Below are 64,379 nucleotides of genomic sequence, written 5' to 3'. Positions count from 1 at the left end.
CTTCTTCAGTAGATGACTAGACATGCTCCAGTGGAGATGTGCGAAGCTATGCTAGGATTGTTGTGAGGCCATGTACTCATGATGGCTTGACTCCATCAGAGGCTGGGTGGCGTTCCGGCTGCAACGTAGATGCCAGAACCAACAGCAGTCACTGTCTACACCAGAGGGGTGCCAGAAATGACTCTTCTCCTCTGCACCAGTTAAAATACGTGACTAGTCTGTATAGTGGGAGAAGCTGCTGATACCTGATGGTATATCACATTACTAAATCAACATTTAATCATAACTGTGGTACCAGGCCAGAAATCAAGGGAAAAGGACCAACTCAACATCTGAGCACAAACGTCTCGCCCCTGAAATGCTCCCAGGGGTGTATAAAACTGTGCCAAAGACACAATGTCATTGAACTGTGCCCACAGAGTTTGAGTTTATTGGGGATGTCTCTTAAAAAACTAGTGCTTGGGGAAAAATGAAATAAAAGACTGCTATGTTTTGAGCATCCCACGCTACATCCTGCTCCTCTTCTGAACTGGTCTACATATAGCATGATCAGGTCTGGAAGAAAAGGGTTGCTCTTTAGGAAAATGTGTTTTTATTTTTTTAATATGCCTATTTGTATTAATTTGCCTATTTGTATCATTAACATAAATCATCACATTGAAAAGTGATTAAAATCATGGTTGTTTGAAATGTATCAATGACCTCAGTCAGATTGTACGACTTTCATGGGAAGTTAGGCTAAATTGCCCAAACCAAAATGAGCTCTCTTTCATCTTGTTGCACAGGATAATAACTTGTGTGTGCAAGTTATTACCTTGTATGTGTTAGATATAAAATTTTCAGGACCTTGAAGGCTCCATAATTTCACTCAGCCATAATAAAGTGAACAGATGATGCAGTGTCTTATTAACTGAAATTTATGATGTCATTATAAACCCCCTGAAATGTCTCATCTTGTATTCAAGGGAGTACCCAAGCAAACAAACAGAAAACACAATACAAAACCCAGAAGACATGACACAGCAACCAGCTGAGAAAAACAAAACGAAAAACACTGAGAACCCCGTCACAGACACCGTCATCGAGAAAAGATTCAACTACACTTACAGTCAGTTACAATCGCATTTCGAGGACATACAATTTGCAGTGAGATAAAGGAATTCTAAATATGCAAAATTAAGATAGGGAATTAATATATACAGGTAAAAAAAAACAGTAGGTGTCTTCAGGAGCACATTTAACCATGATGACACAAAGAGCTTTCTCCTTGTCTTCATCCAGCAGATTCAGCAAAGGTTTATCAGAGTTGTGACAGTACAATTTTGAAGAAAAACGGATGATTGACAGTCTGTAAACTAAAAGTCTTATCAAGCCGTACAGTACAATAGTGCAGAGTTCTTTCTCAACAATGGACACATGGATCAATGAAGCCCTGCGCAGTTCTAAAACGAGGCGTTCTCTCTGAGGATTAAGTCCTCACAACTAACAGGTAATCCAGATAGTTGTGTCCATGGCATCGTTATCATCCTTACTCATCTGGAAACATATATTGTTTCCTCGCACTCTATCCTCCCCACATTCAAGGGACTCATTTACATTTATATTGCTACTTAATGCTCAGAGTGGTTCATTGTGTGGTTAACTGGAGGAGCACCCTGACACAGCAGACAGGCCCCCTCGCAGGGACGACACAGCTGAGACGAGTCCTCATGGGTCGACTGAATGTCAGAGAGAAGACGGGGTCAAGTCCAGAGTGTGTGTGTGTGTGTGTGTGTGTGTGTGTGTGTGTGTGTGTGCACATGCGCACGTGTGAGTGTGTGTGTGTGTGTGTGCACGCGCGTGCGTGCGTGCGTCCTCAAAGATAGCCAGAGAGAGAGAATGGTTGTTTTTGTTTTGGATTGTAGTATTTGATATGTGCATCTTTACTGTACTGGCAGAAGAGAATGTATGACAACTCTTGAGACAACAGACTGAAAAGCAGTTGGTCAATTAGCACAGCTTTGATTTTTTTTTTTTTATTGTGATGTGTGACTTTTTGCGCTGAGGAGGGAATTATTCATCCATTATTCATCCATCCATCCATCCATCACTTGTTGTTCTCCCTCTCAGTTGGAAGAAGCAAACAAACAAACAAGAATCACACACCAACCGAACAGTCTGATCTTATCATGTTACGGCTTGTAATCATTTTAAAGGGGCACCATGTAGTTTTGGAGGATAAGTTCAAACCCATAATTCTATTATAAAAAATATTAATTAGGTTTAATTTTGCATATGTCGCCTCTGATTAAAATGTCTTCCCGAAACTACACAGTGCTCTTTTGAAAGAGAAAAAATAATCGTCTAAATATAAGGAAAAAAATGCTGGTCCATCAACCAAAACTAAAAGCTCAACATACTCTTATTGTAACTTCAAATATTTTCCACATTAAAGTGTGATAACAGGTCTTGGGGAGCACTACTACATATGTGAAAATAGTAATATATAGACTTTTGTGGATGTGATCTGACAAAGTGCCTCCAGTGATGTCACTCATTGGCTAAGGTGCATCGTGGGTAATGTTTTAGAGCACAGTCCACTCGTCTGGCATCACAATGTTTGGACTCATTACTGACACAGTGATATCAGCTTTTTTACAACACACATTCTTTTTTATTCTAAAAATGTGGTGCCTCCATTTCCCACAATGCAACTTCGTAGCTGAGTGACATCATTGGAGGCAATTTATCAGATTCATGCATCTCCCTCTGGAGCCACAACATGCGTTATTCTACTTTGTTATACAGAGTATGCAGTAATAGATTACTCCCCAAGAGCTTTAAACACAAGTTAATGAGTAAAATTGATGGTAACCCTTTAATGAGACTCTTAAGTTTGTTTTCAGTTTTTTGAGTTCAGGAGAACAGATGATCAGAGCTTTTGTGTTAACAACAGTGTGTCAGCGCTGACACTGATAATGAGAGCTGACTTTTGGCACTGAGTTCAGTGAGTAATGTTTGCCAAATTCCTTTTTGATTTGAACAAATGTTGCTGTTTCATGTGCAAAACAAAAGTAACTCTCAAATGACAGATATATATTTACTGAATAAGGGCCATCCTGCTCAGTGCTGTTGACGACCTTCACTTGTACTAATCCAGCATGTACTTTTGCAAATATGCTATAAATATACATAGATATTATAGTCCTCCAAGTCTGTGTACATAGATCTGTTATAATTATGAGGGTGAAAGTGTTTGCCAAAACCAATATTGTTGACAGATGGCAAGACTTTCACTCTGTTTATCATCACAGTATTAAACCAACACCAAACAAATACAGCACCACAACTTCAAATGTTAAAAATGAAACACTATCAACACTCATTTAAATTTGCAAACAGAAGAAAGAAGAAGAAGAAGAAGAGGAAGAAGAAATGATTGAATTCCATCATCTTTTATGTGCGAAACTTTGTATTTCATCAGTGCTGTTTGTAAAATATGACGCTGTAATCAAGTCCTAACTAAATTTACCGGCCGAATTGGAACTCTTCGTCAGTCTGATGTTTTAAGATGATGTCTGAAATGAAACCTGAAACGGAGCTCAGATAATCTGGCAATACGGCTCAATTTTTCAGGGCCTTGACAGAGAATTTTGTGCGCAGACACAAATCATGTGCTTGCTATTATTGTCCAAAGTGTAAATCTGTCTGATGACGGCTGCCTGCCGGACTCTAAATCACCTGCTGTTCAATCTCACCCTGCGCCGTCACTTCACAATGACTGAGAGGCGCTGTGAAGTACACACCAGAAACTGGATGGCTTCATCATCACAAGTACATCTTACGTAACCCTTGCATTAGATTGTTTTGTACCTGTATGTCACTTCATATTCTGTGTAAAAAATAAAAGAATATCAACTTAGCCAATTTAGTCATCATTTTCTAATGTCTGAGAGCAATGTAAACCCACAGTCTACCACTGTGTCCTGATCCAGCAGGGAGTTTACATCCTCTGTGTGCTCGGGCAGTGTGGAGCTGCAGGGTGGAGGAACAACCAGCTCCTGGGAGACAAGAGTGGAGGGTGATTGCAATTGATTTCTGGCTCAGGTGACACTTAGCCACATCTAGGCAGGTGCATTCACACACAGTGTGAGTGTTGGGATCCAGGGATGCTGTGTCATCTGGACCCTAACTGCATAGCCTTAAACAACCTCTCTATTGTGCCTCTTGCTATTGTTTGTCCAAGATACCTGCTGTGGGTGATTTATTGGTGCCCCAAAGGTGGATTCATTCAATAAAACAACAATAGAGGAAAATACACTTTTCATTTTCAAGTTGCTTTCTTCATGATGTGAGTGAAGATGCAGAGAAGGTCCATTGTTGCCATGTGTCCCATAGCAGTGCAGCCTCATGTCAATACGATTGAAAATGTTGATTGCAGGCGACTCTAAAGATGACATATTACTGCCCCCAAAACAACATGACCGGTACAACATACCAGTGAAAGGCCCCTCATATGGTCACAGTTTGGTTAGGTTTACGAAAACATTGTGGTTTGGGTTTAAATTACTACTTAACTTCTGAAACTTCAGTTAGAAACATATCTAGTAACCTGCGTTAAATTGTGTACATGACAGAACTTCATTAGTATCTAAAAAGAACTCACATAGAGAGTGAGTGTAAGTTTTATCTCTTTACTGACATCAAGTGATTAATCAGAATACCGGATAATGAAAATAATTGTTTGTTGGAACCTTGTGTGTCAAAGCTCACCACACGTGTGCCCCTGCTGCTGAAGTTAAATACTCATTTGTAGCTTGCCTGGTAAAAAAACAAGAAAGGTTGAGATGGCTGGAGACGGATAGCTGCTTACTTATTTTACCAGCTTTTGCTACAGCTGTTGGTAAATTTTATTAACACAAATGAGCTCTGCGCTGATGGATTATTGACCTGCTGAACATCAGTCTTGAAAGTGATACAGTGTGATTACTTTTTCATCCCCCTCAGCAAAGACTTTCCTTTTTTTCGTAGGCAGAGGAAGGTTCCATCTTTAGATTAGCTACACTGAGTGGTTCAGCACTGAGCACTGAGCCTGTGTGTGTGTGTGTGTGTGTGTGTGTGTGTGTGTGTGTGTGTGTGTGTGTGTGTGTGTGTGTGTGTGTGTGTGTGTGTGTGTGTGTGTATGACGGTGTGGCCATTGATTCATTGTGTTTTAGAGTTAGCTGAATTTGTTTTGCTGCCTTAGTTAAGTGAGGCAACCTTCTTCTTGCTCCTACAAACACACAAGAATCAGTTCATTCTTTGCTTTTTTTAAAGAAAGTTACAGATTTGAGAAATCCCACTGAAAAAAATTCCCCCAGCACTCTGTCATGAGAGGCTGCTAAATAAATTTGTGGTGCAGTGTGATATAATCAGCTGCCTTGGCGGTCGCATCCAAGGCAGTTAATTTGATGAGACTTTGTTGTTGGATTGTTTGGAAGATTTCATTGGCTGTCTCAAAATGTTTGAGTCTAATTTGACAGAATGGTGATACTCGAATCTAAAAATATCCAGCTTTCAGAACGCAAAACAAGGGCATTCAAGTAAGGACAAAACAGACCAAACCTTTTACATCGACAGAGCCAAAATGGTTTGATAAATGCATAGATAAATATGATTACTACCACTACTCCACAAATGCTGCATTCCTGCAACTGTTTCTGTTAAATGTCAGTCCGTTATTCTCTCTGGTTTTTGGCTCTGGTTTGCTCTACACATACTCCTGAGGGAGACTATGCCTCCGTAGCATACACCAAGTTTGTCAGGGCTGATTTTCTGGAAACAGACGCCTATATGAGAAAGCAGCACAGATTCAATCATTTAGCAAATGTTTTGGCAGCAAAGCCCAAACAAATGAGCCAGCAAAAAAGGCAAGAAATCACTACATTTTTTCATTAACAACTCGTTTCCCTTTTCAGGGCCATTTCATTTGTTGTTAAAATCAGAAATGTACTGATTCAGGTTTAATGCAAGCAGTTTTTGAGGCTGTCTGTTTTGCAGTTTGCAATCCTCTCCCTCCTCTTTACGTCACCACTCTTGCACGAGTCCTCTCTTGTGTTGCTTGCTCTCCTTTCAAGTGTTTACATCACTTGGATTCTTTGGTAGTGTAAGTCATCACTGGGGGCACTAGAATTGGTAACTTTCCCTGTTTTGCCGTTGCCGGTGTAGGTACCAGAACAGGAGGATGCTGCTCTCTATGTGTCTCTCAGGACTTCTCTGTCCTGAGTGGATAAAGATGGCAGGGATACCAGAGCCTTTCTTTTCTCTTTTACTATATGAGCAGTCTTGTTTAATTTAAGATATATCGCTGCAGCTTTAAGATATGTTAGATTAATTTATTGAAGTTGTTTTTAAAAAAAAGAAATATTCCCTCTGGAGTTAAGTGCTGTTACTAATCTGCAGTTTCTCAATATGTTGGTCAGTGGTCATCCTGGAGCACAACAGTAGTGATCACTTATGTTTCTGTTGGCATCGCTTGAGTTGTCCCGGGATTTTATCCCTGGAGACAGGAAAAAGTCATTTTCTCCCACCTGCATACAGTGCAGGGTGAAAAAAAACACATACACACACAAAAGAATACAAATCTGCTGTCAACATTTCTCTGCGACATATTTTAATACTATGTTAAGTATTTGCCTTTCAATCCCATTCACGTAAAAAGCCCCATATTCTTCTCTTGATCTTTAAATTAAGTTGAAGTTAAGTTTATTTTGTACAACTCAGTGACTTTTAGTGTGAGTGCAGCACAGTGTGGCGTGATCCAGTCAGTCAGTCATAATACGATATAGAATGACTGGATGGCTGTGTATCTATAGGTCATGCTGAAAACTGCAGTAAACTTAATTTTCTTCTAATTAAACCCCAAACCTTTGCTCGGTTTTTGACCAACGGAGCAGTCCTGTGGGGCAGGAGAAGAGAGGAGAAAGAATGGCTCTAATTGCAAATGGCCAATTAAGAGCCAAACGCTTCGCCCCTGAAATTTGGAAGTTGAATGGCAAAGTGTTCTCTTGTGTCCTGTACGCTGGGCTGGATGCTTCATCATCTGCTTGGGGTATAGCGAAGGTGAAACATCTCATTAAGTCAATGACACCATTATCACTGGTGTGTTTGAGAATGACATCACAGTCCAAAAGATCCCGAAATATCTCAAACTCCTCTCTAATGCAGGGACTCAAATTGACCTCGAAACGAACAAAATGTTGTGACTTTGAGAGCAAAGCTGTTCTGTGTGTGTGTGTGTGTGTGTGTGTGTGTGTGCGTGTGTGCGCGTGCGTGTAAATCCAGGTGTTTAAACGTGGATGTCAGAGATTATCACTCTCAAAGTCCCTCTAATATTCACAGTACCCTTGTTGCAGATGGATGAGACCTCCGCCTGGGCAGCCAGCAAGAGTAATTCTTAACTAAAATTAGACAAAGGAGAAGAGGACGGGGTAAAAATAGGCATGTCTTTTTTTTTTCCCAAGCCGTGCTATTTCTGTCTCATTTCCTCATACAAATCCTGACAAGTCATTATTTGAGGCCATTATTTCTTCTTGTTTTGGCAGCTGGGTCGTTGGCACCGTTATTCAAAGTATCATCCAAGATTCATCTTCTCATCAGCTCAGGCGTTTGGACATTTTTCACCAATTTTTTTCTTTATTCTCTCCAGGGACTGTTAACATGTACTGTAGTTACTAATGTTGAGATCACACTGACGGGTGAAACTGTGAATTAGATTTTATAACTTTTCAATTAGATTGTATAACTTTTAAATGGTTTAAAAAATGTGGCAGTGCAGCACACTTTGTGGTCTTATTATAGCATTTTCTCTAGAGGAGGCTTCACCTTTCTCACCTCTATGGCAGCTGCTGCTCACCGCATTAAGCCAGTCAAAAAGCTCTGATGGTACTTTGATTAATAGAGTCAATAGTGGGATTGTAATGCTGTCATCATTCACATTCATAAGGATTATTCCCTGTCTAGGACTGAAAAGTGTGATCTTAGTTCACATTTCAAAGCTCACATGTTTACTGTATATGTGTATTTTCTGATGTATGGTATTATATTTGAGATATATATTAATATATATTTGAGTCTGTTCATATCAGTGTTCATGCCTGATTGATAAAATATTTAAATCTAGCTATAGATCTTTTTTCCTTCATATCTTAATTCTTGTGTTTCTAAGTAAAGGACTTTGGTGACGTCTGTCTTGCACAGTCCTTTTGTGAAATGGTCAAATAGACTGCGTTTTTATAGCACTGTCTACCCTACCGACTTATCTAGTGTACCAACTTCACACACACACACACACATTCATAGAGGCTGCCATTTATGTCTGTGAATTTAATTGCCATTGAATTATGTGCATATGATTTCATGGCATTTAATGAAACATGACTCTCAGATGATGAGGCTGAGCTTTCAGTCCATGCAGACTCGAGTCAATTAATAGGGCCACTATCTGCACTGCTAACTGAGCTAACTAGCTAATGGCAGCTATATCTATCATCAGTTAGCAGCTACTATGGCGTTATGCTGCCCCCTATTTGTTTGTAATATGAATTTAACAGGTAGTCACCTCATTAATACTGAAGATATTTATGAACTAATCATGACTTAATTAGACATGAATTAAAAATCTCTTGTCTGTTCTCTAGTAATTCATCATTATATACTAAAGTCCTTGATTTGCAGTTATTCAGAAACTATTTGTTAACGATTCATTAATATTCAAATCATTCTTAATTCCTTTCTTACTCACTCCTTAGTAACTACTCACATTTTGTGTACCTGGTTGTGAATTGATACTGTTTCCTCTGACGCCGCCATTATGGTAAAATCTCAACAACTAAACAGACATTCATGTCCACCTCAAGACGAACTGTCACTTTTGTGACTTTTCTTAGCGCAGCTATCTGGTCAAAATTGCCATTTGTCCAATTTACATTTTACCTCAGCCATACTTTAAGTTTAATACTGAGAGGCAAATGTTAGCATTCTACTTCTAATATCATATCATTAACTAGAAGGTCCTTATAAAAGACTTGTGATCTCTAATCTGTGAACGGATAAACCTTTATGCACTGGCTAGAGGTTAAAGAGTCTACTTTATCTACATCTCTGGATGCAATTTCCTTGATCTATTAGTCCCCTGAGGTACTAAACCATCTGTGTGTGTATTGTCTTGTGTAAATTATAGGAAGTGTTAAAATATTTAACATCCTCCGTGTCCAGTCTGATGTGCCACGATGTTGGCATGACAAGTTTCAGTACCTGACAGTTTCCATTTTTAGCAGTAAGGGAGAAGGTGTTATGGTGACCCCGGCTCCATGTAGCTGCAGCCTGCCTGGCGGGGGTGCAGCTGGCAGGGAGAGATTGGACTCAGCTGGCACTGCTGGGGACTCTCTGGGTAGGAGGTTGGGTTTGTGGAACGGATGCGTGAGACACCAGAGCCAAGCCTGCTGTGTTTTCCAGAGCCAGAGGCCAGAAGTGCCCCTCAGCGCTGTCTGCCTGTGTGAGACTGCTTGTGCATATTTGCCCCCGTCTCGCTATACTCGTGAGGACCTTTGCCACAGAACAAAAACAATACAAGGACGAGGAAGCTGCTCTGCAAGAGGAAACAATGTGCTCTTCCTTACTTATTTAAGGGGGTCAGTGTAAGGTTTGGGAGTAGATTTAGGGCCATGGTGGTGAATGTAACAGTCAGAGCTAGGGGTTAAAGATCAAAAACACTATACGTGTGTGAGCAGATAGATGGTAAAATATCACTAAAATAGACTCATTTCAGAACTGTTCATTGCACAAGTGTTAAATGTGACATTGTATCTAGGCACTTTTACTTTAAGTGAATGGCAAAAACTACCAACAAACAGGTTTGTATACATGAAAAAACAATGAAAGCAAAATTGTTTTCATATTGATTATCATGCAGCACCCTGATGGTGGACAAAAATAAAAATATATAAAATAAAAAAATAAATAAAAAAGAGAGGTTTAAAAGTCAAAAGAAAGACACCAGGAGGTTATTTAGAAGCTGGAAAGAGTTTATTTGTCTTGTTTTTGAATATGGCACACAGTAATCTTTGTGTTTGTAGAAAAATAAAGGATTTACAGACAAAACTTTAATGCTGCTAATATCTGGGCAGTAGCTACCTTAAAAAATCTGACTGACTGAGTTACAGTTTGTTCCAGGCTCTCTTTGTTCCCACTGTGCACAGGGACACAACAAATCCCAGGGAGCTTTTACCTGTTACTATTTGGGGAACATTTAGTGTACCACAGAATTATCCAGAATTGTGTTGCTATTTAATTTCATCTATGCATTCACATAGCAAAGGACTCTGAGTGTTTAAAAAAAAAAAAAGAAAAAAAAAACAGAATTCTGTGTCTGTTGACATTTGTACATGTGTGTTCACAACAGCCGGTTGCAGATGCACCATAAGGAGGTTTCTGAAGGCTGGAGGGCAGCTGTGGGACTGAATCCAATGAGCCAAGAGAAGACGTCTGTCAGTCTGTGTCAGATAACACAAGCTGAGGAGTCATTATAACATGAAGGTCAGAATAATAGCATGAATCTTCTTAAAAAACAATGACAGACCACAGGGGTTGTGGATAAAGTTAGAATATTTCACTAAAGTCTCTAAAGCAAACTCAGCAGTCACAACACAGCATGGGAACCTTAGAGTCCTCTTTTTTCCTTTTTTTTTTTTTTTTTACAATCTTTCAAATGCAAATCCAGTAATCTCTCACTTTTAATGTCTGATCCTACAGATTGTATAAAAACATGTCTGTCTCTTCTGTCTTCAGTAGCATATCATTCACATCGTATCCACAATGTGTCTTCAGTGTGTCTGAGCTGGGTGAAAGTGACAGTCTACACATTCACATGGAGAAGGTAATGAGACTCATTGTTAGTCAACCATACAGACGGGTCGACTACAGCTATACACCCACAGCAGTATGTACTGTATGTGTTGATTCACAGTGGGATCAGCAGCATCTGCAGTCCATAATATTCTTCAAGGTAATGGCATGTTTGTCTTAGACATCCGTCTCTATAACTCTTCTTCACCAGAGAGTGTGCAGAAGTTGGCTTCTAAAGGTGACGTAGATGAAACTTGAAGACATTACTTTGCTGAGGCTACTTCATGACATCATCAAACTACTTTTTTATAATAATTGTCCTGAGTGAGAGGCCCCTAGTGGCTGAAAAAAACCCTCAAATTTGCTAAAGCTTAAAATTTTGCAAAAAAAAAAAAAAAAAAAAACATTTTTCGTTTTTATTGTGAATGAACACTCCAAAACTTCATCATGACTGTATGTGTGTGTGGTTTTATCTAAAGTAATTCACGGTTCATCAGATCTTGATTCAAATATTGCTAAACTGTGGTTATTCAATAGAAATTTGTGACATCACGGACCTCACTCATGTGAGAGTAGCAAGGACAAAAACAAAAAAGGAAACCTCTGTGGCTGTTAGATAGCCAATAACATGTTGCATCTGTGTAGGATCCCAGCACTCATGCTAAGAAAATAAATGAGAAAACGGTTGTTGTGATTGGAGCACCTTGTTATGAAGTACTTTCATTTCCTTTTGCTGCTGGCAGTTTTCCTCAACCTGCCTCGTCTACTTCTGCTTGGCAATTTCCCAGAATGACTTTTGACACTGGTTACAAAAGGGGGTGTGAACTTCTTGCTTTCTATCAAAAATGCATTATTTCTTGGTGAGTTTTGAGTGCTGCAGCTGTGGGTCGAGACTCGAAGCAAAATGAACATCGGCCGTGAAACTGTCAGTGTTTCTTTAAATGTACTTTTGCTTTAAAACGTATATTCTGTAGCCACGGTTGACCAAGAACTGAACATCCCCCAAGAGCTTTTCTTACGACTTCATTATGCGAGAAAAAACTGTGAAGAATGGAAGGTGGAGTGCTCAAGAACCAGCCAGCCAAATCTCTATCGTATGTTCCACATATTATCTATAATGGGCCTCTGTTGGTCATTAACCCCAGGTAATCAGCTGTATTACGAAAACCCGCCTGCTTACTGCAAACTATTTTCCAGTTGAAGTGTCTTAGTTTGGCTGTAATGGGCTCCTCCTCATTTTATGGCCTCTTATGTTCTTCAGCACATTGCCCTTTTCACACACAATTACCTCCTCAGCTCCATTTCGGGCCCATTAGCAGGACTTGCAGGCTTATCCTTCCCTAAGAGCAGAGGCTTCAAGGGATATGACAAGTTCTTCTGCCTCTGGAAGAGGATCGTTTAGCTCAACTAAAACTGTGGAACTGTAAAGCCATTGAAATTCAAAATGGGAGAGTAAAATGAGCTGAATTGAGCATGGTAGACCTGTGTGGCAATAGAGCTGATCACTGAGGGAAGATAAATGAGTTTGAAGTTCTCATATCAACTTATACTTTCCTACTTTGGCTTCTGACACTGTGTGGTAGCAGCAGTGAGGATTTCCTGCAGATTTCTTCATATTTATGAAGCGAGTGGAGGCTTTTAGAGGATTGAATTGTACAGCAACATTTCAAGGCGATTATGAGCAGGTATCTGACCCTTTGCCCTCCACCTCATTGTGTGTTTCTGTGGATAAAAGACGGTCAGCTGCTTATTGCCAAATGTCAGCACATGTAGCAGTTTGCTCACTTGCATCACTGTAAAACATTTAAAACGCAGATAACCTTTGGGGCAGAGCATTAAACTCCACAGTCAGCAGATAGCTGTAGCCAGTCATTATAGTCACATTGCCTGATGGCAAGGCCACTGACCACGTTGTCAGATACAACTAACCTTTGGTGTTGGTTCTTTTTGGCCTATACACAAGTAGATTGTGCCAAATGTTAAAACGCTTCAGGATTTTTTCAAATTTAAAGTTAATTAAATTGTACATTTACTATAGAAACACTTAATTGGCAGGACTGTTTTCAAAGTACAGGGTGTTTTAAGTGGTCAGGCAGTTCACATGAGGGAAGCCGGACATTGTGATGGATGCACATAGTTTTGAATGCACATTTGGAGCTGCCAGTCCTATGTGAAATGGGCATTTTCGCAACTGGTTGGCTTTTTTCACATACTGTTTAAAGGAAAACTTCCACATAAGAAACACATTTGCACATGTGGACCACACACTTTCATGAGCAATTTGCCTTTTTTGCATGTGGAAGCATCCAGTTGTACACTTTAATATTTAATGAGAAACAATGGGCAGCATTATGTACAGCTGTCTCTGGCTATGATAGCTCTAAGATAAATTTCCATAGTTCACATTAACATGAAAACAGAAAATGAAGATAAAGGGAAGAGAACAGATCCTTGTGGGATACCATGTTGTGACAGAACATGTTCGGAACCTGAAATGTAAAAGACACAAAACTGAAACCAGTTCACGGTTGAACAGAGTTGACACTGGTGATACTGCAAGTCTTTCTACTCCATAAGTGATGCAAAGGTATAACAGTAAAAGTGTTTGCAAACTTCACAGTGAAAGAATCAAATGGCTTGCATGGTGTTGTAGATAGGATGCATGGATTTAAAGATGACAGATTGATTTTTATTCTTTCCTATTTGGTTTACAATTAATAGCTTGGACATGGATATTTTGTGAGCAGATTTACATATTAGCATTTAACTTCTTTTCAATCAACAAATGGATAAAGAAGTAAACCTTGAGCATCCTCTCTCAGAGCTTTATTCCCGGGCGTGTAATGGACTGGCTGATTTCACCTGTGTCTGCCCTGTCAATAAGTCACAAATACCCCAGAACTGCAACTGCATTATTTGTAATCAGAGACACGGGGACGTATAGAGTGGACTAAAATAGATCAGTCACTCAAATCTGGATAAACGGTGAAGACATCAGACTGGGACAGGAATAGCTCTGTGATGCAACATTACAAGAGGGAACCTTACTAAAGCTTACCAACAAGATGAAATATTAAACAACACAACTCCTCAGCTCTTGCCGTCTTTTAGTTGAGCTATGTATGAGGTTTGATATTGTACCTAGAGTGATTGCTCAGGACTTGTTATATGATTAAGACACTGACATTAATAAATGCTTTAAACTTTGGTTTATATTCTGTCCTTTCTAATAGAGCTGCTTATGTATCATTTCCCTCTTGCAGCATCAGAAGAGCCATTGCTGATGTAATCAAGTCATCTATCCCTCTAGCTGTGTGTGTGAGTGTTTCTCCATACAGCCTCAAGGTAAATCTGATAAAGCAAAGTTATGTTACCCTCATTCAGTCTCTTCATTCACTATTCTTGCCGCCTGGCACAACCCGTGCAGAAGCCTCCTCCGAAGGGATTTATGTAAGTTGCCATGTCTGCAGAAGTCTCCGTTTGGATGCCATCTGATTAAATATGAACACATATTTTATTTTACTCGAAACGAGATTCTCTTGTCTGTGTCACTTGTTTTCAGCAGGAAACCACTCTGTAATTCAACACAGCAGTTTGCTCGAGGGGAGAGGCCCCACTGGGGAACATTTGAAGACATGAGACATTTAAACGTTTTCTGAAGTCTTTGTACTCTTTTTGTCCGATACAGAAGTGCCCTCTGGTGGAAGACATTCACGTCTCTACATTTCCACGTTGCTGAGATTCCTCTTTGTTTTCAGCTCAAGAATATTAACTTATAATAAACAAAGTTTACAAATATTAGGATAACACTACATTATTGATATATATTAACCATTAATTAGTTGCTAGTATTTTGGCTCTTATATCAACCCACACAGGTTTTACTAGTGAATTTGTTGCAGTTTAGAATAGGGAACACATTATTATTTGCATTGACAGAGCTGGCAATGTTTAGGATGAGATTGTTATTGTAAATGTCTTCTTTACTAACTATCCATAAGCAGTAATTAGAAGGTTATGGAGAAGGAATTCTTGTTTGTAGTTGTAGAATATGTGTCTGTGCGGGGAAGGGCATTGAAACAATGAAATAATACATTGAGTATGGACAGACGAATTTTGTCTGCCCAGCAGATAATTGAGGCCAATATTCAGCATTTTTATGATTGATAAATTATCAGAAGTCTCCAAGCTCCAAAAAAGTGTGGTGAACTTCATGTCATTGTAACGTTACAGCAGCAGGGAGGGATTACAACACTGAGACCATAACTATCCTCCTATCTCAGGACCAGCAGCAGCCTGTGTGAACGCTCCACTGCACTCCTCAGGTCTCCGTCTCCCCCTGCAGGCGCCTGACAGTCTGTCTATCTGAGCCACAAGAGTTAAGACTCATTTACCTGAACATGTGCACAACAGCTCCACCTGGAGCATGCCAAAAGGTGGACATGTAGTCATGTGACATGGTCTGTAATGACAGCACAAGGTCTGCACTGTATGTATGTATGTATGAGATTTAATGACATAAAAACAATTAGAAATAATTTATTGAAGGTTGCCACTTTAATTTAATGTTTAAGAATTTTAGGTGAAAACATCATTCATCAGATTATGAATAAAACTAAGCGGAGCTACAGTTACTGTATCCGCATAGCAATGTTTTTCTTGCATTTTTTTCTGAAAGTTTCAAGTTGAAAATCTCTCAATTTTTCAGAACGCCACTGATATGATGTCACTGTGACTCTTTTTTCTGGCCTAGGTGATAATGTTCACTGTATTTTTGTCTCCAACAGATCATGTCACACACCCACATCCTCTTTGCTTTGATGTCCTGATGCCAAATAAAATAAAAGGATAGTGAACCACAAAGAGGTGGCTGTGATTGTACACTGGCAGCTGTCAAGGGATTGTTGTCATAGAGACAAGACGTGCGTACAGCGTTTTTTCTGTTGTTTTTTCTATGTGGACACAGGCCCTTTGCAGTTACTCTGGTTATATGTCACCCCCTATTTGTTTGGAGTGTGAACTTGACAGGTGGAGTATTACCGTAACTGCCACCAGCATAGCGTTGTGGTTAAATAATAGAATGAAACATACATCAAGAACCTGCAGCTCGTTGAGAAGAGCAAGAACAATACCCATGTTCATGTCAGAGTCTCCAAAAGTCTCCGATAAAACCACAAAAAAGTCTCTAAATTGGTTGTTAGTTGCTCTTTTGAAAAAGAGTCGCTAGACGGGTCTGAAAACTAAAATATAGTAAAACTAAATATAACAATAAAGTCGCTAATTTGGCAACACCGGGTGAGAGCAGGCGCTGCGCGGGGGAGGGGCACTGTGGAGTACACACTGAGGGAGGGCGGCTGCCGGCAGCGTAAGCATGAGCATGATTGACACTTCTCAGACACTCCCCTTGGATCTGTTTGGCTGTTTTGATTAGGGAGCGGTAGATTCTTGCAAATCAAATAACAGCCACTGGATGGACCAACAGACTGGATTTTTACATAGTTGATCTGTATCATATTCTTCTGTCAGATCATAATGACAATTTTAGCAAATATAACAAAAAAAAATTGTTACAGACGGAGGAATTCCCCCAGACACCCTTATAAAATCTCTCAATTTTGTGTGTTTATGAGATGGAAGAAACTTTGTATAAGGCTTTCTACTATATATTGTCCTTCATGTAAAGTCTGCAAATGTTATACATGAATATAGACATCTCATGGTGGAGAGGAGCTGATGTGCCTGTTTGTCACAGCTAACGGAGACTCCAGCCTGCAGTGTAGCTCATACGCTGTAACTTATTGTTACTGTACAAAGTCAGTCATTATTTTACTCCACTGTATATAAGAGCAGACAGCAGGAAAATATTCTCAGTTCTTTAGTTTTAATTTGGTTGTTATCTCTCACATACACATGCACAAAACTCACACACATGTTCACACAGACAGGTGTTAATGGATCTGACCTACTGTTCAGTTCCTGTGCTACTGTCTAATGGGAGGCCTAATTAATGCTTTTCACCTTTTGCAATCAGGGAGACAACCCAACCAATCGTAAATTCCAGTCCCAGAGTCCTGCTCAGTGGTTTCCCCCGCTGCCACTTCATGAATTTATAACTTCAGAGATTAATTTGTTTTGCTCCAATGGTCCACATGTTGTTTCTTAAGTTTCTTAAGATTTGTTTTTTGATGAATGAAAATTAATGAAAGAGGCAAAGAATTAGGTCTCTCTGATCTCTGGCTATCCCTGCTGTTAGAGTGTGTGTATTGTAGCCAAGTGCTGGATTTTTAACCATTGTACATTGAGAACACATTACTATGTTTCATAAATCATTCACAACAAAGCAAAACCAAAGAAAAAAGAAACGTCCCGGGTGAGACTTTGATACAGAGTGTGTAAGGACAACCTGCTAAAACATGTCATCACCAAGATTGAAAATACTGAACATTTTTATTAAAGGTGGCCAAAAAGCAGGACTGCAAAGTTGCTCTATATGTGTTGGATGTTTAAATGTGACAATACTCTCTAACAAGTTTGTATCAACTTCATAAGGTGATAATCCAGACAGCATTTTGTTCACAGGCAAAATAAACTATTTGCCGGTTAGAGTCCCTGCCATTGATGGCATAATGTATGGACAGTCTTTCATGTTTGAAAAGTGAATCTGAAGTGCCTTAAACCTGCATTCTTTCTAAGCCAGCAGGGGACCACACCACTGGTTTCAAAAAGAGGTCTGATTGTCTGTAAGCTTATGAGAAAATTACCCAATTTCTCACTTGATTCATTACCTCAGTAAACAGTTTTGTAATGATTTAACACAACACAGCATGATCTTCATAGCAAAAATTATGGTCCCATTTTGAGTAAACTGACAACAGACTTATACATAAGGCTCAGCTCAACCCCATCATCCAAATCTGGTCACTCTTAAAAAAAAACAAGATGGTGACACTCGTAATGCCAAAATCAGTGCTTCAAAACAGAGCAAAACAAACCTGGGGTGACATCACGACGGGCGTCACACTTATTACACAGCGCAGCTCTGTTAAAGTTTATCATTTTAGATCATCCACATGTGAATTGATTCATGCTGTACAGCTACACAATGAGCTGATACTCACTACGAGTTCCATATAACTCAAGGATGCTGTAGATTCAGTTAATCATTTTCTGTAGGTTCCCCACAATGCCACATCGTTTTCACACTCTTATCTAATACATTGTTTTAATAAAATATTGAAAAAAATCATAAGGAGTTTTATGTCTTACACAAGGATGCTGTTAATTAAAGCCTGTGGGTCTCTGCCTCGCGTAGTGGTCTGAGGAGAACCTCTTTCCTGTAGGAGAAGTGGGTGAGCTTGACCCCGTGGTACATCCTTTGCCCACGTTGCAGCAGGTGGTAAAGAGAGAGGGTGAACTTAGCCAGTGCCAGTGTGCAGGTGATCTGTACCACCAGTAGTGTGGTGTAGAAAATCATCTCAGATTTGCACTGTAGAAGTTCATGTGTCTGCTGAAACATGAACGAAGGTGATGGCTGCTCGGTGGGACAGTAGGACAGAGGAGATGTTGTTGCTTGGATTGTGGTTGGTTGGGTAGTGCCGAGAGTGGTGATTGTGGCTGTTGTTGTTATGAGAGTAGTTGTGGGTATACTTGTTGTTGTGCTGGTGGTGGTGGTCGTTGTGGGGGTAGTTGTTTTGGTGGTTGTGGTTGGAGTTGTTGTTGTTAAAGTGGTGGATGGTGAAGTTGTTGCGATAGTGGTGGTTGGTGCTGTCGTTGTTGGTGCAAGTGTGGTGATTGTGGTGGTTGGTGCTGTCGTTGTTGGTGCAAGTGTGGTGATTGTGGTGGTTGGTGCTGTCGTTGTTGGTGCAAGTGTGGTGATTGTGGTGGTTGGTGCTGTCGTTGGTGCAAGTGTGGTGATTGTGGTGGTTGGTGCTGTCGTTGGTGCAAGTGTTGTGATAGTGGTGGTTGGTGCTGTCGTTGTTGGTGCAAGTGTTGTGACAGTGGTGGTTGGTGCTGTCGTTGTTGGTGCAAGTGTTGTGATAGTGGTGGTTGGTGCTGTGGTTGTTGGTGCAAGTGTTGTGATAGTGGTGGTTGGTGCTGTGGTTGTTGGTACAAGTGTTGTGATAGTGGTGGCTGGTGCAGTCGTTGTTGGTGCAAGTGTTGTGACGGTGGTGGTTGGTGCTGTCGTTGTTGGTGCAAGTGTTGTGATAGTGGTGGTTGGTGCTGTCGTTGTTGGTGCAAGTGTGATAGTGGTGGTTGGTGCTGTCGTTGTTGGTGCAAGTGTTGTGATGGTGGTGGTTGGTGCAGTCGTTGTTATTGTGGTCGGGGTTGTGGGTGTGGTTGTTGGTATTGTTGTGGTGGCTATTGTAGTTGGTAAAGTGGTTGTTGGTGTTGTGGTAGTTAGTATTGTGGAGGTAGTTTGCAAAGTGGTTGGAAGAGTCGTGGTGGGTGTAGTGGTGGTTAGCAAAGTGGTGGTCCGTGTTGTAGTTGTAAGGATGGTGGTCGTTGGTCCTGTAGTTGGGAGTGTCATGGATGTTGTTGTCGTGGTTAAGGTCGTGGTCGTGGAGGGAAGGGTGGGGCAAATTAATTGATCCTCTGTTAATGATCCAATTTCCTGCCCGTTTAGAACTTCTGGATACTCACAGAACACTTGAGACACAATCTTGTCAGAGTTCGCCTTCATCCAGAGGTGAAGATTTATCAGATTACAGTCACAGTTCCAGGGGTTATGATCCAGGTGCAGTTTCTTTAGTTTTGTTAAAGGCTGAAAAATATCCTCAGGAAGCGTCTGGAGGTCATTGTGAGCGAGCTTGAGTGTGGCCAGAGATTGTAGCTTTTCAAACACACCAGCATCCAGTGAATTTATCTTGTTGTACTGTAGATTCAGCTCTGTGAGCTTCTCAAGGCCTTCAAAGTACTCAGCATTCAATGTGACAAAGTGGTTTTTTGACAGATCTACCTTCTTGAGTTTCTTCATAGAGCTGAATATTCCATTAGGAAGAGTGCTGAGATTGTTCTGACTGAGGCTTATGGCACCCAATTTAGGCAGTGCTCCAAAAAGCACTGGTGGTAGGCTGGTCAGTTGGTTATTATGTAGCGTCAGTGCTTTAAGCTGAGGGAAGTCAACGAAAAATTCTTGAGGTAAACCAGTCAGAAGATTACCATCCAAAGTCAGCTTTGATAGTTTGTCTTTATGTGGAAATAGATTTGGTGATAATTCTGCTATTTTGTTTCCCGCCAAGCCAATTTCCTTCAAGTTTGGCAAATTCTGAAATATGTCATCAGGAATGCTGGTCAGCTGGTTCTCGTAAAGTCTTAGAGTCGTAAGTTTGTTTAGGTTGGAGAACCAGTCAGTGGATACAGCAGAGAGATTATTTTTAGCTAGATGAAGAAATAAAAGGTTCTCAAGATTGTCAAAGGTCCCATCCTCAATTGATTCAATCTCATTTCCGTGTAAGTGGATCTCTGTTAGACTTTTAAGGTCGCCAAACAAGCCTGTCTCCAGACTGCGAAGCTTGTTCAACTTTAGTATAATCTTATCCAGTTTGCTGAGATCTTGGAAGACTCCCACTGGGATTGATGTTAACAGGGTGCCAGAGATCTCAAGGGACTGGAGGTTTACCAAACCTTCAAAGGCTCCTGGCTCAATAGATGTTATGATAGTGTTTAAGAATTCCACCCTCGTGAGTTGGGGGTTTTCAACAAAGGCTCCTTTGGGGATTGTTTGAACCTGACCGTCCAGAAAGTAGAATCCTGTCACACCTGGTTTCAGGACATGTGGGATTTCTGTCACATTGTCGAAAACATATTTGCATTCTTCCCCCTTTTCACATGCTTTGTCTTGAGTCAATGAAGACTCAAACAGCAAAGACAGAAAAAGAATGATGATTTCCCCTCTTGACATGCTTATTCACTGTAAAAAGAAAGAAAATGTGATCATTTATAACTTATGACATACGTTGAGTTTGAAACATTGCATACAGTTTAGAGGGAAGTTGGCTTGTATGTCCCTCTGCTGATAAATAACCAATCACTAGTAACTGAGAGTAGTTACATATCAATAACATCATATAAAGCTTTACTGTTTCAAAAATGCCCCCAAAAACTTTTGCTTACCTTGTTATTTCCTGTTCCTGAATCACACAGGCTGTTACAGCAACGCAGAGGCAAAAACAAGCTCAGTCTAATTCTATATCTGATCTATCGCTGTCGGTAAGGCGTGGTTGAACACACTTCTGCGGCTTGAGATAAGAGCAAAAACTGAAAATATTTGATGTTTCAGCCTGTTACTGCACTGCTCTGCAACATGGTTTCAAGATAACAAACCTGACTTTTTTACGTTTCATTATTGTCACTGATGTTTCTGTAGCACTCACACTTCTATATCTTCAAAATTCTGATATTATAGATTAAAGTAGTATTAAGAACAGTGTCTTCTGTTCTCACTGCATACACATGACTGAATGTTGATTTTAAATTTGATGGATGATCAACACAAAGATGTGTTTGGTATGTTACTTTATGCTCTTCACCTAGGGCAACATGTAAATACCAGATGTTTCTTTAAAAGCTTTGATATTTAGCATTCATCCAAATAATATGTATGGGTGTAAGGGTGTATATGTTAACACCCTTGATGGTATGTAAACATTTAGCCATTTTTAAAATATGAAGCTCCTCCCACATCTTTCAAACTTCAACTTTTATTATCAACAAATTTCATCAATTTTCTGACTTCTGTCCATTAGATGGCAGTCTTTCCCTTGTTTCCTTATTGCTTTAATAAAGAGGAAAGTAGGAATGGGTTAGATAAATGACATGTTTACTCCATTGCTCTGTGTTTATAAAAACAAACAACAACAAAAAAACAAAAACAAGAATGTTTATGCTGAAAAATCAATAAAGATTACTTTGAATGCATCCCCAAAATCTGGCAGTCTGGTGCCTCCCTCTATTCTTCATGACCCAATTTAAATCTACTCAGACTGGACTTGTTTTGTTTTTTGGGGCCTTCCACAAACAGCACTGGCACAATCAACATAATCAGAAACTTAGTCCATAAGATGGCAGTCTTTTCCACTGTTTTCTAATTGATTTAATAAAGAGGAAAGAAGGAATGGGTTAGGTAAGTGACATGTTTACTAGTCTGTGTTTATTTAAAAAACAAAACAAAAAAAAAACAGCAACAACAACAACAAAAGAAAAGTTTAGCCTCCCAGTCTGCTCAGAAAATCTTCTCAGGCTGGACTTGTTTTGTTTTTTGGGGCCTTCCACAAACCGAACTGGCACAATCAACATAATCAGAAACTTAGTCTTTATTTAAAATCCTGTCTGTTAACAATTCGAATAACAGTAGGATAATCATCATGTGAAGCATGGGCCACAACTGAAATAACAAATCTTAATACTGCTGGGTGCTTGGCTGCTTCTTTTTCCTTTTCTTTCCATCTGATGTACAACGCAATCTGTCAGTGTGATGCAACTTCCTATTTTTATAAGTGAGTCTTTATTTGTGAGTAGAGTAACTTTGAGAGGAGTTTACTCCCCCATACACTCCTGAGAATCACTTGCTTCAAGGAGATGAATGCAATTTAACACTTAATTCAGTAAATGATGATGACAACACAAGATTGCTCCCACTAAAAGTAGTGCATTTATTGTATTGTAGCATTTTGCATTGTAAGTGTGGAAGCCATAGCATTTATATTTTACACTGGAGTCAAGATTGACGTTTGATTTTTCATGGATAGCCATTTTGCAAAACTCCTCGTATGTATTTATTGTATGTATTGTTGTTAGCACGAAAAGCCATTGTCCAACTGCAACTATTAGTACTGTAGAAAGAAAAAGAATAATGAAAAAGTTTGAAGAAGTACTGAATGCATTCTTAATTTCCCAAAGAGACCTGTAGGGCACACATTACTGTAACCATTAACTAGTTGCTTATTATCATATACATAAGTAGGAGGGAAAGAGGTAAGTAAGGAGGTTGTTGTACACAATTGAAATATGTTTTACTCAGTACGAGTCTTATAAGGTGGAATTCCTGCAAGACCTATAATTATCCCCTCATAACATTTAATAGATATGGTCTGTTCTTAAAACACAGTTTGTCCAAATAACATGAAATTTAGTTTATCGCAATATGTTCCCAATTCTAATGTGACTGTGTGGGTGCCAAACTATTAGCAAATTAGTTATTGGCATAGTAGTTATTTCAGAATAAGACATTAATATGTACTTTAAACAACCAATATTGCATTTGTATGGATGTTAATAAGCAACTTATTTAACAAGTTAATGTTGAATACCCATATATATACGGTGTCACTGAAGAGTAGAACACTGTTTTAGTGCATCTTAGGTTACAATCAGTAAAATGTCCAGGTTGCCTGTTTTTACAGTTAGTACATACACTGTCCATTTTTTTTACAGCACACATGAAAAGAGTACTGGCAAATGTGGTACATTTCATCATTACAGCTTGAAAGTTGTTTGATCTAGTTGGTTCTTCTGAATGGAGCTAAAGTGGTTATTTCTGTTGCCGTTGAGGCTCTAAAATCAACGCTAAGCTCCACAATTTCTGAGTAAACCACTGTAATCAGTGAGCAGTTTCCCCCTTGACATTGAAGTCCTTGGGTTTCTGGGATATCGGATTGTCTACTCTACAGCACAGAGTTCTTATTTCTGCTACCTATGTTTCCTCTGCCTCTCTTGTTCCTCTTCCAGCACAGACAGCTGACGATGACAGTGCTGATGATGACAGTGGACACTGCTGCAACGATGATGAGGATGAGCGAAGTGTTATTAGAAAAAGTTTCCTTCTCTCCTTGTCCTCCGCTGGTGACCCCCTCATACTCTGATGTTGGGGTGGTCTTGACAGCCGGTGAGGAAGTGCTTCGTCTAGGTGGATGTGTGTTGGGTTTCCTCCTCTTCTCCGTTGAGGTCCAAACAGGTGCCTCAGTAGAGCTGAGAAGAGTCACGTTTTCATCAGTCAGCAGGGCAACTGGCTCGCCATTCAGACTGAAAGGCGTTTCACAGACCACAAGAGTTTGGTTGGCTTTGGATGGGTGCTGTTTCAGCCAGTCTCTGAGTGGCAGAATATCCTTGTCACACCTCCAGGGGTTCTGCTGCAGGAGTACTTCAGATGCGACAGTGAGGGCATCCAGACTCTCCTGTGGCAGGTTGGGAAAGGAGTTATTTCGCAGGTCTATCTGTCCCAGATGGCTCAGGCCCTGAAGAAAACCCAAAGGGAGGGAGTTGATGAAGTTGTGCTCCAAGGAAATGTTGATCAGTCTGGGCAGACCTTGGAAAGTCCCAGCTTGAAGGGCTGTGAGCCGATTGGTGTGAAGTGATACCTCTCCCAGCATCTCCAACCCGCTAAAAGCCTTGGTGGACACGTGGCTGATCTGGTTGCGACTGAGCACCAGCAGACGCAGCTGAGTCAAGTTCTTAAACGTGTCATCCTCCACACGACTCAGCTTGTTGTCATACAGCCACAAGTCCCGCAGGGCCATGGGTCCAAACACCCCTGGTCCCAGACTCTCCAGCTGGTTTTCATACAGGGAGATCTGGGAGAGGAGGGGGAGGTTTAAGAAGATCCCTTGCGGAAGAGATGTGAGTCTGTTGTTAGAGAGGAACAGCTTCTGGAGTTTCAGACTATTAGAGAACAGGTCTTGGGAGAGATGAGTGATCATATTGTCATGTAGGGATAGTTCCTCCAGGTTTCGAAGGTCATCAAATATGCCAATGGGGAGTCCCTGTATTGAGTTTTTGTTAAGTCGTAAGGTCCTCAGCTTAGAGAGGCCCTTGAATGTGTCTTTAGAGAGTTGACTGATGTTGTTTGCGGAAAGCATTAGGTACTGGAGCTCAACAAGAGGCTGGAAAGTTTCCACAGGCACAGAGGTGAACAGGTTCTTACTGATGTCAAGGACTTTAAGATCTGCCAGCTGGGAGAACCAGTTAGGTCGGAGTACCAGAAGCCTATTGCTCTTCAGATTCAGACTCTCAAGCTTCTGAAGATTTTGGAATAAGTTCTCAGGGAGATCTTGCAGTTCGGTGCCAGTAAACCCTAAAGCCCCTATGTTCGTGGTGGAATCAAATGTGCCGAGGCGCACTTCCCTCAAGACAGTGTCTTTGATCACAAAGATGCTGAGGGCATTGGAGAAATCAGCCAGGTCCTCTGGTTTCAGGGAGTCGATACTACAGTCGGCGAAGTAGAGGGCGGTGGTAGAGGAGGGCATGGTTGAGGGGAAGTCTGAGAGGCCACTGCAGAAAACTTTGGTTCCTTGACATTTACATCCATCGGGACACGCCCAAGCCACAGCAGTGAGAGAACAGAGAAGTAGGAGCACGTGAAGGGTCAGGGCCAGATCCATTATTTCCCTTAAACAGAGGAAACAGCTATGTTACAGTCAAAGTTATGAATCCCATATCAGATGTACATAAAAGCTGATAGATTTGTTAATGGTTAATACATATGAACATATCACGGTTGAAGGGACGCTCCACTTTTACATGTCAAAGTCACTTAGAGCTCATTTTGCCAGGATGGTTGAGTTTTTCAGTCTCATTCCTAACTTGTCAAGTACTGACACTTTGGGATTGTAGGTCGGGCTGGCCGGCATCCCAAAGCGTCACTATTTGATTAGCTGGAAATGAGACTCAAAAATAGATTTCAGGACGCTAAACAATTTAGGGACATGCTCTCATTGAGGGAACAGCCACAAAAGGGATTCTCTGTATTTTAAAATCACCACCACAGTAAGGCTGTTGTACTGAAGGCAACCCTAATTAGTAACAGCCCCTACATGTTGCAGCCTCAGCATTCCTGTTTCAACCAGAAAAGGAGACATTTCCATAAATGTATCCTGCGTTGTACTTTGTTGCATGTGGCTCGGAGCTCTGCCCGTCAGCATTGTCAACAGCATTGGCTGGTGAATCACTCTGCTGTGCAGCCTTTTGGCAGAAAAATCGTGTGTGCAAGATTTGTGTTCCACAGCAGTTTTAGAGCTCACTTGTGTTTGAAAAGTCTGCTGCAGAATTCTCATTAAATATGCACGTGGTGTTTAGTCTGCTCCCACAAGCAAAATCATTTCTGTGTTGTGTCTACAGTGCATCTCAGCATGAATGTCAGCACATGTTCGAGGCTGTGGTGGAGGCTGTGCTCAGTATTTGTAATGGCTCAGGAGGCTCCAGAGATGAAGCTGTGCCAACAACATGACCTGCTTCTCCATACAAATCCATTAAAGTTCTGCAACTTAAGGTTGGCAAGCATGAGTAGTTTCTCAGTGGCTGAGGTGGATTAGGGTGCAGAAAGAGTCTTCTCGAGGAAGTAACTTTCTAAAGAGACCAATATGAGCTCAGTTACAGAGGTACCAGATTGCTTTTCTTTCTTTCTTTCTTTCTTTCTTTCTTTCTTTCTTTCTTTCTTTCTTTCTTTCTTTCTTTCTTTCTTTCCTTTTTTAATTTTTCTCATGACATAGTGGGTCATAAAATACATGCTGGTTCACAGCTGTTCACATTTTTTCACTTTGTTCTCATGTCTGCTTCCATTCAAGCGGCTGGGTTGCTGGGTCCCTGCTGTGAGAGGGAAAATAATGTTTTCATTGTTCCTAAAATGGTGCAATTTTCAAAGATGTTCTTCTTTATTCACAATCCCTTCTTTCCCTTATATTTTTAAAGGGTTTTAAAGGAACAACACCCAGTGGTTGCATTACTATCACCACTTCCTTTTTTTTTTGTTTTTTACTACTGGGAAAGGTCAGAGTTCACGTTTAAGTCAGGCATTTGTGCCGATTACACAACTATAAGAAAACCAAAGGTCCAACATCCGTTAAGTAATGTGATATGTGAGGGCCCCCTATAGATCCCCTTCCTTCGTATGTGTCATGGAAAACATTAGAAAAAAACAGTCAGGAAGCCGTCACTTTCACTGTGACTGTCACCGTCTCTTGACACATAGATCAGCGTGAACTGTGGAGCCTATGTGCCTGTCGTGATTCCTCACAAGCATGAATTTAATATGTTTCCTCTTTGATCAAAACCTGACAGCTAGACCATGTTTCCTCTCTGGTATATATTATAAAATCCCAGTCCAACCAAAACCACTGTCTGCTCTCGAACGGGACAGTGTAATGGCAAAGGCATTTCCAGTTCACCATTAATTGCCCCCCCCCCCCTTTTACCATAGCTGAAGGATCAGCACTTTGTCAGTCATGAAAAGACTGAACCAGCAGAGCGGGTGCCAGAGACCAGTAGTCAAGCCACAGAGGTTAATTTATCTGTTATATAAAAGGGTTTGATTACCACTCAAGCTGTCAAAATAAAACCACATTTTTGGTCAGAATATTTCACTTACTCGCTAAATTTGGCACAAATTAAGAATCCTACAGGCAGTATTATAGCTTACACACAAATACACAGATTTTTCAAGAATATCAAGGGTTGAATTTGAGCAGATGGTTGGTTTTCTTGAAATAGAAGTGTTATACATTACACAAACTTGCTTAGCTTGTATAGGTCTATCACCGTCCTTATCTTGTTTCAGTTCTGATTAATTTCACCATGATACCATCCTGCTACTTTATCCCTGTCAAGTATATCGCAACTAAACAGCAACTGGCACTCTGTTAAGCTTCAGAAGAACTTACCTCCCGGTGTATCCGACGATTGAGTGAATGACTCGGGGTTGTTATCTTTTATGCACGTCCCCCCTTCCTCCTCAGCTTCACAGATCCTCTGATGAAAGTTTCCAGCACTGTCTGAACTCTCACACCATCACATTTTCCTGCTCTTCGTCATCACTCGCTTCCCCTCACCACTCTTGTTTTTTTTTTGTTTTTTTTTGGTTCTTCTATTTTTTTGCCCTGAGCTCATGAAATCCGTAGGTCCTTTTTGCTGAGGCTTCACTGACGCTGTTCAGCGTCCCGGCCGTCCCCCTGCCCCCTCTGCTGCTCTCACACACTCACTCTCACATTTTTTTTTTTGCTAAATGTGAAGGTGGGGGGGGATCACCCACCCAGACCCCACCCTCTGCTGAACTGTGTTTAGATGAGTGACTATGCTCGTTTGACTGCATGTAAGAGGATGTGTGATCATCTTAGAGGATCCATGTGTTTTCAGCAATGTAACTACATGTTTTACTTCCAAGAAAAACAGATATGTTTGTTTTTTTGGAGGTTGGGGCTGGACTGGCAGTGAGAATTTGGTTTGGTGAAGAACAATAGAGTTGTTTTTTTGTGTGCGTGTTTGTTTGTGACACTGTTTTTTGTAGATGTGCATTCTTGTTTGGGCGTGCGAATCTAAGTAACAGCTGCACTAATGTTTGGTATGACGTCCATGGAATGTTTGTGGACTGCTGGTTTAGGGCACTTGGCAGTCTTGGGAGTTCACACTGTATTCCACTGTAGGTGGGATTACTGATTGCAAAATGATCCAAAAAACAACCAAACAACCTGCAAACGTCTCTTCAGTCATACTTACATAACACTTTTTCTGTTCACATGCAACAATGAACTTACTGTACTCGTGTGATGGAAAAATTCCTTTTCATTATGGGTTGATGAATTTTGAACTATTTTGTTGAATATGATTTCTTAAAAACATTTATCTAACTTGCTTCATGTGACTGCAGATGCATGAACACCTAACCTCTGCCCTATATGATTGTAATAGAGTCACGAACCAGCCAAAACTCAGATAGAAAGTCGTCTTCTTGTCTCATGTTTTATGTCTGATAATTTTATGCTTCACACAGAGTCCCAGGTCATGCGTCATGAAGTTTTAACTTTATGTCTTGTGTGGATGAGAAGCCTGTCTGATTGGGGTAGTCGTATGTACGTATGTGTGTAGCTTAATCACTGCTGGCACCGAGAGTGCGTGTCTCTTCCCCTGACCTTGTTGATATCTGTGTATAAATTGTGAACACTCCTTTACTCTGGGCTCGTTCACTCAGCTCATGAATTTGACTGTGTGGTGAGTCCATCTGCAGATGGTTGGATTAAACTTACCGAAAAGACAGATCTGACTTAACTCTTTTATTGACAGAAATTTCCACCACACTCGCGTGTCAACAGCTTTTAGTGTTGCATTGCTCTTGATTAAGAGTATGTGATGAGTCCCACCCTATAGTACCTGGGTATAGGAGACATTCCCTTTAAAGAATCACAAACATCCAGATTGTGTCCATAATCATTTAGATAATCTAATAGTACGACAGAAAGCTTTACGTTGCCCTGTGAAAATGTTGCTTGGTTTGAAGTTTGTTTGTTTGTTGCTCAACCTGCACAAGAAATTCCTGTGTGAATCAGCTTGGGTGCCAAAGTGTGGTCTGTTTACCAATAAATCAGCATGGAAAGAAAAAAAAAAAAAAAAAGGCCAGGAAGGGAGCGTTCTTCTGCAGCTTTCAACATTCCTGTGTTGCCGTAAGTAAATCCGTCTGTTCTGTAACAAACTGCCTCCTCACCGCAGAAAAGAGATAGTGAGGGTGGGGTTAATGTAAAGGCGGTCAGTTGCTCCGGCGTGCAAAATGCACACTGGAATTGTGGTGTTTTTCTGATATTACTGTAAAGATGCTGATAGATATGTATTCAGCTGTGTGCAACAACTGCTGAAGGTCATGCCCGTGTTTCATAACAGCCCCAGCACCTCTTAAACTGACCAAACCATCATGACTTCCCTGGATCATTAAGCTGGAACACATGTTCCTCTGTTTAATGACATCTACACTCCCCCCTTCTTTCCCATAATCCTTACCAAGCTTTCCAAACTTTACCTCTGATATGTATCTACACTGGGCCACAACATAACCAAACAGTGCATACTGTGGCAGACTGAGTGACAAGTTAAGGGTGACTGTTGTATTATGAGCATGTCATTCTGTTGAGTGATTTGAAAATACTTTATTTAAAGAGCTGTGAAGGATTTAGGGAGGTTTGGGGGCAGAAATGATATCTGATGTTCATGATTATGGTTTCATTTGTGTAAAATCACCCTGAAAATAAGCGTCATTATGCTTTTTTAGCAGCTGCTGAAAATGGACAAACATTGTGGAGGATCGTTCACATTTTTCGCAGCCACCGTAAGGAGGGTGAGACAAAGGATGTAGTAGTGTAAAGCAGCATAAAGCCTTTTCTGACTCCAGAGAGAGCTGCATGTAAGTTGATAAACTGCCAACAGTGATGTTACTCAGGGTTAGTTGCATTGTGGGTAATGAAAAACAGTCAACTGCTCTAGCGTCACACTATAACACTGTTGGACTCATTATGGACCATTTGAAAACAATTGATAAAAATGGTTACAGCTAAAATTGCCGCCTCCATTACCCACAATGCAACTTAGCAGCTGAATGTCATCACTGGAGGCAGTATACTACAGGCAATTTCTTCTGGAGCAACAAAAGGCCTTATACTGGTTCATTAACAAATGCAGTAGTTCTCCCCCGGACCTGTAAAACACACTTTCAAATGTGAAATTTGTGGAGTAACCCTTTAAGGACAATAATTTAGTCAGGTCAGGTGCCTGTGACACTAGACTTTCCTGAGAATGCCTTTCTGAGACTTGAGAATTGTGAATTCCTTCAGATAGAATCGCAGGATCCCGTGAACACAATAGCCTGTCAGGTACTGATAGATTATAAATGAAAACTGCCAGGTCATATTTCCTGTCCTCTGAGTGAGTCAGGAGGTCAAGAGTGTGAAGACTTTATTTGTTCTTCTTTGAGGAAAAATAGACACAAACGAATAACAACGCTCCCTTCCACATCAGAAATCATTAAATCAACTCTAGTGGTGTTGCAGCTCTATTGGTTAGAGATTGAGGGTGAATTGGCACTAGACTGACACGACTGTCATCTACATAGCTGAATTGGACACAACTAAACATGTCCACTAAGATCCTTAAAAAACGACCAAAGAGAAATACATTGCAGTGATGTTATTGCGGCTGTTTTTCGCTAAATGTTCAGACTTTATTTTGCTAATGTCAGAATGCTATCTGACAGTTAATTATTTGACTTACGGTAAGAGGCTTATCTCTCTACCCTGCAGCCAGGAATCTGCTTAGAACTGAGTTATAAGTGTGCACGGAAAAAACATCTGAAGAGCAGGTTAGAATAAGTTCATCATGGATGAATAAAGGTTAAATGCTTTTCTCAATTTTTCCACTTGCTTTAACTGTGGCTGAATCCTGTTTGTGACCCCCGCTGTATGATTCCATCTCCCCACACCCACACTGTGTGTGTATGTGTGTGTGTGTGTGTGTGTGTGTGTGTGTGTGTGTGTGTGTGTGTGTGTGTGTGTGTGTGTGTGTGTGTGTGTGTGTGTGTGTGCGTGCGTGTGTGTGTGTAGGAGCACCCACTGTTGTGTGAGCTCAGTGTACTGGAAGGGCCTAATCTTCCGTTGTCATAGCAATGAACTTGGGTGCCGTTCACCAATTCATCCTCCTTTGTTTGCTGTTTGTGTTAAAGTCCTATCACTTCCAGTGGAATTCGTGGCATCCGCTGTCATTTTGCAAAGGTTTAAACGCTTTGAAAGCTTTTTGGATCAGCAGTCTTCTTTTATTTTTTGTCTCTGGCGAACAATGTTACATTTGTGTTAGTAGTCCAATGTGTAATTATCAGACTAAGGGGTTTAAAATGTGAGCCTCATTAATAATCCTCTCCAAAGTTCTTGTGTAAAAACATTCAAACTTTAGTGAGGGCATCCATCTATAATGTAAGTGTTGTTTTGTTGCAAGTGACCATGGAACACTTTTAGAAAGGGAATTAACTGTGTGCACATCACTGTGGTTTTGTTTCTCAACAGAAACTTGTGAAACTGTCCTCACAAACGTTATCTAGCTCTGTGACCAACTGAATACTGACAGATGACTTAATCAGAGTTTCCTGTTTTTAAGGCTGTTACGGAGATGATGGTGTAATTTTCCCAATTTCCAAGATGTGATTCATTTTGGGAATTCACATGCCCCCCCCCCCATTCCCGCTCCAGGATGAGTTGACCTCATAATAACACAAGATAAGAGGTGAAGGATGTTCTGGCACACGTTTGTGAGACAGCACACAAATATGGGTAGACATCGATTTATTGGTACATGTGTATATATATATATATATATATATATATATATATATATATATATATATATATATATATAGTTAGAAATGAAAAAAAAATACTCTGCAGGGATGAACCAGGCAACATAATAGTGCGGTTTCTGAAATGTACTTGTTAGACTAACATTTATGACTACATTTCAGAGAGAAGTAAAGAATGAGACCACCAGATTCAATTATCCCTGACTGTACAGTCCGTAAACCATCTTTATTATGATATTGATAATGGTCTTATTACTACAATGTAACGAATGGCCTTGATTAGAGGCAAACAGATGACACGTGATGTGAGGGAATAGCCTTGTAATTACTGATGGGAGAGGCAGGAAAACCTCATCATGACAGAGCTTGATGGCATTTTTACAGTAAAATCCTCGGAGAAACAAGCTTTACTTTTATCAACATGGAAAATTACAGACGCACATCAGCACTCAACGTGATTCATACATAAAATGTATTGTCAAACAGCTCCAAAGTTTCAGAGAAACAGTGTTTTTAGGCTGTGGTGTCTCTTGAAGCAGTTGGACGCTTTCACCACTAGAGAGAAGCAAATCACCTGTGAGTTCTAAGGATGTCATTGGCTTAACTTTGCATCATGAAGCGTAACATTGTACTCTGTAAGTTTTGCTGTCGTAAGAGAAAAGCAGATTTAATTAATCTAATTTAATTAATTGCTTGGGTAGACTAGTGGGCAGATGAATAAAGTATGGAAAACTTTGAGAGATAAGAGATTAGTATTAGTAATTTTGTATCATTGATTAAACAGATCATTTCCTGAATAACTGATTCATTGTTTGATCCATGATATGTCAAAAAGTAATGAAAAACAGATCTTCCAGAACCCAGTGTTTTATCTTCAGACAGACTTAATTTGTATGCCCAAAGGTCCAAAACCTGAGGACATTTGATTTACTGTCATATAACCCACATTGGAGAAGCTGGAGCCGGCAACTGTTTGGCGTTATCCCCAGGAAAATTCTTAAGATAGTTGCATAATGACAACCCCAATTCCAGAGTGATTGGAACACTGTTGCTCCTCTAATTTAGCATGTTGCAGGCATCAAAATCAGAATGAGTGCGTGTTTCAAAATAACGTTAAAGTTGATCAGTTTTAATGCTGAATGTTTCATCCTTGTTCTGTAATCAACTGAATATTGGTTTAAAAAAAAAAAAAAAAAGGATCCTAAAACTCCTTGCATCCAGTTTTACTTTGCATTTTACACAGCCTTCCTATTCTGTGTTTTAGTTGCTCATCTGTTTTCTTCTAATCAGCTATCAACAATCTAACTGATTAATCAACAAATTAAGCTAAGTGAGACTAACATTAGTTATATAAGATTATGAACAAACAAAGACAATGGTAAAAATCAGTAAGTATCACATCTGCATAGCTCAGTGTTAGAAGCTTCCACACTGTATATTGTATAGTTAATAACTATTACAATAACTTAAACAATAACTACAATAACTCTTACAATAAACTGGTATCATTCTAGATCTTGAAATTCTCTCAAGGTATTCTTCATCCCATGTTGTGAGACTGACTGACCTAAAGTAAGGTTAGAAGATAATTACAAAGAGACTACAACCTCTAGAAGAGTTTCTCTTGGTCTCCTGTGCACTCGGCCTGATAACATGTTGTGTTACTCTGGAGTACTTGCAGACTCAGCCTTTAGCTCATACATGGCCTTGCTGAGGCAATACATGCTATACATGGCAGCAAGAATGAGGAACAAGCCTGTGGCCACGAGAAAGATGTGACAGAACATGAGGAACCCGGTCGAGGACGTATCCGAAGGCAGGAACCACACGTAGACCCATCCATTGTGGAGGTTGTGGTGAACAAAGTCGGGTCCCTGCTCAATAACCAAAGTGTCATAGAAAGTGGCTGATTTGTGAGACAGGCTGATGATGAGAGTTTTATTTGTTGTCGTTGTTGCTGCTGCTGTTGTTGTTGTTGTTGCTGCTGCTGCTGTTGTTGTTGTTGCTGCTGCTGCTGTTGTTGTTGTTGTTGCTGCTGCTGTTGTTGTTGTTGTTGTTGCTGCTGCTGCTGCTGTTGTTGTTGCTGCTGCTGCTGCTGTTGTTGTTGTTGTTGTTGCTGCTGTTGTTGTTGTTGTTGTTGCTGCTGCTGCTGCTGTTGTTGTTGTTGCTGTTGCTGAGGTGGTGGTAATGGGGGTGGTGACTTGTTGGGTAGCTCCTGGAGTGGGGGCTGGTGTCGTTGAGGGTGGTGTGGTTGTTAAAGCAGCAGTGTTTTTTTGTCGAGTGGTTGCACTTGTGTGGAATGGTGTCACAGTTGACTCAGGCAGGTAATTCTGAGTCAAGGACGTTTTAGCATCGCAAAAGTTGAACTCGTCATCGGACAGTGAGGCAACGGTACGCAGCAGTTGGTACACTGGACTGTGGCACAGCACATCGTCTCTGTCGACAACCACGCGCTCATTCTGTCTTATCCATTTTGTAAAACTTCTGATACTACAGGTGCAGCTCCAGGGGTTGTCACTCAGAGTAAGATTCGTTAAAGCTTTGTTTGACAAGAATATATCTCCTGGTAGAGACATGAGGCGGTTGTGATGCAAATCAATCGTCCGAACCTGCCCAAGGCCCTGAAAGATGTTTCCCGGAAGGCTCTGCAGCTTATTGTCATTAAGAAGCAGTATGCCCAGTGTGGTTAGCCTGGAGAAAAGCTGGGGATGCAGGTGAACCAGCTTGTTGGATTTCAGCGACAGCTTATGGAGGTTGGGAAGGCAGCAGAAGAGGTCTGAAGGCAACTCAGATAGCCACTCGTTTAAATGGAAGTTAAGGGTCAGGAGTCCGGACATGTTGGCGAACAAATTTCCAGGAACAGTGCTGAGGTTGGTGGCATACAGATAAAATTCATTAATGTCAGGCATGTGACCCATCAGCTGGTCAGGTAGAGATAATAGGGGGTTGTTGTACATAGTAAGCTTTGTCATCATGGGCATGTTGTAGAAGGTCTTGTCAGGGATTGCCGTCAGTCGGTTGGAGGACAAGGTGAGGATCTTCAGGTTCCTCAGGGACCAGAACACCTGAGGAGGAAGGCTGGTGATCTGGTTGTGGTGCAGTTTTAGCTCCTCAAGGTTGACAAGTTGATCAAATATCCCAGCTTCTAGCACCTCCAGCTCATTGTTATAGATCATGAGCTGCTGAAGTTCAGTCAAGGAGTGAAAGATGTTAGGAGGAAGCGTCGTCATAGAGTTCCTGCCAAGGTTCAGAAAGTTGAGTTTGGTCAGTCCGTCAAAAATATCTGAAGGAAGATTACCCAGTTTGTTCCGGCTCAGGTCCAGATCGAGCAACTCAACAAGTCCTTCCAACATGTCCGGAGATAAGGTCTCAAACTGGTTCCCATTTAAATGCAGCTGTTCCAGAGTGGTCAGTGGAGTGAAAACCCGAGCAGGAAGGGTGGAGAGATCGTTGTACGACAGCTTGACAGACTTGAGCTGCTGAGCGACGTGGAAGGCCCTGGGATGGATGGTGCGCAGGTGGCTTTGAGTCAGACTGAAACGTAGCATGAGGTCCAGGTTTGCCAGGCTCTGCTCCTTTACGACGTGCATGTTTGTCCTATCTAGCAGCAGCAGGTATGTGTGGAGAGGCAGGTGCTTTGGTATATCTGTGAGGGCGTAGCCGACACAGTGAACAGCACCACCTTTACAAATGCAGCTGCTGGGGCAGACGTCACTGCAGCCGAGGTGTGGCAGTGTGAAGAGGAGAAGGATTATCCACGAGGTGCCTGCACATTTGACACAAAAACACATTTTGACACAAAATCAAATCTAAAATTTTGTCTCATTAATATCGTCCCATTAATATCGAAGCAGCATATGGTGATAATACTTCACTGTTTATCCAGATGTATCTATAAGCATTTTATCAAATCAGGTTTTAATGCACATCTGGAATTCAGTTCATGACACCATTAGTTCTCAAACAATAATAATTAAAACAATATGTATTAGATATAAGAGATCGTATGTGCCTCTTTATATTAAGGGCAAAATTCACCATTAACCTGTTGCTCATGAATACTGGTAGCATATTGGCTTTTTATTAGTCATTATAAATCATTTATTCTACAGCTATTATGTCAGTTTTCCTTAAAAGACATCCTAATCAGGCTGTGTAGTGGTAAGTAATGAAAGTGTTATATTGATTATGATCTTAATATGTTTTGTTTAGTATGTGGTTTAATAGATGTAGAATAAGGCATTAATAAGTGCTTTATAATGACTAATAAAGAGCTAATATGCGTCTAATATGCATCCTCAAAATGTGTACCTCAAAATTAGATTTTTTTTTTCTACGCTTGAACAACAGCAAAGACTAAGTAAATATTTTACCAACCTCTGAAATAAGAATCCATCGTTGTCCGTTTGACTTTAGTACCGTGTCTTTGTGCTGCTCCTCTCTCAGTGTCTGTCTTTAAGAGCAGGGCACCTTGTCTATCAAGTGACCCTGCCCTCCCATCAAAACTGTACAGCCAAAAACCCTCCTTCACGATGCCCAGCTATTGACCTTAAAGGAACAGTTCTACCAAAAATGAACTATTCACCTGCATGCCGAGGAGAAGTCCCTGGAAACAACCAAAAAGAAAGCTTGTCCAGGATAATATAAGTCTCCAGAAGCTTTGTGACCCCAAAATGATTTGAAAGGAAATTATTTACACTTTCTAAAATCTGAAACCCTCTCTGTAGCTGCTGAGTTAAACATTTTCGAACATACCTTGTCTGAAGTAGGTGCAGGATCAAAGCGGATCTCAGGGCTTCTGGAAACCTGGATCACACCAGAAAAGCTGTGTGGAACTATTTCTATGGGGGATTCACTTGTTATTTTTTACATTTAAAAACAGGCTCTCATCTGCTTCAGTTGCTTTGTGGAATTGTTTTGTGGGCTATGAAACTTCACCCAACTTTCCTTCGGGATGAGGCTTAGTAGATGATAACTGAACTCATATTTTTGGGAGAACTTTCCCTTTAACCCCCGATCTCAACAAGATGTGTTGATATTGGAGCTGCTGTAATTTTACAGTAGGATCACTGTCCCACATGTTATCTTGGTGCACCGTCTTTGAATCATTTAATTGTCTTTTATTTGGTTTGACTAAAATTCTGACGCTTTTTTTAGTTTTTATTTCTCGTCTGGGGCTGTGTCAAAAATTGTACTTGAACTCTTGACATGTTGAAAACTCTTATTGGCATGATGCTGTATGTTTGACTGCTAACATATGAGTGACAGAGAGGATGCTGGCTCATTTCCTTTGGACTAATCTTGACAGGATGGTCTGACTGCGCTCCAGTTTGTGGACTGAACTGAAACAGATAAAAACCCACTTCTCTGTCGAGTCAGTTAGGCTGTATGTGTCTGATGCCTGCAGTGTGAGTGAGAAGAAGGATAACTGTATTAACTTGTCGGCTGACCACAATGAAATAAAATTAGTGCAGCTTTTCAATAGATTTGACACCGCTGAACTTGTATGTGTCAGACAGGCAGAAAAAGAAAGTGTTCTATTAGTGTTTATAATTTCACCTCTGACTGAGCACAAGGAAGTGATGACGGATTCCTCCTGATTTCTAACAGGTTCACAGAAGTATCCACATTAGACATATTTGTACAACACTTTGCAGTTATGGATGTTGAGTCAGCTTATCCTCCTTAAATGTAGAGGCAAAAATGACTGCATCTCAAAAAGTAGGCTAAATTTCCAAATTGGCAGAGATTTAAGTAAACTGCGACTCATCGCTGGGTCATTTTATGAGGTTACATTTTATCGGGTAACTTTTTTATATGACACAATGATAATCTCATACGATGGAAGTCAATTAGGTTGGCTCTTATCTTGTAACATGATAGCAAATATGCTAAGGAAATATGAATTATTTTGAGTTCATGGTATCAAAAGACAAAATGCAAAATGTTAACAGAAAATAAAATCATTTCTGCATACCCAGATGGTGTGGATATTTATGCTTGGTTTATCCCATGTGCGTGTGGCTTTTGTTGTATGTATGGAAGTGCGTGTCTAAGCTCTGAAAACATCCAGTCCAAAGTACCGGTACTCATTTGGACTGGGTCCAAAGTACCCAGCGCAGAGTACTGAAAGCAAAAGTCAACACTTTCTTTTGATCTGACTGTAAACGCAGCTCTGCGTCACGTGCAGTCTGGTTTCCCTGAAACCTCCTGTGTTCATCGGGCTCTGTGTGATTCATATATTTTCAGAACAGCTGTCCCATTGTTTAGACTGTGACTCAGCTTTGTCACCCCTCTTTCTAAAGACCCAGCCAAATGAGCTCCATTGCACAGTAATTCACCCGTCACCACAGAGGTGCCATATTCCCTCTCTGAGGTGCCTACTTCTACCGTTTGATATTATCATTACCATTCATCCTTCATTTAAACTTCAATTTAACTCGAAAACATCTAGTTTACCATACAGCTAAATATAAAAAAAATAGAGATAGGACCCTAGATAGCAAGAAACACAATTTTATATAAAAATGGTCATATTAAAAGTGAACATAATCAGAAGACAAAAGCAAAAGGAGTAGAGATTCACATAATCATTTTATTTATATTGTAAAATGAGCAGCAGTGACAGGCGTGATGTTTGTTGGCAGTGGTACAAAAAAATGTTGTGCCCAATTTTGCCACAAGAGAGAGACATAAACAAGCAGTAGGCAAAAAAATAAATAAATCCCTGCTAAAAATAATAATATGTCTTTGCAGTCAAGTACATTTTGTCACATGAGACCATCAAGTATTTCCAGTGAGTGGCTGATTATTTACAGATTAAAGATGTACAGCGAGCACCTCGGTGCAGTGGACGCGTTTACTGATGACTTCGATCATGGAACAACTCTATATTGCTGGGATAAATACAGTGTGATTATATTACTGGTGTGTGGAGTCTTAAGGCTATGTCGGGCTTTGCAGCAAGATTTTCACAGTGCTCCTCCTGGCATCAGACACAGTACTTCCAGAAGCAAGCTGCAGGAGGGGAGATAAAGACTTGTAGAGTGACACCTTACTCGCAGGATATTAATGCTGCAAATGATAAGCGTTATCAAAGTTAACTCACGTTCACCCCTCTTCCTTGTTATGGATTTGCCTTCTGCCAGATTGGCTGTGATCTCCCTCTCCAGCTGCAGGTCCTCCCTGAGCGCCCGCAGCTACAAGCAGACACCGGAGAATTAAACATGTAGACGTCGTCGCACTATTGGTGTGCCATCAGTTCAGGAGGCAGTGACCATTTTACTTTCAGAGCCACCTTTCTACATAGAATTGATCCACTTTTTTTTTTTTTTTTGAGACATGTATACAAAATGCAAACATCCAAATTACATGCTGTTGTAAATCTTTACAGGCTTTTCAGCCTAATCCACATTACCCCCCGAGGTTGCTTCCTTACCTCTTCTAATTCAGCTAATTTATTGGCCAGCTCGACACCTGCAGACAAGACAACCAAATCAGTGTTACAGCAAGAATCTGTTTCATTTATATTAGCTTCACTATTGTCATGTTTATCTCTCACCTAGAGGATCGTCCTTTTCAACAGGAGCTAAGCTCTTGTGGAGTAACAGTGCTAGAATCTTGCTCTGGACATCTGTGTCTTCTCTTGGATTAAAAACACTGTTTCCTGCAAACGCAAAGCAAACATGAAAATGCAACTTTAGGCACTGCAAGCATCACAAAACATGAACAGAAAGTGTCATAGTCATGCATCATCTCTTAACCCTTGAACGAGCGATGGCACCAGTTTCAGGGGTGTTGGATGCAACAGCCCCGGGGGCATAAATAATACACTGTTTGCACACTTACCAGGGTTAAATATGCTCCTTCCCTCCACATTTAGCACTCCCTGCAGTAGTAACAAACTCAGGAGTCCTAAGCAGCAGTTCACAACTGTAACCCTATCCATCATACTCGTTGTATGGTCCCAAACTAGGTCCGAATTCTCCCTGAAGCAAGGCGAGCAATCCACAGCCTTGGGTCCATCCCGTCAATATATTTATCCTTCCAGGGGCCAGGAGGAGGGGCCAGTCAGCCTCTCGTCTACTAAATCAATAACCACACGTCGCGTCTTTCGTCAATAGGCCACCTTTACACGTGGACCATAGGGCGTCTGAATGAAATACGGGGATCTGGCGTTGTAGGCGAGGCCAATAACCCTACATCACTCTGACAGCTGCAAATCAAACCGAGAGAGGAAGTTATAAATCAGCCTGTTGGTTGCGAGAGACCAGAATCAGATGTTCTTCTTGGCACGTGCAGGTCTTTTTCTTTTACATTAATTGCTTCTTTAAATAGACACACGAGAGCGTGTTGGTCTGGGTGAAGTGAATTGATTCAGTCTCTAAGTGCATCGAAGCCGGAGATGAGCTCCTCAGTCTTGGCTTGGGGACTGATTTGGAACTGAATGAACATCTATCACTGTGGCCGAGCCAGCAACTATCCAACACCTCCTCAGTCACCGTGGTCTGTTTTGTGCATCAAGGAAATCACATCTCATACCTCTGCCAGAGGAGCAGCCATTGTGCTTGTGCAGTTTTAGGGAAATGAGCTGGCTGGCAACTACTGGATTTGGCACGTGAGTGTCCCGTAAGAAGGGTCACCATGCAGCCCCTCAGACTTAACTTAGGAGCCCGGTGACGTCTGGAAGCCTCAAATCCAGGAGCCTTTTATGAATCCATCAATTTGGGCATTCATCTTTTGAATACACAACCCGATCAAAGACTTAGCAATGTGGAACAGCATGAAAGAGCCCAGGGGAGTGTCCACAAATTTGCAGTTACAATCCTGTAAAGTAAAATGAAATGTATTGACGACGAGGCACCTGAAACAATGACAACACAGGAGATGTTTTCTCTCATTGTCCATAACAAGTAAATGTCAGCTGTATGCACTGAGGCCTTAAGTGAAGCCTAAGCCCTTAAGAAGCCTAGAGGATACAGCAATAGTTCAAAGCATTTTGCTGACAATTGAACCAGTTATGGGTTTCTATTAATGTAAGGAATGTGTGTGATGCCTGAGCCAAGGCCATGCAGTCACTAATCCTGTTTCTGCTCCCAGTCAGCCTCCTGCATCACTAAACACTGGGACTAATTCAGCGGTTAATCCCATACACATCTATTAATGTTGCTATTGACTGACCAGCGAGCGGACCCCTGATACCAACTCATTATAATTTATGTATGCATTTATTAAAGAGGGCTGTCACATGTGTGCTGGGTTACAATCCTGCACGTTAAAATGTCGAACACTAGAGGGGGCAAACACATTAACATACAGGGAATGAGAATACCAGCTGCTGTCTTGGTCACATGACGTGTGTGTGTGTGTGTGTAAATGAGAAAGAGAGACCACAGACAAAGGTTGTAATGCGCTGTCACTACACTGTAGAGCCGCATGTGTGTCATCTTCATTCAAACAAACAAGCGCGTGCAGTCAGTCCGCTCCGTGTGAAATTTCCCCCCGCATATTGTCCGCATGCACCGCCTCGAGCCATCATCATCCATCAGACCGTAGTTTCAGCCCAAAGGAGGTGCGTTCCCTTCCGCTTCACGCCGAAGCCTTCTTGTAGCTGCAGCTGCAGATGTCTCCAGTCACTGAACCTTGCAGGGGGAGCTGCGTCAAGTCGACCACGTGGAGCTAGACTCATACCGGAAGTGGGATCATTCAGTCTTCAAGCTTAAATTACAGTTGTTGCTGATGTGCCTCTTCAGATATATTACATATATTTAAATGAGTGTGGATTTGTGTATTAAGTGTAAAAGCTTGCCTTTCGTCACTTCCAACTTGTGTTCTCCTTTAGATGCAAGCGGACATCTCCTCCAGTTGCTGCTCCAGTTAGTTAGAACTGAGGAAGCCTCTTGGATGAGAGATGAAACGGATACAAGTCCAGTTGCCAGTGACATGGCAATTAAAATGACCATGACCTGGATGACTGATAACCTTCATCAATTTATCACAGATTAACTCATGAAGTGTAATCTGTGACCATATGTACACAACTTCTGTCAGTTATTTTGGTGATTAACAATGTAAGACTGGAAAATCCTGAAATGCTATATTGATTTTGGAAACACATTTTGTTAATAAGATAGATAGATAGCAGCCATCACCATCAGTGTATGACTATATGGATGAATTACTGTAAGTCGGTTGGTCAAAAGTGTCTGCTAAATGCCCTAAATGTAAATATACAATATACAAAAAAAAAAAACAACAATAAAATACTCAGCTGCTCCCAATGACTGTTAGCCTTAATAGTACTAACTATTAAACTGTTAAAATAGTTATTTCACATGAGGTTATTTATCTGTAGGATAACTACTAACTGTTTAAAGTTGCAGAGGACATTTGGACAAAACATTTTGTGATGAACTCTACGATCAGGAGTTGCAACCGGCACAAGCTTTTATTTTGAAACGTCTAAGCGGAAGTCGTGCGGTACCTGGTGTGGCTTGGCGGTCTGCGGGGGAGATCAGAGGGAGGGACGCTCGTAGAAACCGTGACACGCTAGCTTCAGCAGAGTAGCTGCAAGGCAATTACAGCAGAGACGTATCGAGGGAGGGTGGCGACCGAAACTAATCAAAAAAGGCCGTCCAGCACCTGAACCATCAATCGGCTGTACGAGGAAAGGCGATCAATCTGCCTGCGGTTAACCTTCGGAAGAAACGCGGAAGTGTAATTCAACGTCAACGTGTTTTTTTTTGTTGTTTTTTTTTTTTTAGTGACTTATTATCATCGGTGACAACATGGCTGAATGTAACGTTAGCATCGACAAGAATAAACTACCTGGAGTGAAAGAGGGTAACGTCCATTATACATTTCTAGGCTAAATGCCAAGCGAGCTAGGTTACATGTTTAGCATCACAGGTGTACAGCTAGCTAGGTGACAGCAGCGAGGCTAGCGTTAGCCGAGCGAACACAGGTGTCTCTGTTATGGTTGTTAGCACGGCTTGCTAGGTGATGCTAGCACGCCAGGAGTCAGATGGCCAGCACTGATTATAGGACTTCTTAGCCTGCGTGCAGGCGTCGTGCCAGGTTTCTTTTGTTCGAATGTGTTTTCATTCATGGTTAGAAGGAGAATTGTTCTTCTAGCAGGTTTGGTTCATTCGGTTCCTCTCCATGTTTACCTCAGTGTTGTGGTAAATCTTTGTGGGTTAATGGGATGTACACAATCTGGCACGACACTGCTGTGGGTCAGTGCAGTGTAGGAGTCCAGAGCTGATCACATGGAGGTGTTTATCTGCTGTGAGCTATGTAGTTCAAGATGAATTTGTCGTTCTGATGAAAGCTGCGTAGACAGTGATGTGAAAGTGACCTATGCCCTCTTCTGGTTTAATCTCACGTTTGGCATATCTGGTTTCACTATGCATGTGTCTTGACTGCCAGTCACTGCTTTGAAACCTTAGCCTCAAAGACTTTGTGAGCAGTGAGAAAGAAGAGAGAAGAAAAATGCAACACCAGCCACTTCCCTTAAAACTTTTATATGCACCCAAAACTGTGTCAACTGCTGTTACTGATGTATTAAAAAGGCTAAAACAGGTGGAGAAGAGGGTCTTTTATGCTCGGGAGCAGATTTTGGAGGGTTAGGGATGCAGCTGCTCAGCAGGATGCTTGGTATTCTGGTCAGAGCGAGAAGAAGAAGGCACGTGCATTCCCGCTTCTTGGCTAGCCTGCAGTGGGGAAAGACTGATAGAGCTGCTGGAAAAGTTTCAGCTTCATCCCTCATCTGCTCTTGTTGCACACCGCTTTAACTGCACACACGAAGCCCAAACACCTGACCCTTATGGGCTATGTGCATTGTGTAGTCAAGCTCAAAGCAATCAAATGATGGCGGGAGAACTTTAAATCTTGGCCTCACAGCTGAAATCCGCCTGTCACTTGTTGCTGTATGTTGTTCTCAAGAGCTAGATGGTGCGTTCTTCAAGGAACTGTCGCGCAGCACCAAATCGTAACAGTGGTTAAAATGTCTCACGTACACAACTCGACCAGCGAGAATTAATCTCAGGTTTCTTGGCTAAGAAGATTAAGCATATGGTTGAAAAATGGTCCGTGTTAATCAAATCCCATACTACTGAGGCGGTGGCGGGGGTTTTGTCCAAGGTCTCGCCCTTGATTCACAGCATCTGTTTCAGCCCAACTATTCACACAGTCTTGTACTATCTAATACGACCAGACAGTCTGGCCCACTCGTCTGTGCATTTGTTTGAGTCCCAGGCATTCTTGTGCTCGTGGATAATATTGGCCGAGAATCTGTTTTTTTTCTCAGTGCGATATTTAATGCACGCAGACACACAGACCGTAGCTGGTTATTAATTTTTTATGTGGATGAAGTAATGTTTGGGCTGTGAGCCTGGTGATGTGAGGTTACTGAGTGTGGCGAGGCTCTGTGATGAAACCTAGGAGGAGAAGAGCTTTAAATACAAGATTAATGTCAAAGAAAGGATTGATATGACTTTGTAAATGATGTATGATATGGTTTGAATACGCTTAAAAAAGAGTAATTAAAGGAAACAGTCTGAGTCAGTAACTGACTCTTTATTTTGGTCACTGAGCGAAGCGGTGCATGACTACATCCTGGATGAAATCATGCCTTCATTTAATTCTTCTGCATTTGAGGCAGTGATGTTTACATGAGTTCTGCTGCTGAACAAAACATTTTGCTACTGTGTGACAATATATGCAAAACAGAGGCCAGTCAGATCCATGTTGACTGAACCCTAGAAGCAAAATGCTACAGGGTACATACAGTACATTCTATGCTATAATGTCCACAAACCCATAATTAGCTGAGGTTGTGAGAAAGGTCTTCGATGTCCCCTTCGCTCCTACAGTTTCCTACACAGGAAACTGTCAGCATGTGAAGAACGGTGGATCCCAAAAAGCTATCTGCTTCATTTCACAACAGTTCAGATGCATGTGTGGCGATGGTATCGACAACTTCCCTCCCACAGCAGTTTGCATAATTGTTTCCAGGATGAATGTTCACAGCATTTTGGCAGTATCTGTAATATTGCAACTGTAAATGGAAAGTCTGCTGGCATTTGTGAAGCGCGAAAACAAGCAGAAGAGTATCGATTCTTCCAGGAAAATCTTGTGATCATCTAAAATATGATCATACTCTATATAGGACTCAGTGAGATCACAATTAAAGCCATACGGTTTTAGTTGTTCGGTGTTCGCAATGTGAAGAGAAGAGAGTGGATAAAAAAGATAGTTGCTGTCAAAAACTCTGCTACAGTAGATATGACTCGCGTTTAAATAGGTTTGTTGGAAATTAGATTTTCTAGATTTGTTGTCTATAATGTTTTATGATGGGGCTTAAATCAAATGATTGAACTTGAATAATGAATGAGCAAAATACACATGCATTGTTATGTTTCTTCTAATAGATATTAAATGTTTTTCCGAGGGGGAGAGTTTTACTCGTGTACTGCCCATTTGTCGGCCAGTTCAGCGATATCACCCAGCAGCATGTCGGTCACTAATAAACCTACTTCTCATTTCTCAAGGTTCCTCACACCTCTAAATAACTTTTGACAAACATCTGTTTCTATTGAGGCGTTTACAGGATGAGGGCAAATGAGGTTTCCACATTCTCAGTTTCACTTCGTGTCTTTGCAGTCCGAAAATAATCAACCCACAAGCAAGATGTCTCCTTATCAGACTGTTGAGCCTAGTTTCTAACCTGAGAAACTATAGATGTACAGTTTTGAAATGTCTCATATCCTGTTGTTGGGCTCACAGGGCAAATTCTTACATCAGTTTATAAAAAGTAATAATATTAAGTATGTTGCTGGTTTTCATTTGTTTTGCTATGAAACATACCAGTCAGTAGGGGTGGGAATCTCTTGGCACCTCACGATTCAATTCTAAACCGATTCTTGATGAATCTCAATGCAACAATTTTTCTGTGTACATTTCCATGCATGATTTTAAAATAATAATAATAATAATGATAATAATAATAATAATTTAAATCAAAGTTTGCTAATCACTTCCTACTTTTTTCTCACTTTGTGACTACTTGGTACTTTCAAAGCAAATATTTGTAATGATCCATACTTAATTTATTTCCAGTATATGTCATTGATAAAACAAATGTAAGAAATGTGGCAAGTCAACTGGAAGGTTACATTTGCCAGCAAACATCCAGCTTTGCAAATACCAACAGGAAAAGAAAAGTGTGCCTGTAGCAGCATACATGTAGTAAATTAATACAGCTTTAGCATATTCTGAATCACTAACATAAAGAAATAATAGACTTCTAACCAGCATATCCTCCTGTTATGTGCAATGAGCAAAATCATTCTTCAGACCCAAAAAAACAAAACATTTTGCTGTACCAAAATCACAGCTTTCATTCAAAAATATAGAAACCTGTACCAGCAGCTCTAAAATAAAAATAACGTTTGTGACTTTAGCATTTTCTGAGTTACTAACAACATAAAAAGCTTCCCTTGTTCACAAATAAATAAAAGAGTCCAGGACTTCTCACTATAAACAGAATCCTGAGCATAGAATCCCTCAGACCAAAAAGCAAACATTTTACTGTATACCACATTCAAATACAGTTTTCATACAAAAAAAGATCTTAGGCAATTCAACATCTGCAGAAAGGAAAGTCACAATGTCGTGTCACTTTTTCTAAGCGGCTGCACTGATAGACTCTGTGGGGGGCAGGACTGTAAACCCACTGAAGACTGAGGGTTTCCCTGCAGATCTGTTGATAGCATATTGATGTCACAGTTAACAATACAAAAAGCAGTTCTCATACAAAAAATATGAAAAGGCTGCAATTAAATCATGTTGATTAATCATATTCCATGACTTCGGTTTTGGTCTTGTTGTAGAGTGTTGGGATTGCTGTGTCAGTGAAATATCTTCGAGATTGGACGTTGTATCTCGGCTCCAAAGTGCACAACATAGCGTGAAAGCCCCGATTCTCGACGACTGAATACGGTCACAAGTCCTCGGCAATAGAAGTTGCAATAGAGATTGTAATCTGCCTCATCCTTTCCAAGTTGGGTGGAAAATTTGATGTCGTTTGCTCGATGGTCCTCTGATCAGAAGCAACGACAACTGACTGTTTTTCTTCCTCCTCCGCGTAGGAACATTTAATGTGGTTTCTCATGTTTGTCGTGTCTCCAAAATATTTTAGTTTAGTTTCATACGGTGAGGGTCTAGTCCAGGTCCGTTTTCCCTTCAACGTCATAGAAGCCAAAATGCTTCCACACACTTGTTTTAAAGCAGAGGGTGCCGGTTGAATGTTGCACTCAGCCATCCCATGCTGTTTGTTGTGTGCCCACCATCGACTGTCCACCAACACTTCCGAGATTTGCCTCTTGCGTTCCATAAACTTTGCGTTGTCAATCAACATTTAGAAAATTGATTTTTGACATTTGTGAATGGATTCAGAATCATCCTCGTCCGCATCGCGATGCATCAATTATTTTTCATACCCCTACCAGTCAGCTCATAAAAAAACTCAAACAGACTCTGTCCTAATTTGCATAGTCAATTCTCTGCATGTGTGTTCTAGTTAAACTATTACACTCCACCACCTGTCCTCATGTGTGCGGCATTTTGAGTATCTTTTCCGTTCAAGCATGTGGGCAGACAGATGGCCCGGATGTTAAACATCTGAAACTGTGAATGAGGACCAACATGTGGTTTGTTGAAATGATGGCTGTATTCAACAGGCACAGAGTTGAAACTTTTTTATATTTTTAATAAAAGGCTGTATCGGTATTCTTTTACAATCTTGGTCTCTTTGTCTTTCTGCAGTGTGCCGAGACTTTGCTGTGTTGGAGGACCACTGCCTGGCCTACAACCTCCAGGAGCAAGAAAGTATGTTTTTTGTTTGTTTTTTCTTCTGATTTGTCCCCTAATAGCTTTCCTGTTTTCAACCTAAGAGACAGTTTACTAGTACTTATGTAAAAATGTCTCCTTCTTTTCTGCTTTAAATGTTACTGCTTTGGTCCAGAGGAAAGCTCTGCTGCCTTTGATAAGTTCCTTTCATCCAGATAGGTCCATGCCCTTTTTTTCCCCCCAGACAGTCTCTTTAAAAACCTCAGTTGGTATGGTTTCTGTATCAGAGCCGTGACGTCACTGCTAGGTGTTTTTGTCAAGCTGCCCAGCTCCATTCCTATAGAAGGTCATTTAATGCTTACTTTGCAAAAGAACAAAGAAAGAAAGCTGTTTTCCGAGCACAGCAGGAGAAAAATGAATGCTGTCCAGCACCCTCCTCTTCTCCCTTCTGGAAAATGTGTCCAGACCAACAGCATAAACTGCAGTGTCAGTGGCTGCAGCCTGATTAAGCCGACATAAACCCCGCTTCAGCCACACTGTTAACATTGTGAATGGTGCAGAATGCCACAACAATGTCAAAATATCAGTCAGGGGCTGTGGTAGGATGCAGTATGTGATCTGGATCTACAGTTAGACGGCACAAACAGCTTTACAAAGGTTTTTATATAGGACACACTGTATGTTTGCACTGAGATGGATCATTTTGCATGTACAGTGTATTTGTTAGCACTGTGTTTGTCCCTGCATGCGTCATTAGATTGGCTGCTTCTTCTATGAAAGCACGTGTGTTTAATTAGCCGGAGTCTTGGTTTTCTCTTCTGCTGAAGTGTTTCCAGTAGAAATAATCTTAGGAACTCACTGGAGGTTAAACTATCTTCTCCTGAGTTTATTTGAAAAGACATTCCTCCAGGATGCACTGACGAACAAAGACCCAGACATTACAGGTTCTTCCTGACACAAATGGCTAATGGCCGCCACATCTTCTCATACAAGAAATGACAGGAAGAGGTGACTGATTTAGGGGGCAGCAGGAAAATAGTCAATATTCAGATTTCTTTCATGAGCTTTTGCTTTCAGTGTGCCCAGATTGTGAAACACAACCTCCTCTTCTTCTTTGAATAGTAGTTTGTTTTACAGTTTCTGTAAACATGTCACTCTATGTCACCATAAAAGGGTTAAAAATGCAGCATGCTTTGTAAGCTAGAAGGCCAGATGTCACCCAGCCATAGCCTAACTGCAGATTAGGCAGTGTTTTAGCTGTGATTAATTTGGTTTTGGCTGGCCTGTCCTTGTGTTGTTATTACCCTTTTAAAGCCTCAGCGATCCATAACCGAGGATTGTCTCCCTTTGTCACTACACCAACTGATCTGCATGAGCTGGCAAAACATTTGTTTGACCTTTGACCCTGGAGGCCACTGAGGAGAATGCTGCCCAAAGTTGTCGTTCTTTTTTTCCCGTGGATCATATCGACAGATGGCCATCCTATAAAATTGGCTTTTTGACACATTCAGTTCAGGTTAATGTAGAGTTACAGCTGGCTTTCATTTTCATTCAAAATGTTGAACATGCAGAACACTGAAGCATCCAAACGTCCCATGGGAATTATTTCGTTATGGCTGTGTCAGCACTAGGCGCCTTAGTCTCTGGAAAGTGTTTTCTCTGGTTCAGTGGGTAGCTCCACACTGACATGTCTGAGCTTCAGACGGTTCTGCTCTCTCACCCTAACTCCCCTTTTTTTCTGAATGACCTGAGACATCATTGAGTTTGTTGAATGAACCAATATCACAGTATCCGTTCATGTTTTTTGTTGTTTTGCTGCCTTGAAAGATGAATCAATAAAAAAACGTGGCACTGGATTAATGATAGCCTTATCTTGGGCTGTGACATCAGTTTTGCCTTCAAATATTTTCTTGTACGGTGTCGTAAACTGAAACAATTGATCAGCGTCATCCAAAAAAAATCAATGTCAACCCCTTGACTTGTTATCAAGTTGCCACAGCTGTGACTCACAGTTTCCTCTTTCAATCCCACCAGTCAGAAAGCAGAAACTTTATGGAGCTTGTCACAAGAAAATTGCCAAACGTAATTCGGTCCTTTACACACGATAGCTGGAAGCAGATCGATAGGCAGGTGAAAGAGAGCTGAGGGGGTGAGTGATGCTCTCCATGCTCTCCAAGTGGCGGGAGTGCGTCAGCAAGCAGGATTTATCATCTGTTACGGCCCACAACATGCCATCACACAACCTTGGAATGGCACCTCAGCTGAGAACATTCATTTCTCAGTGACTAAGCGCGCCCTCTGTTTATTAGCACAGACAGAAGTGTCTGCATCCTCGACGTTTATCTTCCCTGCAGACCATCTAAACAATACTACTGCCCCCGAGAGAGAAAAACATCAAGAAAGCGTGGATCTGTAAATAAACTCGCCATCACTTCATCACTAGTATGGTCCAGGCAGCCAGTTTGCATGTACACAGATTTAAGAGCAGTGCTTACATGTGTTTGTGTCCACAGTTGAGAGCCACTTGGCGTCCAACGTCAATAAGAGCCGTCTGGTGCAGAAGGACCTGCAGGTGGCCAAGAAGCTGCAGGAGGAGGAGGATAAGAGGGCCAAGGTCCAGAGCCAGAAACAGTTTGTTGAGCTGTATGTCTCTCTCACACACACCAACACTCACACACAGCTAATTTATACATGCTTACATCAAAGTTGTTAAAACGCGTGAAGGCGACCTATAAAGATGAGACATGTCTATTAGAAATGTAATTGTCTGTACTTGTTAGGGTTCTATATGGATTCTGGATATACCTGAAAGCTCTTATCTTGTTGTGTATATTTTATGTGCAGAATCATAAAACTGTATTGGTTTGATTTAGCCTAATTTCCTAAATTAGATGCCTGGTGCTACTCAAAGGCCTCAAGCAACCATCACAGTGGTAGCTGTGGACATATGTGATAGCATCTGTTTTAGATTAGTTTAATTCCTGTACCTAAAACAGATTTATGCTTCTCCAGCGAGGTGATCCAGAAGTCCTGCCACAGATGACTCCAACTTGATTTACCGTTCAGTGTAGGATTAACCCTTTGATGAGCTGGTTGTGTTTATGACCAGAAATAAACTTGTGAACCCTCAGCTGGTGCTAGAGAGCAACACGCTTTTTTCTATGATTACTGGATTTTATATTCCTACATTCAGTATAAATCAGATTAAAGTGACTTTACCTTAAGATTTTAGCTACTAAAGGCTTTGCTAGAGGAGAAAATATATTTTTTCCAGCTTTACTGAAAAGAAGAATAATATAAAACTTGTTTTCTGTTTGATAAATGCTGTCTTCACTATTGGCAGCTGTAAAACACAAGCAGACCATTCACAATTCTTGTGGTCTGTGTGGTGTCTCCACAGCTCTGCTGTATCATTATATTTTGTAAGAGGTTTGGATCAGCTCAAGCTGCTCGTCCAGAGTTATGCAGCTTCCACACAAACATAGCTAAGTGTTTTTCAGTCCAAATGAAGAGCTGCATCAGGAGTCCCCCCCCACTTCCCCCCTTTATTGAAAATAAAATTGCCGATTCATAGCTTAGTGAGAGTGCTACTGCAAACTCTCACATGCATAGAAGAATCAGGCAGTGGGATTGCGCCCCTGGGGAGAGACCAGATGCTCCACCATCCATGCAGGCAGGCCAGTGCTGCTTGTCATGCTGGGAGATCATACTGCCATCCACCCTGCACTTGCCAACGCCCCTGCATGTTCACCCACTCTCAGATATCCGACTGCACACACACATGCAGACAAGAGAAGAATGCATCACTCGTTTCTCAGAACATTATGAAGGAACACTGTTTTCTTTTACCAGCATAAGTCTTCCTGAGCTGTCAGCTGCTCAGGTTAAAAACCGGTGCAAGCGCCAAGGTAGTTAAGCTGTCAGTGTGTCTTTTCAGTAAAGCCCTACAAACTCATGTATGTCTATGAATACAAACGGAGAAGAGAAATGATCTCAAGGCTTACGGTGGTGTTGTCAAAATCACAACGTTTAAAGATGAGTAAGCCAAAGTGAAGATATTCATGCTCCTGCCTGAAGCACACAGACACACACTCTCGCAACTGATAGATAGTAGCTTCACAGCTGATCATGTTTCTCTGGTGTAACATGATGATTTTAAATTGCTGTGCAGCTTGTTTATCCATATATAATACATTGTTTTCAGGATTAAAACCTGTGAATATTGGCAGCGTTGGAATGTTTTAATTTTCTGTTGAAGTCGGTCTGCTTCATTTTCCTTGAAAGTCTCAGTCTGCTGCATTAATCCGGTCTGGATTAAGGCTAGAGTAAATTTCAATCTAATGGTAAAACACTGAGCGTGAGATAAAAGGATCAAGGGTCAGAAGAATGCCAGCAGAAGCATCAACAGAAAGTGCTCAAAAGGGAGACATTGAATGATTTATACGAGAAGCACTGAATGCAGAAAATTCTTGTCTGCAGAAAATTCAATAATCTGAAATTTAAATATGGTCACCTGTAACACTTTTGTAGTACTGGGCTGTACTTCTCTTACAGTTCATGGTTACAGTGATGGTGAATCGTAACAAATGAGCAAGATCTTGTGCAGTTTATTGGGATTTAATCATGAAGTAGAGAATCTCACCCACATCCTGACTTATGGCTGCAAACAGATTGTCTCTCTATGTGAGGCTATTTAATGCCATATGTATCCGTCACTTACATCTGATTGTTCTCTAAACCCCTCTTCATATGCACTTGAACACATGCCGACTTATGGGGACCTCAGTGAGCGCCAAGACAATGAGATCGCACAGGAGATTCAGGAAGAACTGGTCCGACAGGCAGAACAGCAGCGACAGCAGGAAGAGAAGGATGCGGTAAGAAGCACACACACACACACACACACACACACGTTTCTGTCCATTTAAGCACAATGTGAGTTACAGCCACCCATCAGTGATTTGACTTCTAGTATCGATGAGCTGTCATGGGTGGGTACTCGAATCATCACCTTGTTTGTGCCACCGCATTGTCATTATTGAATGACGTCCAAAGTGACCCGACCTGTATTTCATTGTATTAAGTACATGTGTAAATGCTCTACGTTACATAAGAGAAGAGATTTAATTACATTCTGATGAGACAGAATCAGGATGTTTTTCACAGTGAGAAGACAAAGGGCTTTGGTTTAGTTTTGGTCCATCCATCATTCCTGACAGCGTATTATTTAACATTCCTAGTATCATATGGATTGCTCTAAAGGGTGAACATTTCTTGCCTCTAAACTGAGGAAGTGATGTGTCCAATTGATCTAATTTCTATTGTCTATTTGATACTTGTTTGAATAATCAGAGAATGATGTGTCTCACCACTGTAATCTGACATGTTTTGAAATGACACTGACTGGCAGACGACAAACAAAACACAGACGTATTTGTTACAGAACAACCCAAATGGAGACTGGTGGGACAGCGTGTTTACTGTGGCCATGTTTGTTTGCTTGTAGGCCATCGCTCGCAAGCTGCAGGAGAGGGAGATGAAAGAGGAAAGGAAGCGACAGAAGCAGCTGGAAGCAAACTTTGACGAGGAGTACTTCGAGGATCATGGAGGTGGGTAGAGCACAGCGGGTTCATGTTTATGTTCGGCTGTTCATCTGTCTCTTTCTTCGTTTGGCATGTATGTGTGTGAGGACATGGGAAGAAACGGTCCTTTTCCGTGGGCTGGGATTTTCTTCCAGCTCTGAATGTGTGAGGATGTGCTTTTGATGCCACACAGCTCAGGAGACTGTTGCTGACATGAAGCAAAGGTTTTGGAATGTATTTATAAGCTCATAATTGACCTTGAAGGCAACCTAACATGTTTCTGCGGAGAGGTTGTTCGTCATTTCGCTCCCTCTCAAGAGCAAACACCGCTGTGAATGGGTTTAACAGTGCTCCAGTTTTAAGATGTAGCTTAAATGTGCGTTGGTATCAGTTCAGAAGATATCAAAGTAATCTCCAGTTAGATACAGATGAATGTATATAGAAAACATACCAGCTGTAGACAACTTTGTCCACAAATCTGTGTTTGTTATGCTTCCATAACATATTTTTGAGCACTATCAACATCTTGAATTGGAATCTGTCTCAAGTCTTTTCATGCACACAGCACCCTGCATGATTCATCCCACTGGAGGGCTGATCGCTTTCTACTGGAACACAAACTGTGGCTCATTCTTTCTTGTGTTGTTTGTAAAGTCTTGTTCTGAGTCAACAAGCCAGTGCAGACAGTTGCATTCAGATCAGAGTTGATTTTGCATCATCTACACGTTGGAATTGCAGTTTTACAGTAAACGCTTCTAAAATGTAAGGAATTGTAGCTTTTCATTGTCATTATGACAAATGAAGAGTCTTAGACTAAGAGTTGTGACTGTTTGTTCACTACAGGCTCTGAGAAATTATGATGAGCATTTTTTGAGTTTTCCTTTGATAAACTAAATGTTGATTTGTCATGAAAGTAATTGTTAGTTGCAGCCCTAAATACATGTACATTTACAAATATACCTGGAAAACATGTATTTCATATTTACTTGAACAGTCAGAGCACTGTTCTGTTTAAAACAGGGCTTTTGGGTCTTTCCACCCCTTGTGCTCCCTGGATGCCGTGTAAGTTAAACATGCAATACAGGACAGAGGGAGGACAGACCACAGTGTCTATGACATAAACACGTCTGAACAAATATCTCCAGCTGTCAGTCTACCTGTCCTGTTGTGTCTGTATGGATCACCTGCTGGTGGGCTGGATGAAGCTTACAGTACGTCCTTGCTGATGCTGACTGCTCTCTGTACACTCAAATATTTGTGCCACTGCCAAGCTCACTCTGTTTGCTGTGTAGTCTTCCGTAACAACACACCTGTAATGTCCCGTGTGTGTGTGTGTGTGTGTGTGTGTGCACGCATGCGCCTATGTGTGTGTATACAACTGTGGCAGTGTGAATGTACGCAGTAGAACAAAGATTCAGCACCTTTGTTTACTCTGCAGCTAATGCTGTAAGAGACTGTGACTGCGTCACGGTGAGTACAGATACATTTCATGCAGGTTAGAGATAGTCACTGTGCACGAAGGTGTTCAGTTTTTCAGACTCTAAAGAAATGCCTTTTTGTCAATTCATAGCAGAGTGTTTCATTACAAAACTCAACCCCAGTATTTATTTTTTTGTATATCCTCATGTTGCTTTTCATCAGTAGTCATGTAATTGGCTGCTCCTCCCAGGAAATTAGATGCTGCTGGCTCTGTTTGGCTTAATCCAGTGGATTACACTGTGTGGGCAGAACCTATCTGCCCTTGACAGATACACAACTGTGAAAAAAAATGTGAGATAAAGATGGTTAAGTATATTTAACCTGCCTGGTCACTCTGAGCAGGTCTTTGTACCTGCCTCTTTTTTTTGAACGTTTGAACATCAACAAAGTCCTGTCGAGTCGATTAGACGTTAAGCAGCCGGTTAGATAAGTGAATTCCATTGAGCTGACTGTCAGTGCTCAGACCTCCGGCCTCTGCTGTGTGCTTTCTCAATGTGCTTTTCAGCTCATTTGTTTTCATTCAAACTTTTGTCAGTCACAGGCCAACTCCCAGCAGGCAGGTGTTCTTAAGGGAACATGTTGTTCTCAATCTCATGTTGAGGTGTTTTTCTTATAGTTAATCACACTCTGCACATAGGCTTTGATGACAAGATGTGTATACCATTAACCAAAGGGTGCTACAGCATATATTGTTTATTGACTTTGTCACAAAAAAAAGCTGAAGAGTCTGGAGTTTTTCCATGTTTAAGGTCACATTTACCATCTTTTTATTTAGGTTCCAAATACTTGAGGCCAATGTCTAAACCTCACTATTATTTATTTCATTTTTTTTCCCTGCAGTAATAACATCTCTGGACATTTTGGGCACCTACCCTTTATATCTGCCGCACTTACTTTATCTTTTATCCATCCATCTCCTCACAGGTGCTGTCTAACTCGGTGCTTACTAACCACCTTAGTGTATGTAATTCCTTTGTGTCATTTTTCATGTTTCCATGTTCTCATCAACCATCACCATCTTCATCATTCTCTCCACGCTGTCATCCTCCCACCCTCGCTCCTTCATCTCTGCCCTGTTCAGCTGCTGCAAGAAGACCCCTTGACTTAGACAAACCCACCCGTCACAAATCCACATCCCCAGGCCGTTACGATGCACATGCTCCAGTGAGCTCACGTCGTGATTACTCCCCAGATTATAGCTCCTTAGAGCCCAAAAGGAGCAGGTACCCAAGACAGGACCCCGCAGCACCCCACAGCCGCTCCAGATACCCTGAGCACTACCTAGTGGGAGAAGGAGGGCGGAGCAAGCATGCAGATCCGTACCCAGAGCATCTGCTGCCCTCCAGAGGGAAGCACTGGGACAGGTATCCAGATTATGAGCCCACAGAGACTGGCAGAGCAAGGGGCCCATGGGGAGAGGAACCCGAGACAGTGGTGAGGAGGAAGGAGAGACCAGCCAGACCACCTCCACCGCAGAGCCCCATAGAGAGAGACAAGGACTGGGAGAGGGACAGGGACAGGCAACGAGACAGAGTTCAGGGAAGAGGCATAGAATCTGAGAGGCAGATGTTAAAAGACCAGAGGAAAGACAGGGAGCAGGACTATAGAAGGCGAGAGAGAAGAGATGGGGAAAGATCCAGAGACCGAGTACAGAGTGGGGACAGATACAGAGAAACGGACAGGCAGAGACAGAAGGAGAACGATAGAGGCAGACAACGAGCAAGAGCCAGGAGCATGGAGAGGGGACTTGAAGAAGATCCGAGGCCCAGCAGAGACTGGCCGAGGGAGGGCAGGGCTTCTTTGGAGGAGGAGTGGGATGACGGTGAGAGGGAGAGGAGGGCGAGGGGCCGGCAGCACTTCAACTCAGGTGCTGAAGAGGTGTTTGAGGAGCTCAGGAGCAACGAAGGGAGAGGGGACAGCAGACAGTGGGAGGGTCCCAGCAGAAAACGGAGTGACACTCACCCCGACGAAGAGACAGGTACCACCCTGAGCCCCTCCCTCTGGGCTCTGCGGGGGTGTTTGTGTGGTGTGCTGGATTTGCTTTCTCTGCTGTGTCAATCTCAGGTGGTGGGTTGATCTAACATCGCAGTCACTAATGAAAACACTAATTTTCTCTTCTCACGAGCACCGCGGTGATTTCACGGTAATTTCTCATGACTGATGTGATTTTAAAGGACTGAAATGGTTCCGTCTGTTGCTGTTGTGATGTGGGGGTCGCCGGCTGCTTGTTGCATTGAGCGAGGCAAAGATCACAATGTGCCGAGCCTTTAAACGTATGCTGTGATTTTGTAGTAGAATAGCTCTGTGGATTTTGATGGGTTAAAGTTTAGGCATTCACGGAGGGCTTCAGGGCTGGTGAGCTGGCTTTATTATCTTATCTCAAAACATTCAACAAAACGCAGCAGAGATGCACTGCAGCCCTTTCGGGTGCCTAAAAGCGTTAATCCAACAATCAAACAAAAAAATGTTTTGATCATTTTAATCCTTGATTTTGTAATTTATCACAAAAAAATATGAAAAAAAAAACAAAAGCTCTGATTTGCAAATGAAAAATGTTTTTATCACAGTTTTTTTAAATTAAAAATACTAAGAACTAGATGAGAAATCAATTAACAGATAATTCACTAATCAAAATGATTGTTAGTTGCAGTCCTAATCTATTGTTCCTGTAATGTGCTGACATCCGCAGGACGTATTGTGCACAAAGGGAGTGGAGCGGTAGTAGCAGAAACTGAGTTCAAATTGAGCGAGGCCACCAAGGGGTTGACAAACCTTGATCTCCGTGAGCTGGAGCTGAAGGACATGGAGGTGGCCAGGAAACTGCAAGAGGAAGAAATCAAAGTGAGTAAGGAAGGCAGAAAAGTGTTACATTTTGTGGGGGTTTTTTATGCTGAAGAAAAGTGAACAGTTTTATGCACGACTGAAATCAAATCAAACAACCGATAAAGCAAACAGTATCATGTGTTGAGGATATGATACATTTTTATACATTTAACAACTCTTCCTCCATTAAGCGGCTAATGAGAGATCTCAAAATGTCTTACTGAACATGTTAAAGTGCACACGTTAGACACTGTATTCAAAGGCCAACCTCAAGTTCAGTTTCTTGCCCAATTAGCAGTCGACCACTCTACCTCCTGAGCCACAGCCGCCTGTATGACTGAAGGCTATAAAGAGCAAGAGCTCATTCAGACCAAATCAGGCATCATCATTTTTAGACAAAAAAAAGACAAATGCACAAACATGTCAGCCAAATTGCTCTGAGTTTATATAATGTTGCTTGGTGCCTCAAACAACAATAAAGCCAGGAGACTCGACCAAGAGGAAATACTTCTGACAGATGGAGAAAACCCATCTGAAAGAGTTGATGCTCCAGCGTCAGGAGCAGAGAGCAGGAGCAATCCAGGCGAAGTTCATGTACCAAACAATGACACTCCCACACATGGAACAGGCCTGTGCTAATGGTGACAATGCCTGATTTGGTCTGAATGAAGCCTTACACCAAGCCTCTGTATGATGCTCAATTGTGTCAAATCAGCTAAATAACAGTAAATCTGATATAAAAAATAATGGGCATTGTTCAGCTTTCTACAGAATAAGGTTTCAGAGCATAATAACATGTAATGCTTTATCTTATCAAAAGATTCAGAAATGTACAAATGTGTAAGATGAATCAAACAGTGTGATGTCTGCTTTTATTTTGGCCAACTTCAGTAAACCTCACTACTGCACTGTTGCAACAGCTTCCATATGTGGAGGGAGTTCTGTATGGTGCTAGAACAGAATATGATAAAGCGATACCCACTTGACTTGAAGCCAGAGGGTCAAAAAAAACATAATGAAAGGCCTCAATCTCAGTTACTTCCTATGTTACATAATGTCAGAACAATGTGTTCCAGCTCTGGGGAAAATGTGACTTTTTTGCTTGTTGTCTGATTTCAGGCGAGCAAGTTGCATGTGCGTGCCGCCCAAGTGGCGCAGGATGAGGTGAGTGGGCATGAAGTCTGGAAACTTTACTTATACTATCTGACCTCTTTTTATATCCTTTCATTTCCTGAGCTCTGTTTTTCTTATCATACAACCCTGAGTGTATAAAGCTATGTCTGAACTTCACTCCTTCTGCGTAAAGAAAGTTTAGAAGAAGAAACCTACTTCTGCATTCGTGACATCACACTGAGTGTTAACAGGGTGTTTTCAGAGCGTGTCACCAACTGATCATGTCGGGTTCTGACGTGTGATGTCTCATTGTCTTGCAGGAAATCGCTCGGCTCATGATGGAACAAGAGAAAAGGGAATACAAAAAGAATCGAGAACGGGAGCACGAGAGAGAGCGGGAGAAAGAGAAGGAGCGAGAGAGGGAGAGGTTGGCCATGGAGAGGATGGCGATGGAAAGGAGGCGGCAAGAGGGAGACTACAGGGTAATTTTCTGTAACCATACTCATTTTATATTGTGTGCTTTGGGGTGAAATATTTTTGCGGCCTGTGACTTTATTTTCTAAAAAACAAAGTGTATTTCCACTGTGGTACTATAACCATAATTGTAGAGACTATAATTTTTTTTGATTTTCAGCCAAGCTCGGAGGAAGTCGTCCGGCCCAGAACACGAGACGAGTATGATTACCAGAGGCAGAGGAACCACAATAAGCCTGCCAGGTACCAACACTCGGCAAGAATACTTCTTAAAACCAAATATTTCCACTCAGTCGAGGAGCAGAAACCTCAGAAATGTCATTAATTTTTCCTTTTTCCCTCGCTCTCTCTCTCTCTCTCTGTCTGTCTCAGGCCTCCTCAGCCTCGAGCGCACGATTATGAGAATGTGAACTCTGGCTACGGCTACTCGGATCATCCTGTTCCCCCTCGGGCTCCTGCCAGACCTGAGGCTGCTTACAAAGGTACATAGTTCATGTGACAACACTGCTGTGTTTTTCATGATTACATATTAGCGACACGTTGCATAATGTTAACCTGATCACGTTATCATTTTTAGCATATTATATATGTATATATATTTCTCGCATGTTGGATTTCTATTCTTATTTTTTCATCACCAAGTCAAAAGAAGTTTATAAGATCAAAAAATAACAGTCCAAAACCTAAAGACTCAACATTTTCTATCATCAATGACACAGACAAGCAGCAGATCCTTACATTTAAATGGCTGAAAATATTTTAGAGCTTAATTATTTGTTGCAGTGCTTCTAGAAAATGTTCCTACGGCAGTTATCACAGGCATGATTAGTCCATTTTAAGTTAATGAGTGCTTTTTAAAATGCTGTTTTATACAACTAGTATCCTAGTTTCTGTGAATTGATGTATTTTTATTGAAACACCAACAGTCCTTGTTTCATATAACTGGAAGGGTAGCTCACATAATCAACAAAAATAAATTCACGACCTCCCAAAAAAAAAAAAGATGTCTCAAAAAGTGCAGCGCAGAAAGGCCAGTAGAAGTGAAATTGCAGTGTGACGTATGAAGCTGCTGATGGATCTCTGTCTCTTCTGTCTATTCCAGGTGCCTATTACAAGCGGTGACTCAGGCTCTCTACCATGTGCAGACATGTTGTCAGTCCTCCTTCGTCCTCTTATTTTTATTATTTATCTTTTTGTTCTCAGCCATTCACACTCTTTTGACCAAAAGCCTTGGGACAATCTAATGAGTTGGCAATGGGATTTTTTTTTTTTTTTTAATACCCTCCAAAGTTGGGCCCAGAGTTAAAGAAGTGGGTCTCTGAGTGCTGGAACCACAGTAATCGTCATCATCCTCCTCCTCCTCCTCCTCCTCATCATTATCATCATCATCATCATCATCATCATCCTTTTTTTTTATAGTGATTTCAAATTGTTATTTCTTTTTAACTGACTCAACATCAAGACAAGCTAAAATCTGCACCTTGTGACATAAACTCCCCTGATTCTCAGCTGTTGAAATCAAGGAACCGCCTCCTAACCTGCTGTGGTCGTCGTGTGCCGATGTTCGTCCCCTCGGTGGACCACGCCGTCACAAGGGCTCAAGGCCTCCGCTGGATATAACCATGCAATCTCCAATTTCCTCATGACTCTTCATGGGACGTGCCTGTCTGCGCCAACATGGCTGCTACAGTGTCTTAGGTACCAACATGGCAGCTGCTTTGTACACCCCTGCTGCAGTTCTGTTCTGTTGTCGCGTCGTGCAACGAGGCCACACAGGCCCGTTCCACACAGTGTTCGACTCTGGGGGGGGGAAACATTTCTGTTGCTGTATTCACACAAAACATATAAAATAAGCCTTTATCAAGATGCTGGTGGTTTTGGCTCTGACGTGTTTGCAACCTTGTTCCCATGCAGAGGGAGGTGGAGCTTTGTGATGATCCATTGGACATTTAATTGGCTGCTTGTTTTCTCTGCTTGTGCGTGGCACTTTCTTTTCTTCTCTTTTCTTTTCTAACCCCATCACCCTCAAACTGAAAGCAGATGGATGATATTCTGTGTAAGACTCATTGTTTCTATGTGCATGCTTACTGAAAGTATACAACTGTGTACATGCATTTCAGCTGTAAATGATCTGGCTCCCTCTTTATCGTCAGAAAGGGCTAAAGCCACAAAAAGCAAATAGTCTTCTTTTTGTGAATGAAGCTTATATACTACTGTACTATGTATCACTTTTCTGTCACAATTTCATATCGGCTTGTCATTTACAAACCAAAACTGGACCATAAAAGAACCAGTACCAAAATGAAATGCATGTACATTGCTTGTCTGTGTTCATGCTTGTGCTTAACGCACAGACATAGTGCGGTTGAAAAATGTTTTAGTTTTATTTGATTGTAAATATCCTGTTTTTTTTTTGTTCTGTTTTGTTTTTTTAACTTGTGTTACCAAATCATGTTCCCCATTGTGGAAAATACAAAATCCTCTCTTCAGTCCAGTTATCTTGTGTCCTGCTCGTTATCTTTGCTCAGAAAAGGGAGCCTTATATTTTATTTTTTATACAATATTTTATTGATTTTTCCTCAGATTGTTCTGTTCATTTTCCGCTCCCTCAAGCTTTCCTGCTGTCACTTCCAGTCCTCTTCTCTCTGTCTCAAACTTGAAGGCAGACATTACTTCCTGCCTGCAGAAAAAGCAAACATTCCCACAATAGTCGTGCATTTGGATGGAGGGAAAGCAGTCACATGATCACAGGATGTAAATTATAAATCACTGTTCAAAGGGACCTATTTCAGTGTGTTTACTCTTCTAAGATACAATACTTTCTGTTCATATTGAATGAGAATGATAAAGGAAAATGAAAAGCACATTCAGACTTTTGAGTTTAAGGAAAATATTAATTTTGGCCATGAAGTGAGTCACTTCACTTTAGTGAACATCCAGCGCTGCTTTCAGGTTCTCATGTTGTAATAGAAGATCCTGAAGTGCTTCCAAAATGATTCCCTCCATGTCCAGAGAAAATTAGCAGAGTGAAATATGTTCGTTGACGAGGATAAACCCGCCGGTGTTATTGAACTATAATATGTGCTTATTGCTGTTGACCAGATGAGATTTGTGCCATACGTTTGTAATTTTTTCAGGGACTTGGAAATGGGGAAAGCTCATAGAGTTGTTGTGGTTGTAGCAGAGCTGCCACACCCGCCAAGATGGGACTCTTAATTTATTCTTTGGTGAGAGCGCCACCCTGTGGACATGTCGACAAATGAAGAGAAGTGTAGAAAATTGATCAGGATGCGTCTTTGTGTATTTGTGGATGTTGTGCGTCAGACGTTACGTTGGAATCGAGTGCTGTCTACATCGGGGGGGAAAAAAACATCAAGTGTTAACGTTTTTAATTTTCTTTAATCCAGGGCTTGTATGCAATCTACCAATCATGATCCAACACGTGTGTGTGTGTGTGTGTGCGCTGGAACTTGCTGTAACTGAACTTTTTTTAAAGTGAAACGAATTAACAAGTTGCTTTTACCTATAGCATCTCAAAATGTAATAAAGTGTATCAGCATTTCCACTGTTTATGAATCTGACTCATTCATTAAGTCCTTAAAAAAACACAAAGGAAGGTCTGTAGTCCTGAAGTAACCCTGAAGAAATCACCTCCAGGTTTCTAAAAGGTGATTTCTTTATCACCCTTTGAGGGCCACGATGTCTCTTAACCACATGTGTGGCAGGTTTGAAGCCTGACAAGAAAGACAAGCTGACTTCTTATCTTCTGCCCCAAACTCTTCAGCCACTGACCTGCTGGAGGAAAACCTGCATACCAAAAAAAAAAAAAAAAACATTTTTAATTGTGGCCTGTGTTGGCGGACACCCAGTTTCCTCTCACGTTGGCTCTGAATGTTTCATAGAGCGTCTCTATAACATTATACAGTATTCATCCAAGTAGACTCGAAACACGACAGGAAAGGGAGCAGAGTGTGAGCGCGGCTGTTTGACCTGCAGCTGTTTGTCCGCGCTAATATTGACTTCACCAAGACAAGCTTGAAGACAAGACAGCCGGCCTGCTCTGTAAACAGCAGAGCTGCTGCTGAACGAGCGTCACGTTCTCTCAGGTTTACTTTCCATCAGAGCAAAATACACACGCGTACATTCACACATAGCATGAGCTAATCTGCAACACTATGAAACTCTTAAATGCGAATTATTTCCCACCTAAACTCAACTCGTGTTTTTTTTTTTTTTTTTTACAGTGCGGTCATTTCCTTGTGCGCAGTGCTTCCTGTCAGCGGCGGCTCGTCTTTTTTTTTTTTTTTTTCCTTATTGGCAGCGCATTTTAATAATCAATCATGCCACAGAGTTTCCACCCATCCCCTCCGAGAAGCGCTGAGCAGAGCTGGTTCACCCACATACCTGACATACTGATGCCTCGTCTGCGTGTGGTAACACCGCTGCCGTGCCCTCTGTGGGATATGTCACAACCACACTGCTGAGGCGCACACCTCCACCAGACCTCCACCAGACCTCCACCAACCTCCGCCAGCCAGGAACGTACTGTAACTGCTGGCGTCTGGTAACAATGTGGTAATCTATTGTGAAATCCGCTCCCGGGTGAGCCTCTGCTTGGGTGTCTATTATTTAAAAAAAAAAAAGGAAGCCTGGACTTAAGAGTTTTGCTGCGATGCTGCTTTCAGGGACCAGTTCTACTGTGATGGTGCAAAATGTCAAAGTGCCTCGGGTTGTCATCCATTTACAAACAGACATTTTATGGCACCTCCGCCTTTAAAAAAAAAAAAAAAAAAAAAAAAATCACCTTACAGCCAGTCAGCTAAGCATGAGCCCACCCCCAACACAAGTTCCTACATTTTTCTTTTTCTGTGTTGCATCAAGAGGTTTAAACTCAGTGTCCAATAAACGAAGTGACAACAACAACCCATCCATTCATCCATCCTCGATGCGGTGCCTCTCTCTGTGGCCTTGGACGCACATTACACACACGACCAGAAACAATGACTGAAAAAAGTTGTGCACACAAATTCCCAGGCAAAGTTTCCAGCTGAGCGGGTAACAGAACATATTGTGAGGAGAAAAATCCTGCGAAGAGAAAAACAAAG

General features: G+C 41.3%; 5 protein-coding genes and 1 long non-coding RNA gene across 8 annotated transcripts; 1 reads left to right on the top strand and 5 right to left on the bottom strand.

Moving 5' to 3' along the window:
- Nucleotides 1-18,145: 18,145 nt before the first annotated feature.
- On the bottom strand, nucleotides 18,146-21,048 carry LOC119028709 (carboxypeptidase N subunit 2). Its single transcript, XM_037114958.1, has 2 exons — nucleotides 20,977-21,048; nucleotides 18,146-20,773 (listed from the first exon to the last, which is right to left on the bottom strand). Exon 2 carries the CDS (start codon nucleotides 20,762-20,764, stop codon nucleotides 18,146-18,148), a length of 2,619 nt encoding a protein of 872 aa, XP_036970853.1. The 5' UTR covers nucleotides 20,765-20,773; nucleotides 20,977-21,048.
- A 933-nt stretch (nucleotides 21,049-21,981) lies between these two features.
- Nucleotides 21,982-27,779, bottom strand: lrrc15 (leucine rich repeat containing 15). Its single transcript, XM_037114828.1, has 2 exons — nucleotides 27,513-27,779; nucleotides 21,982-25,245 (listed from the first exon to the last, which is right to left on the bottom strand). The coding sequence occupies exon 2, from the start codon at nucleotides 25,236-25,238 to the stop codon at nucleotides 23,526-23,528; it is 1,713 nt and encodes a 570-aa protein (XP_036970723.1). The 5' UTR covers nucleotides 25,239-25,245; nucleotides 27,513-27,779; the 3' UTR covers nucleotides 21,982-23,525.
- Nucleotides 27,780-32,129: 4,350 nt separating this feature from the next.
- LOC119028621 (platelet glycoprotein V) lies at nucleotides 32,130-36,408 on the bottom strand. 2 transcript variants are annotated; one of them, XM_037114827.1, is made up of 3 exons: nucleotides 36,332-36,408; nucleotides 34,238-35,720; nucleotides 32,130-33,907 (listed from the first exon to the last, which is right to left on the bottom strand). In XM_037114827.1, the coding sequence occupies exons 1-3, from the start codon at nucleotides 36,348-36,350 to the stop codon at nucleotides 33,616-33,618; spliced, it is 1,794 nt and encodes a 597-aa protein (XP_036970722.1). In that variant the 5' UTR covers nucleotides 36,351-36,408; the 3' UTR covers nucleotides 32,130-33,615. The 2 variants fall into 2 exon arrangements, with proteins under 2 accessions (XP_036970722.1, XP_036970721.1); XM_037114826.1 differs by having other exon boundaries at nucleotides 32,130-35,720.
- A 2,161-nt stretch (nucleotides 36,409-38,569) lies between these two features.
- uts2d (urotensin 2 domain containing) lies at nucleotides 38,570-41,622 on the bottom strand. The gene is made up of 5 exons (XM_037114743.1): nucleotides 39,803-41,622; nucleotides 39,516-39,620; nucleotides 39,393-39,430; nucleotides 39,063-39,153; nucleotides 38,570-38,971 (listed from the first exon to the last, which is right to left on the bottom strand). The coding sequence occupies exons 1-5, from the start codon at nucleotides 39,903-39,905 to the stop codon at nucleotides 38,946-38,948; spliced, it is 363 nt and encodes a 120-aa protein (XP_036970638.1). The 5' UTR covers nucleotides 39,906-41,622; the 3' UTR covers nucleotides 38,570-38,945.
- Nucleotides 41,623-42,446: 824 nt separating this feature from the next.
- On the top strand, nucleotides 42,447-62,837 carry ccdc50 (coiled-coil domain containing 50). Of its 2 annotated transcripts, none has more exons than XM_037114742.1 (12): nucleotides 42,447-42,796; nucleotides 47,780-47,842; nucleotides 50,317-50,446; nucleotides 52,590-52,680; nucleotides 53,310-53,412; nucleotides 55,946-56,842; nucleotides 57,554-57,705; nucleotides 58,807-58,851; nucleotides 59,121-59,282; nucleotides 59,435-59,517; nucleotides 59,647-59,756; nucleotides 60,377-62,837. In XM_037114742.1, exons 1-12 carry the CDS (start codon nucleotides 42,742-42,744, stop codon nucleotides 60,394-60,396), a joined length of 1,911 nt encoding a protein of 636 aa, XP_036970637.1. In that variant the 5' UTR covers nucleotides 42,447-42,741; the 3' UTR covers nucleotides 60,397-62,837. The 2 variants fall into 2 exon arrangements, with proteins under 2 accessions (XP_036970637.1, XP_036970636.1); XM_037114741.1 differs by having other exon boundaries at nucleotides 52,581-52,680.
- On the bottom strand, nucleotides 60,535-64,176 carry LOC119028588. The gene is made up of 2 exons (XR_005077753.1): nucleotides 63,679-64,176; nucleotides 60,535-63,081 (listed from the first exon to the last, which is right to left on the bottom strand). It is a non-coding gene; the product is annotated as an uncharacterized LOC119028588 (long non-coding RNA).
- Nucleotides 64,177-64,379: the final 203 nt, after the last annotated feature.

This window comes from Acanthopagrus latus, chromosome 11 (assembly GCF_904848185.1).
Source record: "Acanthopagrus latus isolate v.2019 chromosome 11, fAcaLat1.1, whole genome shotgun sequence".
Classification (NCBI taxonomy): Eukaryota; Metazoa; Chordata; class Actinopteri; order Spariformes; family Sparidae; genus Acanthopagrus; species Acanthopagrus latus.
Note: the sequence above shows the minus strand (reverse complement) of the source record. Positions and strands in the feature narration are given on the sequence as shown.

Excerpts from the sequence above, each read along its gene's own strand:
- LOC119028709 (XM_037114958.1), bottom strand. The coding sequence starts at position 20,764 with ATGTCAAGAGGGGAAATCATCATTCTTTTTCTGTCTTTGCTGTTTGAG.
- lrrc15 (XM_037114828.1), bottom strand. The coding sequence starts at position 25,238 with ATGGATCTGGCCCTGACCCTTCACGTGCTCCTACTTCTCTGTTCTCTC.
- uts2d (XM_037114743.1), bottom strand. The coding sequence starts at position 39,905 with ATGATGGATAGGGTTACAGTTGTGAACTGCTGCTTAGGACTCCTGAGT. Across the intron at positions 39,621-39,802 it reads AAGGAGCATATTTAACCCTG|GAAACAGTGTTTTTAATCCA; the intron begins GTAAGTGTGCAA and ends TTGCGTTTGCAG. Across the intron at positions 38,972-39,062 it reads AACAAGGAAGAGGGGTGAAC|CTTGCTTCTGGAAGTACTGT; the intron begins GTGAGTTAACTT and ends CCCCTCCTGCAG.
- ccdc50 (XM_037114741.1), top strand. The coding sequence starts at position 42,742 with ATGGCTGAATGTAACGTTAGCATCGACAAGAATAAACTACCTGGAGTG. Across the intron at positions 59,518-59,646 it reads AACCACAATAAGCCTGCCAG|GCCTCCTCAGCCTCGAGCGC; the intron begins GTACCAACACTC and ends TGTCTGTCTCAG. Across the intron at positions 59,757-60,376 it reads ACCTGAGGCTGCTTACAAAG|GTGCCTATTACAAGCGGTGA; the intron begins GTACATAGTTCA and ends TGTCTATTCCAG.